General features: G+C 32.8%; 5 protein-coding genes across 17 annotated transcripts; 3 read left to right on the top strand and 2 right to left on the bottom strand.

Moving 5' to 3' along the window:
* Window positions 1–3,001: 3,001 nt before the first annotated feature.
* LOC114730441 (uncharacterized) lies at window positions 3,002–4,796 on the bottom strand. The gene is made up of 4 exons (XM_028917524.1): window positions 4,698–4,796; window positions 4,065–4,381; window positions 3,360–3,917; window positions 3,002–3,245 (listed from the first exon to the last, which is right to left on the bottom strand). Exons 1-4 carry the CDS (start codon window positions 4,794–4,796, stop codon window positions 3,002–3,004), a joined length of 1,218 nt encoding a protein of 405 aa, XP_028773357.1.
* A 14,136-nt stretch (window positions 4,797–18,932) lies between these two features.
* On the top strand, window positions 18,933–32,097 carry LOC114730440 (nuclear-pore anchor-like). Its single transcript, XM_028917523.1, has 11 exons — window positions 18,933–18,967; window positions 19,298–19,385; window positions 19,696–19,875; window positions 26,437–26,598; window positions 28,240–28,419; window positions 28,984–29,142; window positions 29,870–30,028; window positions 30,385–30,564; window positions 30,951–31,130; window positions 31,872–31,928; window positions 32,011–32,097. The coding sequence occupies exons 2-11, from the start codon at window positions 19,320–19,322 to the stop codon at window positions 32,095–32,097; spliced, it is 1,410 nt and encodes a 469-aa protein (XP_028773356.1). The 5' UTR covers window positions 18,933–18,967; window positions 19,298–19,319.
* Window positions 32,098–42,022: 9,925 nt separating this feature from the next.
* Window positions 42,023–56,500, top strand: LOC114730430 (myosin-11-like). 11 transcript variants are annotated; one of them, XM_028917503.1, is made up of 17 exons: window positions 42,023–42,144; window positions 42,480–42,567; window positions 42,845–43,048; window positions 43,432–43,590; window positions 45,141–45,320; window positions 48,134–48,313; window positions 48,581–48,739; window positions 49,391–49,570; window positions 49,926–50,072; window positions 50,424–50,570; window positions 50,923–51,069; window positions 51,424–51,570; window positions 54,422–54,568; window positions 54,904–55,083; window positions 55,903–55,959; window positions 56,042–56,133; window positions 56,225–56,500. In XM_028917503.1, the coding sequence occupies exons 2-16, from the start codon at window positions 42,502–42,504 to the stop codon at window positions 56,126–56,128; spliced, it is 2,187 nt and encodes a 728-aa protein (XP_028773336.1). In that variant the 5' UTR covers window positions 42,023–42,144; window positions 42,480–42,501; the 3' UTR covers window positions 56,129–56,133; window positions 56,225–56,500. The 11 variants fall into 11 exon arrangements, with proteins under 11 accessions (XP_028773336.1, XP_028773337.1, XP_028773339.1 ...); XM_028917504.1 differs by having other exon boundaries at window positions 42,468–42,567; XM_028917506.1 differs by having other exon boundaries at window positions 42,327–42,567; window positions 42,869–43,048.
* LOC114730433 (uncharacterized) lies at window positions 56,435–59,408 on the bottom strand. 3 transcript variants are annotated; one of them, XM_028917517.1, is made up of 3 exons: window positions 59,168–59,408; window positions 57,438–57,657; window positions 56,435–56,966 (listed from the first exon to the last, which is right to left on the bottom strand). In XM_028917517.1, exons 1-2 carry the CDS (start codon window positions 59,366–59,368, stop codon window positions 57,472–57,474), a joined length of 387 nt encoding a protein of 128 aa, XP_028773350.1. In that variant the 5' UTR covers window positions 59,369–59,408; the 3' UTR covers window positions 56,435–56,966; window positions 57,438–57,471. The 3 variants fall into 3 exon arrangements, with proteins under 3 accessions (XP_028773350.1, XP_028773349.1, XP_028773347.1); XM_028917516.1 differs by lacking the exon at window positions 56,435–56,966 and adding an exon at window positions 57,139–57,336; XM_028917514.1 differs by lacking the exon at window positions 56,435–56,966 and having other exon boundaries at window positions 57,139–57,657.
* A 6,621-nt stretch (window positions 59,409–66,029) lies between these two features.
* On the top strand, window positions 66,030–67,643 carry LOC114730432 (NAC domain-containing protein 86). The gene is made up of 3 exons (XM_028917513.1): window positions 66,030–66,189; window positions 66,318–66,598; window positions 67,254–67,643. Exons 1-3 carry the CDS (start codon window positions 66,030–66,032, stop codon window positions 67,596–67,598), a joined length of 786 nt encoding a protein of 261 aa, XP_028773346.1. The 3' UTR covers window positions 67,599–67,643.
* The last annotated feature ends 4,025 nt before the right edge of the window (window positions 67,644–71,668 follow it).

Genomic DNA, 71,668 nt, shown 5'->3' with positions numbered 1-71,668 from the left:
CAAAACAACCCTTAAACATAACCAAAATCAAGCTTGAACATACATTAATGAATCTTTGATTGAAACTTGGTGATTTTCCCTTACATGGTTTTAGGTCTTGTTTTGCTTGACTTTTTGGTGTAGCAAAGTTTCCCCTTGGTTGAAATTGAGCTCTTGTGAGGGGGTATTTATAGAGCTCTTATGCTGGCCAAATTCTATTCTTTATGGCCTAAAAATATGCCACCTCAAGGGCTATGTGTCCCTTCTCATAGCCTTCCATCTTTAGGTCATGCCAAATGTCCCTTTACTTATGATTTTTCTTGGTTTTCTTGAGCTTGTTTTGAGCTTGAACTCTTCTTACATGAGGAACCATGGGCTACACGAAATTACTATGTTTCCTTGGCCCAAAATCAGCCCAAAACTAGTTGGAAAGGAAGGAAAAATATGGCCCAATCATAAATTATTAATTCAAGTCAAAAAATCACTATATTGGGTATTATTTCCAATAATAGTTCTGGGCCTCCAAAAATTCTCTTTTAAAGGTCTCATGAATTTTTAGAATTTATTTCCACCTTTAACTTCCTGTATTGCATTTTTTCTGAAATCGGGTTTTAATGATAAAGTTTTATCACTAATTATCCAAAAATAATTTCCTTCACATTCTAAGACCAAAAATAATTTTAAATCCATAATAATATGCTAAATAATTTTTTTATTTTTTCTAAAATTATTGAGGCCTCGAGTAGCTCAAATAATTAATTATGGTAAAAAAATCCCTGTCCAGTCATAAAATACTGATAAATCTTAGAAATTCTGTAATAAATTATTTTTACCCTTATTCACCTTTGGGACCACATATACTATTTTAAATCCTCAATTCTCTATTTCTCCTATTTTTGACGAATTTTTCAATATTTTTAACCCCCTATAGTCTGTCCTACTGATACCATATATTATGAAAATATCAGTCCGAACCCTGTCTAGATTTTATGTCATGATTAGCTTCGTCTATAGTCTACTTTACCTATTGGCCCTTGACTTAATTTTTCACTCCCATTGTCAGGGTTAAAATTTATAAGATGTGATAATTTTCTATTATTTTTTGAAGAAAAGATAGGGCCAGGATTTGTCCACATACCCTTTGTAATTTTGTTGAAATTTAAGGGCCAAAAGTTAATCAAATTGCTATAAATGCCCCCTCCCACACTCATATTTTTTTGGCTAAAAGAGGGACCTTAGGGAGACCTTTTTGTTCTTAAAATTTAAGAGTGAGAAAGTCTACACAAGCTCAAGTAATCATCAAGGTAAAATTCTATGCCTTTTTTGATGTTATATGGGACTATTTTTATGATGAATTGATGTTGATTTGGCGGCCATTTCCTTAAGAGGAAATGCTGCCAAATTTTCAAAAAAATAGAGGAAAAATAATCAAGAGATTGAAACATGGATTAAACACTTAAAAGGATAGGAATTGATTGGTTATGCTTGAGTTTTGGAAAGAAAATCCAACCCCTAAAATTATGTATTGTTTAGGTCAAGAAGAGAAGTAGGGGTTAGAGTTGGATTTAATTCAATTTGATACTTCTAATGTGTTTAAATGATGAGATGGTATAGGGAAACACTAAGAAAGAAAGCTTGGAAGCATTAAAATTGAAAGTGGAAATTTTGAAACCATTTTCCCCATGTTTCAACCAAGCTTGTTTCAATAGTGAGGAATTGGATTTTTATAAATTTAAGCTGATTTTTGAATTCTCCATAGAAAATTATGTAGGATGGCCCAAGGGAATTAAGGGATCAAAGCTAGAAATAATAACCCAAAAATCAAGTAAAAGGAGTTAAGGGTTATTATGATGAATGAAATAATAATTTGTGATGCCCTATTGTTTTACCAATAGGTTTTGCATCAAAAGAGAAGGAGATTTGTTAAGGAGAAGAGCTTGAAGACAAAGGATAAGCTTACAAGAGGTAGCTAGCAATTACCATTTTAATGTTACCTTGCATTGTATTTATTGCTATGTGCTATGCCATGATGTTGATGAGATTATGATGTCATCAGATGTATAATTCCATGCATGTAATGCCTTGGCTTATGCAATGTTGAGTACTATGAATGATAAGCATGTTATTTTCTTTCCATGGCATGTGAATGAAGTTTAAAGCATGTAGTAGCTAATTCATGTGGCATGTAATACCTTGCTTATGGCAACATTGTAAACTGCAAGCATAAATCTTTTCTTATGATGACTTTTTATAGCAATTATCAACATAATCATAAACATTGCTGTGCACAATCTTGATGGCAACAAAATCATGGGAACAAGGGATCCCCGTCATTTGCCAAGATCTGCAACTGCATTGGTGTAGTTCAAGATCAACCCGATGGTCTCCATGTGATGTTGTCACCTTTACTCTTCCCCCATCATAATTTTCAGCATACATATGGTCAAACCCAGTCACCATATCCAGCACCTTACTCTCTATATTTAGACCAATGCAATTCTTCCATTTGGTCATAGCCACATAGGAGGCATGCAGCTTTTTTTGCAACTTTCTCTCAGTGCTCATAGATCAATTGGAGTACCGTATGCTTTCTCTCATTGACCATCCATGCATTGAATGATTCTGCTATATTACTTGTAATATTGTCCCGTCTTTTATATGGAAACCTGCTTTTAGCCCACCTATCTATATCCCCATGATGAATAAGCCAATCAAATAGCTTTGGAGAAAAAGCTCTCATGTCATCCATTGCTGCCTCAAATTTCTCATTCGTCCTTGCATATGCAATTTTATCTAATAAATGTAGTGTATCCTCCTTTGATCGGCCATTTGTCCTTGTTTGCCCCTTATTCATTTTCATAACTTCTAAACTAAAATTCTCCTTGATGTGTCCATAACAAAAGGCATGCTTTTGACCACCAAAGATTGATGCCACTCCTCCAATGATAGCATTGTGTCGATTTGATACTTCCACAGAACCCAGGATCTTTTTTTATCATATAGAAAAACCACGTCCAGTCATCTAGTGTTTCTTCTTGACAATTGTAATTGCAAACGACAGCAACTCGTTATCTACATCATAAGCTGAAACTGACAACATTGTCTCCTTGTATGGTCTGTTTAAGTGAGTTCCATCAACATACATAATATGCCTTGTGCCACCCAAGAAACCCTCAATGCATGACCCGTAGGCAATGAAAATACACTCAAACCGATTCCCAATAGTAGTCCATTCAGCCACGATTTTTTCATCTGTTTCCTTTAGCCTTTCGCATACCCATGATATGAGCATGTATGATTGTTCAGGCCTGCCATATATGTCTTCCAATGACTTCTCTTTTGATCCATAAGCCTATTTATATGTTAGATTAATCTCATACTCTCGTTTCAACTTCTTCCTTATCTGAGAAGTGCACTTGTCTGCATGATCCCTCATCTCATCAATCATTATTGATGAGTTCAAACTAGCTCTTCCACTATGCATCACGTCCAAGCTATCTTGGGCAAAATGAACATGCCAGTTTATAAATGTCGTCACTCGTAGCACATTACAACTCTTCCCCACATGATTTGCACATAGCTTCCATGGACAACCCTCAACTTTACACCTCACCGACATGAATTTCTTGCTATTCCTCACATACTTGGGCACAAACTTGTTTGCAAGTGCAAACTTGTATGTAGACACCCAAAATACATCTACACTAGAAAAACATTGGCCTACTCCTGTAAAAAGTCCCCTCCATTCCACATGAACCATCTCACTACCATCCGTATCTTCAACTCTGATGGATGTATCCACATTAGGGGGCCCACTTCTTTCATCATTGTCACATTCACGAGCATTTTCTTCATTAAACCAGCCATAATCACAACACAAACTAATAGAAGATGCATCCAGTTCTGTTTGCTGTGACATGCCCATGAACCTCTCTATTCTGCATTCAGAATGACAAGACTCGTTAACACAAATGACAAGATGAAATTCATAAATGACAACAAATAGTTAGGACAAACTTCCACTTACATTTCTACATTATCCCTTGGTTGGAGACCCCCCTGCCCTTTTTCGGCCACATATATACACATGACCGTTGTTCCCATTGTATTGAAAGAGGTTATATATTTCAGCACTTTCATGAAGGTCAATCAGTGTCTTCTCGTCAAAGGCCACTGTATACTTAATGTCATAATTTCTTCGATCACCACCAATCCACTCACATATCATTAGCCTCAATTCTTTAAGTGTCAGCCCATCCTTAATGCTTCTTAACCTTACACCACCTCCATTATATCTCACTTCACCTTCACATTTGTCACAAATTTCCCTCCCATATGAAAATAACAGAATAGCTCCTTCCCACAAGATGACCCAACTTCGAAATTCATTTTCCTTTATTACCTGCACTGATAACAGAAGTCGAATGATTATATGACTTAATACCATCATCATCAACTTACACGACCAGCTTAGGGTTTGACACATTCATGCTTATAATTTGCAACAAAACACTCATTTCTTTCCTATCCACACTAATGCTTCATTTTCTTAGAATCAATCCACTCCATTATTCGAATCCCCCTTCAACATTGTGCCTTTATCTAACACTAATCACTCTGACCCATTTGTGACACCATCAAACCTCTCTCCCTCGGTGTTTTTCCTTCCCCATGCATTCACCCTCTAATCACCGTCCTTCCCCACAGTTTCTATATACCCACACCATCTCCCTGCTTCGCAATCCTCTCCACCTCAAAACCATCCCCACATCGACGACATTGCCACCCAACAGGAAGAGGAAAATCAACCAGCGCATAAAGGAGACAGACAAAAGAGAGAGAAGAACAATATAGTTATTGAATACTAACCTCACTTGCTTAATTTGTTTAGCTCTTGCTTCACACGTTCATGATCCCACGTTCATGGTCTCTTCAAAGTTTTTCCTCCAGCTCCCGCCACAACTTGCACACTTCCACCAGTCATTTTCTCTGTTTGGATCATAAGGGGCTGTCATGAGGGACTATTTGGTAATTGCCCAATATTTGCATAATCCCAAATCAAGCAACACTTCCCTATCTAGTAATACATTTGCTTAGCTTCCCATTTTGGCATTTCATAATTTCAGGTTTCTTTATGTGTCATTTTCCCTAAAAATAACCATCAAGGAAGCTATCCTAACTTAGCCCTGGTAATGCTTAAATCCAGTCTAGTAGTCTGATATTAGAAAATTAAATTAAAAAATATGTAAAAAAAAGAAAAAAAATTTCCATCTAAGTTGAAAGTTGATAAAAGATTGTATCATTTTATTACTGTTATGTTGAAGCTACAGCTAATATTATAGAGTAAATGTGATAAACTAAGGGCAATACTGGAAGAGAGCGAAAACTTGTTCAAAGGCTTAAACTTGAGAAGGATGATGAGGTACAACTGCATAAGAGACAAATTGAAGAGGTAAGTCAAAAATTAGACGATGCTAAAGAAAATGCTGAGCATGCTACAACTAGAGTTGATCTTGCTGAGGTACTAGCTGTGTTAGTGTTTTTTTTTTCCATTTTTTATAGCATTTATCTATCATTTTCAGACAATGAAACGAGATGAACTAATTTGCAAGGAACTATGATCAATGTGAAAAACAAAATACAGGATTTTTTTTTCCCAAACGATGACAATGTTCTAAAACAAGGCTGAATGATGAAGAATTTTTATTGTGCGGATAGGGTTGTGGCAAGAAGTTGGAATGATGATCTGATTTGATGGAAAGGAGATTGCGCTTGGTGCCTCCTATAGAAAGGTGTCTGAATCTTCTGTGGAAGCTTGTGTTTGGTTTTGCAGTGATAGAGAGATACCTTCTACAGCCAACTTGTCCAAGCTCAAATCTCAATGATACAGAATAAATGTTGGGATTTTTTTTTTGGGGGGGGGGGGGAGATCAGAGAAGGAAAGATAGAATAGAGAGACACAGAGAGGGAGATGAGAGAGATAGACGGAAAATTCTATTCCATTCACTCATTATTATTCTCATGGAATAAAAGGGAGATGGTTCTAACCAGAAAAACTTGGGAACCACGTGTTCGAAGATATTTCTTTTCTTTCCAGTGTGGCAAATAATACGTCTTCCACCTTACCAGATTAATCTTTAATTCTTAATATGGCAAGATGATGCTGAGTAACTTGATTTTTGCTTCTTTTTCCTCCAATGTGAACGAATTTGTAGTGCCTCTTGGTTCTCTATTTATGTAATTTTTTTAGGGATGCTACACAAGGTTGTGCCGTGTGTTTCTCTTAATTTTGAGTATCTGGCTCAACCTTGAGGACTTGTTTTCATGGTGAATGGATGAGTCTGATTTCTATGCGGGAAGTAATTATAGGACTATGGCAGGAACGGTGATCAGCTTACTTGGGAAGAAAGGGACTATGTGTCAGGGCTAGGTCTAGGGATGAGCTGGCAAGAGGTTGTAATCAAGCGTTCTTTCTGTTCCTTTGTTGATTGTCTTAAAAAAGGGGCCTTCAGACATCAAGGAGAGATGGGGAAGCATATTCTTGGTAATTTAGGTATAAAAACTAGTGGAGTTCCTTCCAGTCTCAATGAGGATTAAGCTTTCTGTTTCAGCATAATTCTTCTCTTCCTGTTATCTCTATATAGAAATATAGAAGTTGGTTTTTTTCCCCTCTTCTCAAGTTTTCCCCCTTCTTTGCATTTGGTTGGTGCTTCTTTCGTAGACTAGATCCTGTCAGTGTTTTTAATTCCTGTGATTGGGATTCTAACGCCAAGTTTCCTCTCCGAATGATTCTGTGTAGTGATCAGGAGCAATTATAATAGAATATTATGTGTACTTAAAGAACTGTTTAGGATGTACTGAAGAGCTTGAGGGGCTAATTATGGGTAACTTTCATGTTTAGAATGAATGGATGAAAACAAAGAGAGAGTTGCAAACAGAAAGAGAGCTTCTGCAATTGCTGGAGCCGAAAGGTGATCAGATAAGAGAAAGTGCTATGAGAAAAGTTGAAGAGAAGGAATTGGAGTTAGCCAAAGCGCTTGATGCTCCTGAAATTGCTGAGGTAATTGTTGGAGTTGCCGTTATTTTATTTTTATCATCTCTTTAGTTCGTCTCCCTCATTTAACAACGCATGTTATCATATTCTACGTAAACTTTTAAAATGAAACTTGTATTACTATTATTTTCAAAATCTCTTAACAAATAAGGATTGGGACAAATTATTTATAAAAGTTTTCATCAATGATCAAGTCTTTGAAGCTCATTAGAAAAGAAGGGATAATATATGAGATACAACTGAAGCAGATGTAATTCTAGGTATGGTTGGATTGTTTCTGTACCTTTGTTATGTTCCCCCCTTCTGCTTTCTATACTTTTTTATCTGCTCTTATATTTAAGATAGTCAATATTTATTAATGTTTGTAAATATTTGTCTTTGAGATGCACCCAAACTATGTTACCTCACCTACTGATTTTTGTTGTTGACACTGAAATTATAATAATGTATTATGTGTACTAAAGGAATATTTTAGGATGGGCTGAGGCATCTAAGTGACCATTAATTTGTAACTTATTATGTTCAGAATGAATGGATTGAAGTAAAGAAACAGTTGCAAGAAAAGCTTGAGCATGTGCAGTTGCAAAAGCAGGAATGTCAGGAGACAAGACAAAGTGCCATGAGACAAGTAGAAGGAAAAGAACTAGAGTTTGCTGATGCCCTTAATGCCCTTAATGCCGCCGCAACCGCAGCATCAAGTTCTGCTGCCGCTGAGGTATTTAAAAGAAAGAAAGAAAATCCTACAGATATTTACCAAAACAGACTACACTGATCAGAAGTTAGTCAGAATTTTCAGTCTTGCTTGCATATTTACCCATCATTAACTTACTATACATATATTTTATATAATGAAACTACCTAAAAATTTCACCCATTATCCTGATTTATAACCTCTGATCTTGAGAAGGAAATCAAATCTTTAGACGATTAGAAATATTTTGCTTTATATTAGTACTATTTCTTCCCCACATTGTGTGTGACTGGCTTCTATTCGAAGTTTGATGTTTATTATTTAAAAGTCAACGGAGGCATCTTTCTGACTGGCTTGAGGTGAAATGATTAGTCAGCTTTTGAGCGAAATATCACACTACCTCCGATCTAAATGACTGATTTGCATATCCTAAGAAAATTAGTTAAGTTAATTATTTGTAATAAACAGATGTTGTCTTCCGTAAAATATCCCCATCAATCATATGTATCGAACACCTTAACATGTGCAATCATTATAGGGATTACTTAGGGACAAAATAGATAAATAATAGAAACAAAGTAAATTGAGATATTATATTTAGGATCCAATTGAATCTCCAACTAGCTCTTATATTAAGGACTAGAGATAGCATCATATTAGTGTTTATAACACTAATTAATACTTGGTTACTTGTTTTAGAAGGTACTTTTTGATTTTAAATTGCATAAAAAGACAATTAAAACTAAAAGGAGTATATGATGGATCATACTTGTCTTTTTAACTTTGATTTTATTCTAGAGACTTTTTTCCCCCTTGATATTGTCATGTTAGAAGATAAAAAACTTTATGCTTCGCTGGCGCAGGGGTAAATTTGATCTCTCTATAATTTAAAAGTTTACATATGCCATGACTAAGCATTCCGAAATTAAAAGGAAAATATATTCCCCCCTTGTTTTTAGTAGGTAGGAAAAACATGCTAATTATGTGACTAGTGATTTATTAAGAAATAGACTGTGGCCCATATTTTGTACGGATTTGAGGCGAGCAGCACTGTTCATAACTTATAAATAACACGGATTCCGATAGATGTTATACTGCGTATTGATAAGGCTACATTTGAAAATAATGTGATATGTGTTCTTAAAAACTACAAGGTTAAAACTGATGTGAAGATAAAAGTAAAACCCAACCCCCCCCCCAAATAGTTCCTTCCACGTCTGCAATTTGTGAAGAAATGTGGACAATCTGCAATCTGTGTTCTTTTGTTTTCCCATTAGTCGAATATGACACTTCAACCTCATCACTCCATTACTGTTATGTTGAATCTTCAGCTAATTCTACGGGGTGGATGTGCTAAACTGAAAAGAATGCTGATAGAAGAAGGGAAAACTGTCCAAAGGCTTATACTTGAGAAAGACCTTGTGACAGAAGTGGCCAAGAGACGAATTGAAGAGACATCTCGAGAATTAGCTAATGTCCTTGATGCCTCTGCAACTGCAAAATCAAGCTCTACTGCCGAGGTATTTGTTAAATAATTGAACTGAAAATGCAAAAAGAAATGTTTTATTTGGCTCAAGCACATCCCTGTCTGGTGTCCAGGGATCTGCTCCTACGAATGCGTTTGCAACTTTTACTCACAGCCAGCCAACTCCATTTGGATCATCTGCATCATCTCCTTTATTTGGGTCAAGCGGGAGCACAGCTTTTTCTTCAGGGTTTTCAGTGTTACTATGTAGTTCAGCGGGAAATGGTTTCAATTCAGGCACCTCCATTGGGCTCGGCACCTTTACTTCCCCTTCAGCATCCAACACTTGGAGTCCATTTGGGTTTTCCGGCCCATCTCTATTTCAGGCGTTTGGCACTGACAGTCCCAATGCTGGAGATCGAAGATTTGTTAAGAGTTCGTTTACGCAAGAGGTAAGACTTGGTGTCTTGGTCTATGAAAACGATTATATACTTCCGCTGCTTTGACTTGTCCCATCTTTCGTTTGACCATTGAAACAGCTTTAATTGTGGGTTGTTATTGACGCCGGTTCTGTTGGAAATCTGGAATCATTTGGTGCTCTTCAAGCCTCCTTTTGTTTGTTCCAAAAAAAAAAAGAAAGGAAGCCTTTGTTTGAGAATAGTCAAATTAGTCAAAAATAAATATATTTTTATTTTTTAAATATAGATAATTTTGTAGTGGAAAATACACAAAAAAGGAGGTTTAAACTAATTAGCTTCTATATCTAATAAAATTTTTATTGTAATTAATAATAAAACAATATTATTGAAATTTATTTAATAATTGGGCATGTGGACCAACTTGGCCCAATTAGGATGGTTCTTGGGGGGTTGGCCCACTAAATTTAATCTATTTTCTGAACAAGAAATTAATAAAAGTTAGGAGAATTGCAATTAGGTCTCACCCAAGGAAATTAAATACAAAAAAGTCCCTTGAAATCATGAAATTATTCTAAAGTCCCAAAAGACCTTTATGTAATAAATTTTATTTGTTTAATTACTAAATTACCCTTCTTCTTTTTTTTAAATTTGCATTGACAATTGAAAAAGCAATAGTTACTTATGGTGCAAGGATTAACAACTATCGAGACTGGTTTGACAACATATTTTCTCAGCATATCACAAAATGTAATGCATAAGTTGTCAAACCAGCCGCCATAGTTGTCAATCCTTACACCCTAAGTTGTCAACCACTGCTCTTTTAGTTGTTAATACAAACTTAAAAAAAAAAAAAAAGAATAATAATTTGGTAATTAAACAAATAAAATTTATCACAAAAGGGTCTCTTGGGATTTCAAAATAATTTTATGATTTCAAGAGACTTTTTTGTATTTAATTCCCTTTAATGAGACCTAATTGCAATTTTCCCATAAAATTTTATTGAAATTAGTTCCTATATCGAATCTGAATTTTTTAAAAAAAGAAACATGTTTCAAAAAATAAATTCACAATCGTCAACTCAAGTAAATTATTTAATTAATACAACAATCCATGTTCTTAATATTGCAATGTTTTATTTATATTTAGGGGTTTGCATAAGGTCCGCATGTCCAAGATGCTTGCCCGAACCCACAAAAAAAAAAAAAAAACCCAACTCGGTTTAAGAAAAAGCTGGCCAAATAAAAATGGGTATTTTTCAATTGAAAAAAAAAATGGGTATTTTCAGGCAGGGCCGTGCCACGAGCAGGGCATGCTGCCCTGCCCATTTAGCCTTGCCCGAAAAAATATATAATTATATATATTATAATATATAATATTATATTATTTTCAGTAATTATCTCCTTTTATTTGAGTTAAAAAATTAGGTAAAATTAGAAAAAATGAAAGGAACATAAAAATTATAATTATATAAAAGAACCAAATATCAAAATATAAAATTAAATATGTTAGATTGCTCCTAGTCAAATTTCCTTCTTTTCCTCTTACCTTCAATTTTTTAAAACAAAAAAAAAACTAAAATCACCTTTCAGATCTTGTGCTTTCACATGATTATAAGAATCCTCTAACTATATGAATGAACTAAAGAATTGAACTATTGAATTAGCTCAATTATTAAATATTTTAATTATTAAATGATTTTTTTACCTCCTATGAGAAATCAAAGGTTGAAGAAAAAGACTACATAAACCTTACATATATAAGTGATTGAGTCATTCATGATAAATTCTTTTCCTCTCACCTTGTCTCGAAGCATGATAATGAAGTCACATGGTTGAAATTGATGATGATTACTCATGTGTCAAATTTATGCATTTATCTTTTTGTGTTATCCCCCAACAATATTAACGTTTACTTCCGACCCCTTTAACATATATTTGATGTTTATGGTTACATAGAAGTAAAGAAAAGAACGTTATAGTTTTATTTTTTTTAAAAAAATGAAGTTAGGGGAAATAAAAAAAGATTAATTAGGGACAACTTAGTATTTTTATATTTGATCGTTCAAAATAGTTATAATTTTTATGAGTTTATCAATTATGATTGAATTTTTTCCACATATGAGCCAGGTGTCACTAAATTGGGGATGAAAGTCCTCCCTATTCAGCCCGCTCTTAACCAGCCCAAAATAGTTAATTCTTTTACTGGCCAGGACTGGACAGCAGGTTGCAAAACGTAGCCTGTTCATCTTTCAGGCTGGACATCAGGCATGGGGCTTACCCTGCCTAGCTCTGCCCATATGTAGCCCTATTCATATTAATCATGAATGAAAATATTTCAATTTTTTTTATTTAATAGATCATCCTCTTTTGACAATAATTCCTTATCATCCTCGCAATTATATGTAACTAATAAGTACCTATTTGAATATAGTTTTTCATATCTTATTTGAGAATTTTATCATATTTATTAAGTTTAATTACATTTATTATGATTTATTTGAATTAAAAATGATATGATTTATTTGAGTTAAAAATCATTGTATGAAATCAGAGTTAAAAAAGTGTAACACTTGCCCAGTTAATCCATGTACTTAATACAAATACTTTATAAATAGCTCATAAGTATTTATAGTATTCAAATTGTCAAAAGAGAGTGTGGGCATTTAGAAACAAATCATAGTTTCAAAATAAATCCTTAAAGTAACTTAACAAATAAAACATTGAAATATTATAGTTGTAGCCAACAAAATATAACATAACATGCATGAGGAGTACAAAAAAGCCTTTATGGTTTACCTCATCGGTACCTTCATTTTATTCCTTCTAGATCATTCACCTAAAAATGTTAATATAAAGTATGAGATCTAACATCTTAGTAACTACTAAAATTCCTGACATATATAAGCAAATCATATGATTAACAAAGATTTGATTATATATGTATATGTGAGTGTAAGTGGATATTACGGATTTATATTTTCAAATTGATTTCATTCTCAATTCAGTAACATATAAATCTCAATTTTCATCGTATCCAAAAAAAAAAAAAGTAATATGCAGCCTCTCTTATATCACTATCCATTTTTATTTTGTTAATTGGAGTTATAGGTTAACACATAATCCAACAGCAACTAATCCATATTAATGGATTATCCCAAGTTGAGATATACTTGGTCAAAGATATAGAATTCAAGTTTGGAGCATGGCTCACCTCTTTAAAGAATAAAACTAAGGAGATGTTACATATCCTATAGCTCTAAAACATTCTCGGCTAAAGAAAAACATGGAAAAAAAGCCCTAATAAGTGCCATGTACTATGCATCAAGTAATGATATACCACTTGATGATTAAACAACATACATATCTCTTTCAATCCTTACCCAACAATACATATGGCATATAACAGATAATAATATATCAAAATGCATCCACGAATACGCTATTATTCTAAATAAAAAAACTATAAAATTCCAATACAGATTAACAGTACGATTCATTATATTATATTTCAATTATTATCACTTATCAAGATATCTAAATATTAACCATAATTAATAGAATAAATCTTAAATGAAATAAAAATAAATTCATTAAAGCTCCTTTTATCTGAAAAATTATAATATATACATATATTTCTTTGACATAGTTAAATCAAAGAGACTCTAATCATTTACAATAAAATCCCACATCATTAAAATGTACATGAAAAAATTCAAAATTACCTGCATTACCTCAAAATTCTCCATGAGTCTAAAAAAATTACACATAAATATTTATTAATTGTGTGTAAATATATAACTCAAAACTATTTATTCACATAAATATATAACTAAAAAATATTACAGAACTACTTTAAAATTCTAAGACTACTCTCTAAACTAAAATTATATAAACATATATTAATTCTCACATTAAAATCTCAATTATTTATTCTAACCTCATTTAAAATTTTTTCTCAATCCAAACAACTCCTTTGAATCATAAATAACTTTAATTTTATTTAATTGTATGAAATTCTCAATTTTACAATTTAAGTTTCAAGCTTAAAAAAATTTTAATAATATATCTTTAACCTATTCAATATTCAAATAGATTAAAACCTCAATAATATATCAAATAATTCAAATAAATTATTCAACTTAATCAATATAAACATTTTAGGTAAGTCTTAAATAATAAATTTTTCAATTAAAATCTTAACTTAAAATTTTCAAAACAATCAATGAACAGATAAAAAGTGATTAAAATTCATTAATAATTTATTTTTAAATTTTTATAGTCATATTTACCAAAACTTTCCACTTATTCCTTATCCAAATAGCAAACTTTTTTCTAATTAGTATGATAATATTTTCAGTATAAAACTCTAAGTGTATTAAAAAAATTCATAAAAAAAATTTGATTAGGAGAAATATTTTCATGTATTTAGATTATCTCTCAAAACTTAGCATGCACTTTGAAATTCAACCTCTGGCTCTCTCTTTTTTGTTTCCTCTCAGCCTCTCACTCTCTCTCTCCCTCTTCGTCTCTACCTCTTGCAAGTTGAAGGAAAATAATGGGTTAGAATATTCAACACCTCCACATTTAATTCTCCCCTTTTTGTTTTCAATCTATGCCCCTTCTTCCACTCCCCCCCCCCCCCCATCTTACCATTCTCTTTCCTTCACCTTTTTCTTCTTTCTAATTACCCCTCCCATTGGGCGAAAAAGCGGGTTTTTTTCTTTTTACTTTATTATTATTATTATTTGTTGCTTAAATGCTAAAAATAAAAATGTTATATTATTACGATTTGTTTTAATTTAAAGAATCGCAAAAAAGGAGCAGCAGAAATTCTCAAAACCACAAAGAAGGCCAAATGAAACTCGCCGTTTTGTAAAGCCTATGAGTTAAAAGTCTCCTGCGGCTCGAAGGAAAGGAGGAGGCGATTTCCAAGTCCAAGGATCGTCGTCTCAGCTTGAATTCTCTCGGCTTCAACCCCACCAGCTCCATATCCTCCGTAATCGACGACCTCCACCCTTCACCACCGTCTTCATCGCATCATCTCCTCCTCTTCACCGGGTCCGACTCCATCCGTTGCCAGAAAAGAGCGCGACCTTCATAGCCCCAGAATCTTGCGACTTCACCTCACCCATCTCTCACCATCTTCAACCCGCGACCTCCTCTGTTCACCTCCGTGCCACTTTCAGCCTCCTCTGTCTTGATAATCATCATCACCGACAGCCAAAGACAACCAGAATCCATTCGACCAGAACAGGGGAGATCGTTGCGAGTCCGCACCTTCTTCAACCTCTGATGATCTTCTCCGTTGCTGTTGTGGTGATGATTGAAGTATTAGAGGAGCTCGGTAGCGCAGTCCATTAAACCATGAGTAGCTAAATTTGATTTTTCCCCAAGACCAGAAAGCTACGCCAGAGAGTTTTGTACATTTTTATCTCCAATTTCAGTTTTATATTTTGATTTATCTGAGTTGGATAATTGAATTGCAATGCTGGAATGGGTACATTATAGTTGTAGTGTATTTTGGGATATGAATGTTGAGATTTGATAATCATGCACTTCACTTTGTTGTTTGATGCTATATTGAGTTAATATAATGTTATTCTCTGTTAAGTTTTTGGTCCATTTCATGGTTCATAAGATTGGTGAATTTGATTGTGCATAGTTATTTAATTTCTACCAATGGTGCTTAATGAGAATTATTAATATTGTTGTGACTCTTTTAGTTAAAGGAATAATTAACAAGTTAATGTCTTAATGAATCTATGCTTGATTAGACGAGTAGCTACTTAAGTTAATTGATTGGATTGGTAATTAAAACTCTATTAATCTTTTGAAGTTAGGAAGGCATAGGTCGAAGCTGTAAAGTGGAATTCATATAATTTGTTATCTTTTAATCAAGTTCCTTGCATTCTCATTCTAATTTACCCATTCACTTATTTAAAAAAAAAGAAAAAAAAGATAATAAAATATCCTCCAAAATACTAACAGACAAATTAGGGTCGGTGAATATCAAAATTTTAGATCAAACCTCTTATAATATTTTGTAATTTTAAAATGGTGTGAAATGATAGCATTGTCCTTATACTTTCAATAACTACTTTTATATAGCTATTGGTTACTTTTGTATAACTATTGGCTATTTTAATTTCACTATTGACTATTTTTATTTTTGAAGTTTTGAAAACTACTTTTGTATAGCTATTAACTATACAAGAGTGGTAAATAACTAAATAAAAGTAGTCATTAGATTTTCAATAATACTAAATGTACTTTTTGAATTTTTAAAATAAAAGTAGTCAATAATCAAACTGAACTGATTAATAACTAAACAAGATTTTCAAAAATAGAAGTAGTCAAGTGCAATATTAGAGTAGTCAACAGCCAAACAAGAGTTGGTTATTGGAGTTTTAGAAACAAATATAGTTAATAGCTAAAAAAAGTAATCAATATATAAGAAAGAATAGTCACTGAAGTTTCAGCAATATGCTACTAAAGCTCTAGAGGCTGGCCACTAGAAGGGTTGCCAACATCGGAGCCGGAGCTCTAGCGGAAGAAAACTGGCCAAGGGTGTTGTCGATTTAAGATTTGTCATTTAACAATTTTCAAGATATTTTATTGTCTTTTTCTCAAAAAAGAAAATACTAAAAAAGTAATTAGGACTATTTTCAATTAAAAATTAAATAAAATATAATAGAGAAGCTTGAATAAGGAATAAAAATAAATTCACAAGGAAAAAAAAAAGAAGTATGATCAAGCAATTCATAAATCTCAATAGACATAATAAAATCAATTAAAATGAGAATTTTTAGAGGATATGGATTTGTTAATTTAAATTTAAATGGGTCAAATGATTTATCATTGAAAAATTCTATTTAAGTGTAATTTCTAATACGTGCAACAAGACTCATTTAAAAATTCGTTGTATTTTAAAATTTATTTTCAAGATTGTGAGTAAAGGCCACACACATTTTCACTTTAAAAAGATTATTGAGTCTATATTTATATCAAACAAGTTTCACATTAAAAGTGTTTATAGTGCATGAGATATTATAACAACATTATTGAAAGGTCAAAGTTAAAGCATGTATGACCTTCATTCACAATTTTAATCATAGCCTTATAAATATATAAAAAAAATTAATGGGCTTTAGTCTATTAGAAACTAAATTTAAATAGCTGTTTAATGATAAGTCATTGTCCAATTTAGAATCATATTGATGAAATTTAAGACTAGTTTGGTTCAACTACCAAATCCTTAGAAATGGTAATTCAATGCAATAACATATAATGCAATATTTATTATCATCCATATGTTTGGTATGTTTGGCATGCTATCAAGAATATTTAGCAAAAAGTTTGTTTTTAATATTTAATCAAATAAAAATAAGAATGAAAAGTTTATAATATCCTTCAATTATTAAAAAAAAAAAGAAAAACCTCTCCCTATGTTCATCTGACCTCTAGACACAATTTTTTTCCTCACAACAATGAGAAGCACAAGCATAAGCATAGATTAACAATCTTCTCATTAAACAACTAAAAATTCATTTAGAAAAATCTAGTTGATTCAACAAGAACTAAATCAAATGAGCTTTTAAGCTTTAATACAACAAGAAAAGAAGCATGCAAATTTGAATTTGATATAAGAAATTTTAATTTTCTTGGATTAAATTTGAATCTATTTAAGAAAATTTGAAAATGCTAATCAAATTTGAAAATGTTCATTTCCTTCTCACGGATAAAATTTTAACCATGGGTTTATTAATGTAAATTAGAATTTGTATCAATAAATTCTAATTTATGCGTGATACATTCTAATAAACAGGGTAACTTTTGATTAGATAAAATTTTCTCAGTTTAAATTCAAATCAGGGAAATGACCCATTATTGAAAAACTCTCTGAATTTAGTTTTTAATAAAATAAGATCCATTAAAAAATATTATGTAATTTTAAAGTAATGATCAAGACAGTGAACAAGGGTAAGAAATATTTTTCTCACTAGATTTTGAGCCAGATTTGAAGAACCAAACTCAAATCGAAGCATTTCCCAACGCCTGGCAGAGTTGCGTTTGTTGCTGTAAGGAGACAACGATAAGGTCAAGCTCATTGGCGGAGGGAGAAGAACATAGAGTCGCGTTCGTTACCGGAGGTCGGAGTTGCGTTCGTTGGGAAAGACATGCCAACATCGACCATGTCGCCGTCGTTGTAGAGATCCATCACCGGTAGAGGACCAGAAAAGGTTGGGATGGGAGAGATAGAGGAAGAAGATGGGACGGGGGAAGGGCAAAACGATCTGAGTTCTAATTTCATGGAACTGGAACTCAGTTCTCATGGAGGGTTAAAGAAGCGGAAGTTTCCAAATTTGATGGAACTGAGACGGGAGTGCTTCAACTAAATGGGTGTTTGGATAAAAACTAAACCATGGTTTTAGAAGTGATTTTACGGTCTATAAATATATGGAGGAGGAGGAGTTTATCTCGATTTACAGAAAACTGCTTCTGAGAAGCACTTTTCAAACTATCCAAACACCTCCTAAATGGCCAAATTTTGGTTCTACTTCTAATTTTGCTTCCCGTCTCCCTATTTTTATGCTACTAAGCAAGGCATACGTTTTTGTCACAAGTTCTTTTTTTTTTTTTCATCCTTAAAAAATTGCTCGTAAACATGTGATATACCATCTAAAATTAATTTGATTGTTAGTTAACTAAGCAACTTAACAGTTAAACTGGGATGAGATTATATCAATTTAATTAACAATTTTAAACGCAAAATTATACCATACTACTTATGTTTATAAAAGTGATTTCTAAAAACACTTTTTTTGCTGATTAAGACAAATTTTTCAACATATTTATGTTATTTATTATAAAATTATTTTTAAAATTATGGTTTAGTTTTTATCTAAATATTTTAGAAAAAAACTCTCCATCTTAAGACCAAAAAAAAAATTCTGATTAAAGATGAGGCGCAATCATAAGCAGCTGTGCTTGTTTGACCAAAACAATCACAAGCATCTGAACTTTCTCTTTCCTCCTTGATATTATTAGGGAATCTTTTTCACAATATGAAATGGCCAGACTTTCCTTCCTCGAAACGTCAACACCAAGTCGTCGTCTTCTTTTCTCCACTACTTGCCTTTCCCTTTCTTCTTGTATGCTTTACTTACAGTTGCTAGTTCTGATTCTCCACTTTGTTCTAGCTTCAGTCGCCACTGAGGAAGCTTCATCAGTTTATTGACCAGAAAAACAGGAAGCTTCACCAGCTTTAAGCTTTCCACTGACATAATAGTTAAAAGCTTTTTCGCAGGCAAGACGCAAGAGTGGCAGAAACCGCAAAACTGCAATTAAAGAGTTGCAGTCGTGAGTATTTTCTTATGTAGATTCAATATTTTATAATATTTCAGCTGCATTACTTGCTTGATGCGCTCTGCAATCGAAACCTGTAACGATCGTTGAGACTGATCAACACAAGCTTTTGCCCCCCCCCCCTTTGTGCAATTAATTTTATTGTCACTCTTGTTACGTGTCTTTATCTAGATACGCACATCGAGTTCTATGGGCCCTGGCCCTCATTTCACAACAATGTCCTTGGCTTTTACCTTTATATCATTTTCGGATGAGTAGATTAAGGCAAAGAGGAAGTTGCAAGAAGGGGAAGAGCTAATCGAATCGCCAAAGCTGGAACTTCAGGAGACAAGACAAGTTCCATGAGATGAGACAAGTTCAAGAGATGGCTGTAGAATTCGTCAATGCCCTTAATGCAGCTGCAGCTGCTGAGGTATGATTTGTTGGTGTTTCTTTTATTTTATGAATATGCTTCTTTTGGATTATGTCAGTACTTTTTATCTTGATTTTGTTCCAAAGATTTTTTTCCCCTCCCTTCTGGGCGGGGATCTTATATTGGTCTGCGAAGAAACTCTAATCTTATGCTTCTTTCACGGTGGAATTTTTTCCTTCCTTGCTTGTAATTCGTGAAGAAATATAGATGATTATGCATTGATAATTGTGTCTTGCTTTTCCATGTGAACTGATTGTGATAATTCAACTTCATCACTCCCTTATGGTTGGAGCTGTTTTTAAATTTACAGAGTGAATGTGCTAAACTGAGGAGGCTGCTGGAAGAAGAGAGAAAGCTTGTGCAAAGGCTTAAACAAGAAAAAGAAAATGAAGCACAAATGGCCAAGAGAAAAATTGAAAGAATGAGCCAACGACTAGCCGAGGCTCAAAAAGATGTAGAGTACGCTACAACTAGAGCTGATGTTGCTGAGGTTCTGGCTTGACTTGATCCCTCCCCGCCCCAATTTTATTATCCTTTTTTTCAACAAATTTACGAGGAATCGTAAGGCAGGATTCCTTCATTTCTGATTTTAAAATTTTTACGATATTTAGACAAACGAGGCTGCATGATAACTTTATTTGTGCGCCACTCTTGAATTTGACAAAGGTTTTTATGTGTCATCATTCAAATAATCTCTTCTCCAAATGATTCTATGTATTTATGTGATCAGTTATAATAAAATATTACAAGCCCTTCGAAAACTATTTAGGATAGATTAAAGTACCTAAGTGGCTGTTGATTGGTATCTTTTTATATTTATAAGGATGAATGGGTTAAGTTGAAGCGAGAATTGCAAGAAGCTCTAGAGCTTGTGCAATTGCAAGAGCCCGGAAGCGTGGAGACAAGACAAATTGTACTGAGACAGGCTGACCACAAAGAACTAGAGTTAGCTAATGCCGTTAATGCTGCGTCAATTGCTGAGGTATTTGTTGTTGCTAATTTTATGATATTAAAATATTTATTTTAGTTTTTCCTCCATAGTAGATGCATTTTAATCCAGATAAACTTTGCAAAGTTTTTTTTTTTTTTCCTTTTGAATATTAGCATTTGCTAATAGTCTGCGATGAAGATGCAGCAAGGTTTACACCAAATTATCTTGCAGGTGCCTTTATCAAAGATTAACATTTGGTCAGTTATTTTGAGTAGCACTTTTTTCTGTTAAATCACTAAAAGGTACATACTTGAAATAAAGTATATGGTTCGCTTTTATATGTATTTCATGTGTTTATGTTGTTGATTTTTTTTGGGCTCTGTCTATAATATTGCTCTATAACTAAACACTAATTTTATGCTTCTCTCTCAGAGTGGAAAAATTTAATCCGTCTGTGAACCAAAAGCAAATGTCTGCATTTAGTAAACACAAACAGAAAAAAATAAATAAGTGAAGACATATATTTATTTTTGCACTCATAGTTGGGCTAACCATGAGATAATCATGTTGCTTGGGATTTTATAGAGGGTGATGCTGCATTTGAAAATAAGTTGATTTTTAAGCTGGCTTTTGTCATATTGAGAGGGACAAATTTTGATTTGACAAAGTTTATGGAAAGATGAAAGTGATGTTACTCTGATATTAGTTCGTTTGATGTTTGTAAGTTGTGAATGTGTATACAGATGGTTATTTGTTGATGATTGAAAACTTTTTTCCCCATTTGATTTGAATATGATACACTTTTGCCTCACTCCATTTTTGGTATGTTGAACTCATAGCTAATTTTACAGAGCGAATGTGATAAACTGAGGACATTGCTGGAAGAACAGCGAAAACTTGTCCAAAGGCTTATACTTGAAAAAGATGACGAGGCTCAAGTGGCCAAGAGACAAATTGAAGAGATAGGTCAAGAATTAGCTTATGCTCGAAAAAATGCCGAGTGTACGGCTACTAGAGCTGATGTTGCTGAGGTTTGAATCCTGTTGATATCTTTTTTCATTTATATCAAAATATTAAGAAAGTGGCCCAGTTTATTTGCAAGCAGTTGTGATCATTTTGAAAAGCAAAATACAGGATTCTTGTGCTTTAAAAATATGAAAACATTTATACAATCAATTTGAGTGACGAAGAATTTCTATTGATGCATAATAGCGCGATATGATATGAAGTAGGAATTATGATTTGATTCTATGGACAGGAACTTCCTCGAATGGAGACCCAGGAATGTGTGATTTTGTTTGGTTAGGTTGAGATTTAAGGTTGCGAAAGTTTGTCATGGAAGTCAGCTTTCTCTCAGTGTGCCATTTTCCTTTGAGAAATGGCCTGTAGCTCTTAAGGAGGGATATGAATGTTATTGTTTTAATGATTTGGTTGTAAAAACCAGTGAAGTTCTGTCTGGATTTACCGGAAGAATTAGTATTCACTTCTCATCAATTGTTTGGGCAAAAGCAACGAAGATTTGGTGTCCTTCGAATGTAAGATCACTCAAATGAGGATCTGTATGAATCAGACTGAGTCAAACATGTAGAGCATTAAGGCAATGTTTCTACAATTATACTATCATTCTGCTACAAGGATTAGCCAACAATTAACTAAGGCACAGAAGATGTTGAATATGCTACAACTAGAGCTGATGTTGCTGAGGCTCAAATTTATATAATATTGATATATATATATTTTTGGGGATAAATTTACAAGTAATTGTGATGCAGGATTCTTTCATCTTCGATTTTAAATTTTCGCTATATTTAGACTAACAAGGTTGTATGACAAATTTATTTGTGTGCCACTCTTAAATTTGAGACTTCCAAGGTTTTTATATGCCATTCAACTAATCACCTCTGCAAATGATTCTGTGCATTTATGCGACCAGTTACAAGATACTACAAGCCCATTGAGAATTATTGAGGATATATTAAAGTACTTAAGTGGCTATTGATTGGTATCTTTTTATGTTTTTAAGAATGAATGGGATAAGTTGAAGAGAGAGTTGCAAGAAGCTCTAGAGCTTGTGCAAATGCTAAAGCCAGAAAGCGAGGAGGCAAGACAAAGTTTACTGAGACAGGTTGATGATAAAGAACTAGAGTTGGCCAATGCCGTTAACGCTGCTTCAATTGCTGAGGTATTTGTTGTTGCTAATTTTATTATATCAAAGTATTTATTTTTTTTTTTTTGGTAATATATTTATTTTAGTTTTTCCTCTTGAAAGATGTATTTTAATCCAGATAAACTTTGCAAAGTTTTTTTTTCTCAGTAAAATACTTTAACCTCCCTTATATTTTCCTTTAATTACACAAACTTCACCTTTATTTTAAAAACATATACTTAAGTCCAAATGTAATTACTTTAAGAATATTCTAAAAAGATTTTTTTATTTAAAAATTATATCAAAAATATTTTTTATTTACTAATTTTCCTTCATAATACTAAATCTCTAATTTTCACTAGAACTGTTTTTGAAGAATTTGATTTTTTATTTTTGTAAATAATTATTTGTTTAATATTTTTATGATATGGGGCCACAATAAGTAATTTAAGTAATATAGGCATAAAAACTTAATTGAAAATTTGATTAGTGGATTAAGGTTTATCCAGCACTTTGAATTCTTTAAATAAGTCTCCCTAAATCTGATGAAAAATTAAAATTATGAAATTTCATAACATAATCAAAATTAATAAATTGTATATTGTATTACAAAGTTTGAAAATATATGTATTATAAAGATTTAAGTTAAGAAAGGGTATTTTGGTCCAAAAAAATTTAAGAGTTAAACTTGACGGTTAATTAAAGATTGGATGGATGAAAATGAAATCGTAAATATATAAAAGAAGTTTGTGTAACATATATTTTAATTTTAAGAGAAGTTTATATGCGTTTTCAAAATAGAGGGGAGGTTTTTGCAATTTAGGCAAGATAGAGGGATAGTCAATATTCATTTGTTTCTTTTTTAAAAAAGAAAATATTAGCATTTTCTAACGTGTTACGCCATCAAAGATTAACATTTGGTCAATTATTTTGAGAAGCACTTTTTTTCTGTTAAGTCACTAAAAAGTGCATACTTGAAATTAGTATATGGTTGGCTTTTATTTGTGTTTCATGTGTTTATGTTGTTGATTGTGTTTTTTTTTTTTTTTTGGTGTTTTCTGTCTGTAATCCATCTGTGAATCAAAAGCAAATGTCTGCATTTAGTAAAGACAAATAGAAAAAATAAATAAATGAACGCATGCTTATTTATTTTTTCACTCATAGTTAGACTAACTATGATGTAATTATGTTGCATGGGATTTTATAAAGGGTGATGCTGCATTTGTAAATAAGTTGATTTTTAAGCTGGCTTTAGTCATATTGAGAGGGATAAATTTTGCTTTGCCAAAGTTCATGGAAAGATGAAGGTGATGTTACTCTAATATTGGTTCGTTCTATGTTTGTAAGCTGTGAATGTATATACAGATTGTTATTTGTTGATGATTGAAATGTTTTCCCCATTCGATTTGAATGTGATACCTTTTTCACCACTCCATTTTTGGTATGTTGAACTCATAGCTAATTTTACAGAGCGAATGTGATAAACTGAGGACATTGCTGGAAGAAGAGCGAAAACTTGTCCAAAGGCTTACCCTTGAAAAAGATGACGAGGCTCAAGCGGCCAAGAGACAAATAGAAGAGATAGGTCTAGAATTAGATGATGCTCGAAAAAATGCTGAATGTGCTGCTACTAGAGCCGATCTTGCTGAGGTTTGACTCGTTTTGATATCTTTTTTCATTTATATTAAAATATTTGCCTGTCGTTTTTCAGACAAATAAACAAAGTGTCACAGTTTATTTACAAGGAGTTGTGATCATTTTGAAAGGCAAAATACAGGATTCTTTTGCTTTAGAAATATGAAACCATTTATACTACCGATTTGAATGACGAAAAATTTCTATTTGTGCACAATAGCTATACGATAGGAAGTAGGAATTATGATTTGATTCTACGGATAGGAACTTCGTCGAATAGAGACCCTGGACAGTGCGATTTTGTTTGGTTAGGATGAGGTTTAAGGTTCCAAAAGTTTGTCGTGAAAGTCACCTTTCTCTCGGTGTGCCATTTTCCCATGAGAAAGGACCTGTAGCTCTTAAGGGGGGATATGGTGTCGTGCATTGTAGTATGTGTAGGCGTGACAAACAAAGTCCCCCGCTGGTTTGTAGAGAGGAGAACCAAGTATATATACGAAACCAAGTAACCATGGGAAAGTAAATGGGCCAAAAGGAAGGTGTGCCTCGCACTCAACAACGGGCTGCCGGGAGGGAAAACCAGTTGAAAACTAGTGATCTCCCCTCTGTGTGAGAGTTAGATTCAGATTGGGCATCATTTACTAGATTATTTTTGTCCTCTTTGGCATTACAACTGGTCGCCTTTTTCAGCGTGCCTCTTGGCCATCCAAAATCTGTGTTTGTTCAGTGTGTCCTTTCGGTGCCTATGCAAAGGGTGCTTGCGGAAGTGTCAACCACATAAGTGATTGCCATCCTTCTCCCTCCTCTGAAAATGTTTTCCTACGTTCTTCCAACTTTTGCTGTTCTATCACCTTGCTCTTTTGCAAGAAGGTTTGCTTAATCTGGAGAGTGCTGCTTCTTGAATTACGGAGGGGTTGTGGAATATCTCTTAAGGACATTGTCCTTGCAATGCGACTCAAAACCATTAAATTTCCAGTGTTGCTGCCAACATATGAACATTATTGTTTTACCGTTTTTGGTGTAAGATGAATAGCATCACTCTCTTCTCATCAATTGTCTGGACAAAAGCAACAAAGATTGGGGGTCCATCAACAGTAGGATCAGTCAAATGAGTGTCTGCATGAATCAGACTGAGTCAGAGTTGTAGAACATTAAGGCAATTTTTCTGCAATTATAATAATTATGCCGCTACAAGATGTTTCAATTGTCAATTCACATGGGTCTGAAATTTCGAGGGGATGTTTATTTTTACTCCGGATCGTGGATGAATTGACTGGTCTGTAATAAGGTGTCTGCCATTCCCCTCCCCCCCCCCCCCGGGGGGGGGGGGCTTTTTTGCAAAACATCCAATGCTTTTAGCTTGAAATCCAAGAGCTAATAGAAGAAGAAATTATAAAGCAAAAGAGAATAGAGAGAGAGGGATGCAGAGAAGAGATTAAAGGGGAAAATATATGAAGCCCAGGCTTCCCCTGAAGATTGTGGAAAATATAGAAGAAGAAATATAAGAAAAGAGAGAAGAAGCCTAATATTAGACAGAAAAAATACCGAACAGAAAAACAAAGGATGACCTTTCGCGCATAGCAGCTATTTGTTGGAAGACATTTCTGTTCTCTACTGTGTGCTTTCCTCCTTATCAGATTGGTATTTAATTCATTAATTGCTAATATGGCAAGTTGAAGTTAAGTGACTTGGTTTTTCCTCGTTGAAGGTCTTCACTTGTTTCTTTATGCCCCAGTTGGAAGGAACTTTGTCCGGGGGGAAGATTGGGTTATGCATGTGTTTCTTGTAATTTTGTTGAGTATCTAGCCCAACATTGATGACAAGGTTCATTTTCATTTCTCAGCCAATAGACAAGGTCGATTTACATGGGGAAATAGTGATAGGAATATGATGGGAAAAGTGTCAGCTCTCATGGCAAGAAAATATGAAGAATGTAATTGGGACTATCTGCTGGTTAGGTCAAGGTGTGTCCTAGAATGAGGTTATTATTAAAATTACCTTTCTGTCATTGTGCTGGTTAGGTCATGGTAATTAGCTTTCTGCTTTATTTTCACTTTTCTCTCTATCACCAGCTTTCGTTATGTATGCTATATGAAAGTTCTTTTATACCTCTTTCCCTGTTTTTCCTTCTTTGCATTTGGTTTGTGCTCCTTTCATAGACTAGATCCTAGCACTATTGTGACGCCTGTCACTTGAATTCTGCTAATAACTGACTCTCCTTTCTAAATGGTTCGACATATTAACGAGGAGCAATTACAATAATGTATTTTTTGCGTTTAAAGAATTGTTTAGGATGTATTGAAGCTCTTTAAATGGTTATTAATAAATAATTTTATGTTTAGAGTGAATGGATTAAGGCAAAGAAAGAGTTGCAGGAGGAGAAAGAGCTTTGTCAATCGCTAAAGCTGGAATGTGATGAGATAAGACGAAATGCCATGAGGCAAGTTGAAGAGAAGGAACGAGAGCTAGCCAATGCCCTTCATGCTTCTACTGAAATTGCTGGGGTATTTCTTGTTTCTGTTGTTCATTTACATACGTCTGAGTTTGTCTACACCTTTTAATATTTCATGTCATCTTAATCCGCAGAAACTTCAAATGATTTTGTTGCTAATATTTCCAAAAGTTTCAACAAATAAGGAACTGGATTTTTCATCAAATATCAACATTTGGTCAATTTTTTAATTGGACGTATTCAGCTTTGATTATGAATTGAAATTGAATTTGCCTTTCCTCTTGAATTTTTGTACTCTGTTTCTTCTCCTTGAGTCCCTCTCTTTCTCTCTCTTCCTTTCTTTCCTGTTTCTCATCAATCAGTATCAGTATCAGTTTCCAGTAGTGTTCCCACTTCCTTCTGTGAGCTTGAGCTTTTCAAAATAGCCAATCATCCCTAAACTCAAAAGGCTCCACAGCAAGCATCACTGCCAGAGCCTGTTCATCCATTGTCCCAACATTAGATAGTCGCACCGCCGCCCCCATGTCCCCATTGGCAAGAACGCGGCCAGCTCCCAAAGTTTCATGGCCAACGACCACCACACGGCCTCACATGCAGACAACCCATTTGCGTTTTCCAGCTATTTTTCAACGCTTTAAGCTGTTTCTTCCGCCACAAGCATTCTGGGGCTGAGGATCATATAGGCGGTACAGCCAACTCGCTGCAAGTTGGGCCTTGTCTCTAGCCCGCCTCAAGGCAGGTCGGCATTTTGCAAACTAGTGTCCGGCCGCCGACCCATCTTATCAATATTTATTTTAGAAATATTTTGAAATTAACTTTAACATTTTCATTTCTTTAATTTTTCAAATTAAATTACAAATTTTTATATACTAAATTCAAATGTTTTTTATATTTTCACAAAGTTGTGTAATTAAACTAATCCAAAAAATTGTAGATATAAATATATAATATATTTTACATGATTATTCAGTATAAAAATAATAAATTAATAAATAAAGTGAGAAATCAAATATGCGTCACTTGACAAGTTCTTCGGGTAGGGAGAAATGATGAAATATGGGATGATGGTTAATTAAGGCTTATTTAAGATACTGAGATTTATCTTATTAGGTATTTGAATATTAGGATTATTATTAATTTATTATTCCTAGATATAAAAAACCCTAGGGTTCCCCACTTATATTTAGCTTTGATTATTAAATTGAAATTGAATATGCCGTTGCTCTTGAATTTTACTCTCATCCTTGAGTCTCTCTCTTGCCCTTGTCCCTTCCCATTTCACGTGACTTACTTATGCTTCCCTCGTTCAGTGGGAAATTACATCCTTCCATCATTTTAAAGCAAATATATGTAATTATGAAATATACAGAAAAATTTAGAAAAACGAATTATCGGTCCTTATTCTTATCTTTCTTTCTTAAGTGAAACATGGTATAATTATGCGGCTAGTGACTTTACAGATTGAGGCAACATTTGAAAATATGATTTTTATGTTTGTTTTGTTTTTTTAAAAATACAGTAAAATTTGTAAACATATGGAAGTGATGTTACTCATGTCAGTTGCCGCATGTTTGTAGCTGGTGAAGAAATTTGTATAATTATTTATCTAATTTTGTTTTTCCCATTTGGGTTTGGTATGACAGTTTAACTGGATCACTTCCATGCTGTTATTAATTCATATCTCATCTTACAGCGTGAATGTGCTAAACTGAAGAGAATGCTGGAAGTAGAGCAAAAACTTGTACAAAGGCTTAGACTCGAGAAAGATGATGAGGCGCAGCTAGCCAAGAGGCAAATTGAAGAGATTGATCAAGAATTAGCCCAAACTCGAAAAGATGCCGAGTTAGCTCGGAAAGATGCTGATGCCGCTGAGGTACTGACTATGTTCGTATTTTCTCGCTTAATTCTCTAATACTATATCCGGTCCTAATTATAAAAGCTAGTTGACTAATTTGAGGAGATTAAGGAAAGAAGTTAAGTTAATTATTTATAATAAATAGGTGGTATCTTTCCTAAAATATCCTTATTAATCAAGTGTATTGGCTAGATTACTATTGTTGGAAGGACTACTTTGGAAAAAAAATGCATAAATATGAGAGACAAAGTAGATTGGGGTCTTATATTTAGAACCAAAATAAAAGTCAAACAAGGTCTTATATTAAGAATTAGAGGTAGTATTTATCTACCATATCTTGGATTAATTTACAATATGAACAAACTTTCATGCAATTGTAATCAATTTGATAGCAAAATAGAAGAGTCTGAATGATGGAAATTCAGTTTGTGCACAGCTTCTTAATCTAACTTTTATCTGTCATTTGAATTTTCAAATGATTATACATTTTGATGTGAGCAATTTTAAAATATTATCTGTAACAACAGTTTAGGGTTGATTGAAGCACTTTAATGGCTATTAATTGGATGTTTTTGTATTCAGAATGAATGGACTAAGGTGAAGAGAGATTTGAACAATATGGAAGAGCATGTCAAACGGCTGGAGTTGCAATGTCAAGAGATGGCAGAAAGGGCCAGTAGGCAAGATGGAGACAAGGCGCTGGAGTTAGCCAATGCCGTTAATGCTACTGCGATCGCCGAGGTCGGTTTTAGTTACGTCTATCGTATTCTAGATAAATGTTCTAGAGAACATTCTTTCAGTGTGTATTTACAAAACTGAATCATAAAAAAGCTGATAATGTTTGATTGATACTTATTTGTTTCAAAAAGTACTTTTTTTTAAAAACAAAAAAAATCACAATAGAAGACATACTTAAAAACTAGAAGAAGTATATTTGTACTTCTTTTATTCTGCAGATGAATTTCTTCTCCATTTCTGATACTGATTTATCAGCAAATAAAAACGTTATCACCTGCAGTGGTAACTTTGATCCTTCTACAATTTAAAAGCATACCTTTGCCCCTGTCAAATGTCGATAGTTAATTAAAAAGAAGAAGTATTTTGCAAATGTATTTAATGCCCCAAAGTATTTTTAAGTATAATTTTACATTTAGCAATTTAGGATGCTGATGCATTGAAAAACAATTTGAGGTGTTCAATGCCCTGAGAAAATACTTTAGGGTGTTGGATGTACCAAAATATAATTTAGATTGGTGAACACACCTGAAAAAATACTTTATGATGTTAGATGTACCACAAATATTTTAGGGGTATTGGATGTATCTGGAAAAATATGTTAGGGTGCTAGATATGCCTAACCCTTATTTATTTGTAACTTGTGTTTCCGATTTGTCCGTTGAAGTTGAATTTGACACTTCAAAGGTATCACTCCATTTCAGTTCTGTTAAAGGTTTAGTTTATTTTACAGGGTGAATGTGCTAAACTTAAAAGAATGCTGACGGAAGAACGAAAAACTGTCCAAAGGCTTATACGTGAGAAAGATGATGAGGCAGAACTGGCCAATAGACAATTTGAAAGGATGGGTCAAGAATTAACCGATGCTCGAAATGATGCCGACATTGCAGGGGTACTAATTCTGTTGGTTTCCCCGCCTCATATTCTAGACCAATTAACTATGTGAACGGACTTATATGGAGCTTTATCAATGGGATAACAAAAGATATGATTCATTCTTGTAATTCTAAGATGGTGAAAATATTATTAGTTATAGGGATGAATGATAAGAAATTGTTAGTTTTTGTACAGTTCCTTATTCTAGGATTTCCAAGAGTAACGTTACATGTTACCTAGTATTTTAATGCTACTTGTAACGGAATTATGTCTTCAAATGACTATATATTGACATCGTTCAATTGCACAAAAAGTTGTGTATACTTAATGTATTGTTGAGGATGGGTATTAATTGGTTACTTCTATATTTAGAATGAATGGGCCAAGGTGAAGAGAGAGTTGAGGGAAAAGGACGAAATTATCAAACTGCTGAAGTTGGATATCCAGGAGACAAGACAAATTGCCATGAGACAAGTTGAAGAGACAACTGAAGAATTCGAGGATGCTCGAAAAGAAGCTGAGCATGCTCGAAATGATGCTGACATTGCTCAGGTACTGACTCTCCCCACAACCCCTCCTTCCCCCCCCCCCCCCCAAAACCAAAAAAAAAATTATTATATATATGTGTGTGTGTTGATAATATTTTAGACAAATTGACATTACGAACTCATTTACATTGAATTTTAAACTCTGAAATTGTGAAAATCTTATCACTAACCGGGCTGGATGATAATAGATTGCTTTTGTATCTGTGCTGCTCTTAAACCTAAGTCAAAATTAATGTTTCTGCATATTTGGCTTTAAGATTTGCCTCCTCACCTAATGATTTTTATTATTGATGGAGCAGTTATAATAATATATTAAGTGCTCATAAAGGAATATTTTAGGATGGACTAAAGTATCCAAGTGACCATTAATTTGTAACATTTTATGTTTAGGACGAATGGATGAAGGCGAAGAAAGATTTGCAAGAAAAGCTTGACCTGGTGCAGTTGCTAAAGCTGCAATGTCAGGAGATAAGAGAAAGTGCCAAGAGACAGGTTGAAGAAAAAGAACTACAGTTAGCTGATGCCCTTAATGCTGCCACAGCTGCATCATCGAGTTCTGCCGCTGCCCAGGTAGTTAAATTTTTTTTTTTAAAAAAAAAATCAAGATTCTTTTTGCAAAAACAAACTGATCATAAATTATCATCGTAAGTTTGCTAGTCAATTTTTTCAATGAAATTTACATGTGTCATGCTTAGATTTTTATCCGTGATTAGGCTAATAGACATATGTTTTAAATAGTGGATCTACCTAATAACTTCACTTCTTATCCCAATCTACTCCTCTGGCAAGACACTTCTTGAGAAGGAAATCAAATCTTCAGATGATTGTCAATATTTTGCTTCTTACGACTACTGTTTCTTCCTCACTATGTGTGGGCCTAGCTTATTTATAAGTTTCTTGTTTCACAATTGAAAGTCAAAAGAAGCATCTTTCTGATTGGTTTGAGGTTAAGTCATAAACTTCTATCTATAACATTGACAAATTTTACAACTCAAACATCATAAGATTGTTATCTAGCAAAATGGTTATGTACATGCTATATTTTATGGAAAAACATTGATACCAAACATTTAAAGCACTTCATCTGATGAAATAGCTACGAATGATTTGCATTGAGCTTTCTGTTTGATACCTATTATAGTAGTTATTTTGGTAAGATGGATTTCTTTGTTCTTTTCCCAAGGACATTATTATATAATGTTAGAGTTTCTCCAAAGATTAATCAAAAGGCAAACTGCGTGGTAGTATTTATGGTATGCGTAACAATCCTAAACCTGGAATAAGAAAAACTGCATTTGCAATGATGTGCAGGATTGTGTAATTTGTCTGACCAATGTAAAGGACATGGCCTTTGGATGTGGACACATGGTAAATAATTCTACCAGAATGGTTTCTTTGCCTTTTCCCTTTGCGTAGTGAGAATGATGGGTTATATGTGATTCTAATGCAGACCTGTGAAGAATGTGGGGTGGAGCTTTCCACATGTCCTATATGTCGGGAGGACATAACCCACCGCATCAAACTGTTTCCTGGATGACTAAGGACATGTCTAGGTTCAAATCCAACCCATCTGTTTCATTCATTCTCTTACTTTGTTATCAACTGTGTGTGTATATCACTAATGTATCAGTAGTTTTCGTTCCATCGTGCTTTGAAGATGATGCAATGTGGATGGATTTTTTTTTCTTTGTTAAACTAGCGTGTGCTACTCCTGTGCGTTGCACGGAAAGCTTGGAAACCAAGAGTTTTTTCTTTCCCCCCATTTATTTAAGTTAAGGCTTTTTTTTTAATATTGTGTAAACCTTAAGTTTATTATGTAGTAGTATTAGCCAATAATTATCATATTGTGTTAATCTAGAGTTCCCAGGCATTGGATGCAAAATGTTGATACACATTTTTCAGCCATGTCATGGTTGATCGTGGATTATCCTGTGCGTCGCACTGGAAGAAGCAAAAAAAAAAAAGAAAAACATATTCTCTACTGTAATAAATAACTTCCATTTTATACATTTCTTAATCATCTAGAAACTTTTCCCCATGCCATGCATGGGTTGGTTGATGCAGCTATATGTCATATTCCAATGATATCAATTCTAATTGTTTTCTTTTCTTTTTAAGAATCATGTTAATGAGGACCAAATATCATGCACAAATTAAAAATATATATTAATTCGGCATGAGCATAAATGCATGTTAAGGTAAATGATTTATAATTCGATGTATATGAAAAAATTGCTGGCAAATCATTAATCTTCCTCTAGTAATAACAATATTGAAACGCAATCAATACATAATATTATAATGTGTAAATCAATATTGTATTAATAAAGGTTCTATAAGGAAAAAATATTATGACATGAAAAACATTTGTTAGTATGATTGAATTAATGATTAAATAGGTAGTTGGACGGAATAATAACATCTGTTAATGTGTGTGTAACTTAGCCATGATTGTTTCTTTGCGTTACGGTATAATTGATAACGTTATATTTAATTGAAAGGTAAAAACACCTCACTTTTATTAATTTTTGAAAATATTACACACACAAAGTCATCAAAAGGTAAAACAAATAAAGGTCATATACTATATATCTATAAATATAGAGTTTGCACATCGCAACTCCCCCGTCTGTACTTATCATCTTCGATCATCATATTAAAAAGAAACCTAATACTTGCACTACCTTTGAGTTCAGTGAATGATTTGGATCGATTTTAACATATACTTGAGGAGATCTCTACCATAAAAGCATCTCTATATAGAGAAAAACAACTTGTACTACTCCGGTCCTAAATATAAAACTCTTTTTATAGTATAAATTACACTACAAAAAGGATCTTATATTTAGAACCGGAGAAGTAGTTTGTAATCCAGCCTTGCCTGTTCACCAACAAAAATAGGAGAAGAACTTGAAACACCACAAGATAAATAGAGATTGGATTAGATTTGCAAACATAATTAGGAATGTTGAGCTACAAGGGGTTTATTTTATATTTATATTTAAAAAAGATTAACATCCAAAAATTAGCAATCATTCTAGATTTAATGCAAAGAAAGGAACGATAGAATGATGAAAGCGAAATGAAGTTAAAAAAAATGATTCTTTTTCCAGAAAAGAAAACGATTCAACAAATCAACCACTATTTGAAACTCCAAGACACAGCTACTATTCACAAGTGATTAGAAGGGACCTCAGAAAAATACAAGAGATGACCATGTTTTCTCACCATGGAGTAAAGTTGCTTCACGTCACCATGGGGATGGCTTGAATTGAGTGACAAAGCAAATGAAGAACGTCTGGATATTGGAGGGGCTCCATGATTATTCTAAGGTGGCCGTTTAATCATATTTATTTGGAAACATAATTGTATTGAAAAGTAAAAGACGCTGTAATCAATGCAGAAGGGGATTCATTTTGAACGGATATATTGAAGACTTGGTTAACGGAACATGATAAGTAGCGAATTTATTGAGAGTTGAAGGCGAACCAATCCATTTTAACTCAAACGGGTATTACAAAAACCGATCCATTTTAACTCAAACAGGTATTACAAGATTTTATATAGAAAGTAGATAGATTTGCCAAGTTTGATCAATGATACGAACTAATTTTTTTTTTTTTTAACATATACTTTTCATGAAATAAGAGTTACAAAGTACTCCTCCAGTCCTTAATATAGGATTCAATTCTTGAGTCGATTTTGGTCCTAAATATAAGACATATTTCTTATATTTATTAATTTTCTCTAAATTATTCATGTGGATACTGTCTCAACCATAATCAAGTAGAAGAGGAAAAGGAGGTATTAAGAAAGATGATTATGGTGTTTTGGGAAAATATGTCACTTTTCTTATAATTAACTAACTTACTTAACTCTCTTAATCTAATCAAATTAGTTAAATGGATTTTATATTAAGGACCGGAGGAGTACATAATAAGAACATATCACTAATGCCTCATATGTACATAACTATAATTTCATAGCATCGGACTTTGTGACTTGAGTCATTTTTATGATTTGCTCAAGATGGAGATATTAGGCTCCCCTTTGTGGCTCTTGTGGGTTTTAACTTGAATGTGGTCTCAACTCTCAATTATATTGATGCTTAAAAACCAATGAAGTAAAGCAACATGCACATACTACAATAATATAATCTCCAAATTTTACAAATAAAGCTTCTATAATTCTCAAATGAATCGAGTCATTGTTATAATGGAATAAAAGGGCATAGCTATGAAAGAATAGAAAAAGAAATTCATTAATGCAAATTGTTAAGAGTAACCATGATGATAAGTAGCTATTTCGGATCAGAAGGATAAAAGCCAACAGATGATGAGTGCAAATAATGGAATTAAAACTTATTTTTTTGGTTGTGAACAAACATGCCCTCAAATTGAATCACCCCATGCGACTTTATTTCTTTTGCTTCTTGTATGTCTGCAACCATTAGCTGCTTGAAGACTTTGGATGATCCCAAAGGAACATGTATATGTATTAATGTAATGGAATGGATAGGGCTTGTTTGTTTTTGTCTTTTTTCCCCCTCAGAAAAATTTTGTAAAATTGTTTTTTAAAAGATGTTTTGAGAAAACAAATAAAAAAAATCCATTTGGATCATTATTTTAAAAAATCATGTTTGAAAAGAAAACATAAAACTTGTTATCCACATCGAGGAGAATAATATTATAAAATATTGTAATTAAGCAAATAATTAATTGTTTAAATAAAATATATTATAAATAAAACTCATTGTTCCATTATCACCGTAGACATGATAGGGATGATCATTTTACACTGCATGATTATGAAAGTAAAATATGCGTTAAATCTTATCCTCAGTAATTAAATTGGATCATACAGAGTACTTTGAATTTCCCACCACTTATTGTAACTGCAATGGCCGTTCAGTGATTTCTAATGACTCAACGCTTTGGTTGGTGAGCTTTTTAAAATTAATTAGATAATTAAACCATTGGGGTCAATAAAGCATAAATATAATTTATCAGAGAAATTTGAAAACCCTAAATTAATTTTAATAAATTATTAAATGTCAGGATAAAGCATAAATGGCCATTCTGTTATGTTTATCTTTTTGCTTTTACTAGTTTACTAGCCTGGAAACCGAGCTAGCTACACCTTGCATGTTTCGTTGGTCGGTCTCTCTTTCATGCAGACTTGCATGCATCCTTATCCTCTGATCTTTTCGGCGAGAGGTCCTTTTCAGTGCTGCTATTGGTATATATTTGCCTTGCGAGCTTCGCTCCATAGTGGCGTAATCTGGCGACCTTCACTCTTCACTGGTCATTGTGCATGGGAGGCTTGTGGTCGCTCCTTTTTTCCAACGTGCTCTTGTGGCTTTGGGCCAAGTTTCCTCAAGACGAAGCTGGAAGATTGGCATGGTCTTTTTCTACAGGGTTTGGTCGTATGCATCTCTTTCAAAATTAAAGACAATCCTATTTGGTATACGGAGCATTTTTTAAGTAAATATTCAAATTTTGGTTCGTAATATTACGAGGGATTAGGGATTAGCTCCTTTTTACGAAACCCTTGGGTTATAAATATTTGGTTATATATAACTCTTTTTCAATAAATGGTCATTTTATCCAAAAAAAAAATATATATATATATAATATATATATGAAGACGATACACTAAATGCTCGAACAACAATAACATGGACTGAATTAATTAATAATTAGCCTACGTAATTAACAATTATTGCCGTGGTTATTGATGATATGAGCGTTTGAAATGGACCAATAAAACTGTTGCTACAGACACAAGAATACGAAAAGATAGAAAGATATATGTTTTATTAGAGCTTTTTCCCTTTAACATATATGGAATGAGTTTGGGTGCTTACCAAGACTGATGAGCACCAAACACTCATCAGATTTGGAGATTTAATTTTAATTTTAATTTTTTAAAATAATTATTTTAATAAGTATAAAATTAAAAAATAAAGATAATCTCTTAATTATTATTCTTTAAAAAAATAATTTTTTATTTTAAAATAATAATTTAAAAATATTAAATCCGTCCAGAGATTAATCATCAAGTGCTCAGCGCTCATCACTTGATGACCAAAACTGGATCCAACATTATATACTCTTCCAGTTCTTAATATAATATCTATTTAACTAATTTGATTAGATTAAGAAAGTTAGGTAACTTAATTAATTATAAAAAATATAACATATTTTTTCTAAAATATCATAATCATCTTTCTTAATATCCTCCTTCCCTCACTTACTTGATTATGATTGAAAGAATATTTATAGAGGTAATTTAGAAAAAATTGATAAATATAAAAAATATATCTTATATTACCTTCAATCCTTAATATAAGACCTTATCTGACTTTTATTTTGATCCTAAATATAAAACTTCAATCCACTTTATCTCTCATATTTATACATTTTTTTCTAAGATAATCATCTTAATAATAGTAGTTCTAGGAAACACACTTGATTAATAAGGATATTTTAGGAAATATAACACCTATATATAACAAATAACTAACTTAACTTATTTTCTTAATCTCCTCAAATTAGTCAACTAGTTTTTATATTTAGGATTGGAAATAGTATTTAGGATCAAAATTAATTTAATAATTAGGTTTTTATATTAAGGACGAGGAGCAGTTCAGAATTGAAACACGATGAGCTTGAAGGCACTCCCTCTATGGAATTCCTAGAGCTAGGAGGAACGGATGCAGCTGATCTGTCTAACCTTCTGCAGAGAACAAAGCAGAAAATGCAAAGCTCGTTATTAGGACCTGGTGAGGAAGGATTGGGATCAGGACAAGCTGGTTCTTATGTGAATCGAGTGAAGGGCATTTCAGAAGAGGAAGAAATGGAGGGAATTGAGGAGGAGAAAGGGTTGGGAATCACAATCAACCATCATGAGAAAGGAAATCCATTGATCCCAGAGCTGATCATCTCTGAATGGGGGAAAAGGAAGATGAGAAAGGTGTCCAAGAAAAGCTTGATTATGAAATTGCTTGGATGGTCGATGAGTTTGAGAAATCTAGAGCTGAAATTGTAGACGCTATGGGGGGAGAATGGATCCATCTCGGTAATTGACCTTCGCAATGAATTTTTGGTAATAAGTTTTCAAGCTAAGAGGATTATAATAGGGCAATCTGTAATGGCCTTGGTTAATTGCTAATTACTATCTTGTTATAAGAGAGTGGAGAGCTAACTTCAATCTAATGACTGAAGAGTTGATAGAAGTGGTGGTTTGGGTAAGATTTTCCGATTTGCCTTTGGAATGTTACGAGGATGAAATACCACAGGTGATTAGTGATCAGATCCGGGAGATGGTTTAGAAAGAAGAGTCCTCTCGGAGGCTCACCCAAGAGTGGCTGATATTTTTAAGGCGGAGAAAGACACTTACAGGTAGAAGGGTAAGTTTTTTTTTTTTTTTTTTGGCTACAAAGAAAATTCAAGTGAATTAGGTCCCGGGAGCTCACCAAGGTCAAAGCATATCTCCAAGCTCAGAAAACGCTCACAGAGGTACTTACAGATCGCCCACCAATAAGGTTTTTACATTGGTAGCAGAATTCCAACTCGCTATCTTGTGGGTTATGAGCTAACTCCTTACCAACTAGACCAACTCTTATTGGTGGTAGAAGGTTAAGGTTGAAGCTGCCAAACTATTTCTAGTTTCGTTCTGCTTTTGCTTTTTTTTTTTTTTTTAGTTTCTTTTATTGCTTTGAGTTTTCACTGTTGGGGTTTGGTTTGGCCCCCTCTTTTACCTTAAAAAACCAAAAAAAAAAAAAAAAAGATAGAAAGATGGTTAGACGCGTAAAGCTCATCAATATACGATTTGTTTTTGACAAAAAGAAAAAAGAAAAATCAATGTACTCCAAAATTTTAATTACTTTATCACCTAGTTATGTTACTTTTTTTATAAGATATTTTATAATAACTTCATTTTTTTTTTATCAAGAAATCTGAGGAAAACTAGATGGGGATCCAATTAATCTTGAAAAATAATAATAATATGATCACCATTTTTTAAAAGATATCCCCTCTTATCTATGATGTAAGAAGTTAATTAGCTTTTCTCACATACCAATAAATAGAAGTTTAGTCATTAAATGTGTGTTAAGATGACAAAATTTTTCTATTTTATTCCTAAAACAAATGATAAAATTGTCTTTAATGTAACACTTTATTTTCTCTCATTTTTTTCTTCTCTCTCCTATATTTAATAGGAAAAAAAAACTTCACATTAATTATCCTAACAAATAAGAGATTTATTTACAAATAAGTTCTTTAAATTCGTCAAAATACTTTCAGCTCTTTGAGATTTCGGTTGTAATGTAATAACTTCAATTTGTAAGAAGTCTCATGTGACCTTTGCCTTTGACCGATGTTGACAGGTGCCAGTCAGTCAAAAAATGAACTGTTTTTTAAAAATAATTTTTATTAAAATATTAACACTTTAATATTTACAATTCAAAGTTGCAAATTTACTTGTAAACAATTTCTTATCTTTACAAATAAACATTTTGAAATAGGATAAAATTTAAGTCAAGTTGTTTATATTTACTAGGTCAATTTCATAGGTGAATTTATAAATATGTATACGCATTTTAGCAACTAGCAATAACAAAAAACAAATAGTGTTCATATCAAAATTTACAAATCCTAATTTATATAGGGTTAACATACAATTTTAATAAAAAAGTTTATCTTAAGGAGCATTGGGTATTATAAAACTTATTTGGATGCAAAAATATACATGAAATAGTCAAAAGGAGACATTTGATCTCACGCCATTAACGTCTATTAGTTTACTGTTAATGGGGCCTATTAAGTTAGTTTTAAGATGTATTTTTAACAACAAAATTTACATCAAAGGATACTAGGCATCATAAAATTTATTTAGATGTAAAAATATACATAAACTTTCTAACATGAAAAAAATAGCAAAATTTATCAACTCCCATAAATATCAGTTAACTTTATTTTTTTAGCTCCTATCAAACGCCATATTTTCTCTTCATCTATTTTTATTTTCAAGTCCATCCATCTTCATTTCATCATAATCCATGCATACTCTCTCCGTCTCATGTCGTTTTTTTAGCCTCCAAACTTTTTATATATATTTACCCAAGACAACGTCTTTCTCTTTTAGGACAAGAGGTTTGTTGCCAGCACTTAAGTACTACCTCTCGTTCTTAGTATAGAACGCAATTAACTAATTTAAAAAGATTAAATAAATTATTTTAAAATATTATATTTATCACTTTTCTTTTAATTAATTTGCTTAGCTTATAACTAATATATAATCTAGTAATGCATATAAATATTTTAGAGAGATCATACAATATATTTTATAATTAAGTAATTGTTTCACTTCTTTAATTTTTTTAAATTAGTCCATTATACTAAGGAGGAGAGGAAATGAGGATGAGTGGAAAGAAAACGAAATATTTGATAGGACATAAAAGAATGAAGTTAACTGACATTAATTAAAGTTGATGAATTTTGTTATCTTCCCTTTATAAAGTTCATGTATATTTTTATATCTAAATAAATTTTGTGGTGCCCAATGCCATTTGATAAAAAAAATTTGTTGTTAAAAATGCACCATAAATATGATTTCGTGGGCCCCACTGACAAAACTAATGAATGTTGACGGTATAGTGCTAGATGCCCCTTTTAACAACTTCATGTATATTTTTGAATCCAAATAAACTTTATAGTGCCCAATGCATATTAGGATTAATTTTATTGTTAAAATTACACTTTAACTCTATATTATAATAACTAATTCAAAAGTTTACAAGTGTTCATAGGTAAATTTATAAGTGCACGTATATATTGTGACAACTAGTACTTGCTAAATAGTAAATAACAAGTATAATGGAAGAACTAAGCAATTAAATTTAAGTTTTGTCTGTGACAATATTAATACTTTAATATTTATAAGTCAATATTTTAGATTAACGAGTCAACCCTCTAAATTTACAAGTAAATTTACCTAATTTTTTGATTTCAAATTTTACAAATTGAATCAATTTAAATTTATGAACCAAACTTCAAATTTTATAACTTAGTCAGGTAAGGAATCTTAGGTTCACTTGTGAATTTAGAAGGATGATTTGTAAAATTAAGAAATTAACCTGTAAATGAATTCATAAAATTTGAGGAGCCAACACAAAATTTATGCAAATTAACTTGTAAATCGATGAGGTTGACTTGTTAATCTATGAAGTTGACCTCTAAATATTAATTTTAGAGATTTAACTGTGAATTTAAGAAATTTGACTTGTAAATTTATAATACTGGACTTGTAAATGTTAAAAATTTAGTTATAAACCTGTGATGTCTGATTTATAAATATTAAAATATTAATATTTAGTTTTTTAAAATTTTTATTTGTATTGGTAAAAAAATAGCCGATAACTGGTCAATGGGTGCCGGTAGTCAATTAATGTCAATCAAGTGGAGTCTGAGGGTATTTGTATTACTCCGGCCGGTTCAAAATATAAAATACATTATATTTTAATTTTGTCTAATTATTTAATAATTTTTTAATTTTATCCTCAACATATGCTTTTTTTTCTCTATTGATTGTATATACTCCTCCAGTTCTTAATATAAGATCCAATTCTTGAGTTGGTTTTGATCCTAAATATAAGACTCATTTATCATATTTATCAATTTTCTCTAAATTACCCCTATAGATACTCTTTCACTCATAATCAAGTAGAGGAGGGAGATGAAATATTAAAAAAGATGATTATGGTATTTTGAAAAAAATGTGTCACTTTTTTTATAATTAACTAACTTACCTAATTTCCTTAATCTAATCAAATTAGTTAAATGAGTCTTATATTAAAGACCGGAGGAATATTATATTAATTACAAAAGGCGGTTGAGAATTACATTTAGGAGACATGCACACATACTCTCTCTCTCTCATCACTTTTGCACTCCATATATAATCTATTTTATTTTCTTCTCTGTTTTTTTTTTTCATTTATTACTTCTTTCTCTCTTTATTAATTGTTTTTGGCTAATTTTTTAATAAACATATTTTCTTAGAGAAATTAATTACAATCGTTGGAAAAAAATAATTACAATCAAATCCCAAATATTTTACAAATTTATAAGATTTATTTAAAAATAAATTCTTGAAGGACTCATTCGTAATTTTCGTTACAACATAATCAAGATTAAGGAATCTTCCGTACCAAATGATTTCACTTAATTCTTTTTTTTATTAAAGAGCAAATGACGAGGGGTTCCTTACTCAGAACGTTAACACCAAGGCGTCGACTTCTTTTCTCCCCTTCCTTATGTTCTTTATTCGCCTTTTTTCTTTCTTGGCTTTTTACTGCCAGATTCCCCTTTCTTTTTATAAGTTACTGATGGTTGCTATTTCTAATTTTTCACTTTCTTCTGTCTCTATTGCTACTGATGATGCTTCATCGATTTCTGGACCAGAAAAAATAGAAGGCCTCACCCACTCTAAACTTTCCACTGACTGAAGAGTTAAAAGCTTTTAAGCAGGCAAGACGAAAGAGTGGTAGAAACGGCAAAACTGCAGTTAAAGAGTTGTCGTGAGTATTTTCTCATGTATATTCAATAGTTTATAATATTTCTGCTGCATTACTTGCTTGATGCGCTCTGAAATTGAAACATGTGAGGATTGATGAGACTGATCAACACAAGCTGTTTTCACCCCTTGTGGTGTTTGTGCAATTGATTCTCTTGTCACTATTGTTACGTGATCTTTATGTAGATACCCAAATCGAGTTCTATGGAGTCTTTGCCCTCATTTCACACAAGCACGTTGGCTTTTACCTTTGCATCATTTTCGGATGAGTAGATTAAGTCAAGGAGGAAGTTGCAAGAAGTGAAAAAGCTAATCGAATTACCAAAGCTGGAATTTCAGGAGACAAGATAAGTTCCATTGGATGAGACAAGTTAAAGAGATGGCTGTAGAATTCGTCAATGCCCTTAATGCTGCTGCAGCTGCTGAGGTATTTCTTGGTGCTCCTTTTATTTTATGAATATGTTCTTGGTGCTGTAGTCGTCAGTAACTTTTTAATTTGATTTTGTTATGAAGATTTTCCCCACTTTTGGGCGGGGGTTCTTATATTGTTCTGTGAAGAAACTCTAATTTTATGCTTCTTTCACGGTGGAATTAGTTCCTCCCTTGCTTGTAATTTGTGAAGAAACATAGATAATTATGAAAGTTGTATCTTGCTTTTCCATCTGAACTGAATGTGATACTTGAACTCTATCACTTCCTTATAGTTGGTGCTGTTGATAACTTTACAGAGTGAATGTGCTAAACTGAGGAGGCTGCTGGAGGAACAGAGAAAGCTTATGCAAAGGCTTAAAGAAGAAAAAGAAGAAGAAGCACAAATGGCCAGGAGAAAAATTGAAAGGATGAGTCAACGATTAGCCGAGGCTCAAAAAGATGTTGAGTACGCTTCGGCTAGAGCTGATGTTGCTGAGGTTTTGGCTTGTCTTGATCCCTCAGCTCAATATTATATTATACTATATTATGGGTGTCTGTGTGTCTCTGAGTGTGCGCGAGCATATCTTTTTTTTTTTGGGATAAATTTATAAGGAATCGTATTGCAGGATTCTTTCATTTCTGATTTTAAAATTTCACAATATTAAGATTAACAAGGCGGTATGCTGAATTTATTTGTGCACTACTCTTAAATTTGAGGATTCCAGCGGTACTATCTGTCATTCTACTAATCTCCTCTCCAAATGATTTAAAGTATTTATGTGGTCAGTTTTAATAAGATATTACAAGCCCTTTGAAAATTATTTAGGATAGATTAAAGTACTTAAGTGGCTACTGATTGGTATCTTTTTATGTTTGTAAGAATGAATGGGTTAAGTTGAAGAGAGAATTGCAAGAAGCTCTACAGTTTGTGGAATTGCTAAAGCCAGAAAGTAAGGAGATGACACAAAGTGTACTGAGACAGGTTGATGACAAAGAACTAGAGTTAGCGAATGCCATTAATGCTGCTTCAATTGCGGAGGTACTTGTTGTAGCTAATGTTATTTCCTTAAAATATTTATTTCAGTTTTTTGCTCCTTGAAAGATGTATTCTAATCCAGATGAACTTTGCAAAGATTTTTTTTTTTTTTTTTTAAAAAAAAGCATTTGCTCATACTCTAATTTTAGAAGCAGCAAGTGTTACGCCAAATTATCTTGCAAGTCAATGTTTAACATTTGGTCAATAATCTTGAGAAGCACTTTTCTCCGTTAAATCACTAAAAAATACCTACTCGAAATAAATATATGGTTGGTTTTTTTTTTCCTGGGTAAAATTTAAAATAACCCCCCACTGTAGCAAATTTATTTCCAATAGTCCCCATAGAAATATGAAATTTCACTGTATCCTTTTGAGGGTAAAATGAAAGGAATTTGTGAAGCAAAAAGACCTAAATAGCCCTGCTTTCACAAGAAACACTAATGAGTTTACAATAGAAGGAAGGAGATTCACAAGACATGTAAGGCATTTTACAATGCAAATAAGGTGATTCACAAGAAACATAAATTATACCCAACTAAGCTTAGGAATTAACAAGTGAACCAAGCACATCCATAGGTGGAATAAGGGATTTTACAATGCAAATAAAGTGATTCAGAAGAAAACTAAGGGTATTTACAACTGAAGTAAGGCATTTATAAGTAAAGTAAGCATTCACAAGAAATTAGGGAGTTCACAGCAGAAATAAGGCAGTTCGCAGGACACATTTGAGCTTTTACAGCACAAATAAGGTCATTCACAAGAAATATAAATTATACCCAATTAAACTTGGGCATGGACAAGTAAAATAAGAACATACACGACTGGAATAAAGGATTTTACAGTGAAAATAAGGTGTTTCACCCTCAAAAGGGTTATTTAGGTCTTTTTGCCCCAGAAATTAATTTCATTATACCGTCAAAAAGGTGCAGTGAAATTTCATATTTCTATGGGGGCTATTCGAAACAAATTTGCCACAGTGAGGGTTATTTGAATTTTCCCTATTTTCTATGTTTATGTTGTCGATTTTTTTTTTTTTTTTGGTTTTTTGGCCCTGTCTCTAATATTGCTCTATAAGCAAATACTAATTTTATGCTTCTATCAGGGTGGAAAATTTAATCCATTTGTAAATCAAAAGCAAATGCCTGTGTCTACGAAACACAAATAGTAAAAAAATAAATGAATGAATGCATTATTCTTTACTCATAGTTAGGTTTCTCCCCCAAAAATAACTTCTCCGGTCGGGGAACGGTAACCATGATATAATTATGTTGCTTGAGATTTTATAAAGGGTGATGCTGCATTTGAAAATAATTTCAATTTTAAGTTGGCTTTTGTCATATTGAGAGCTTCGAATTTTGGTTTTGACAAGATATATGAAAAGATGAAAGTGATGTTACTCTAATATTAGTTCCTTTGATGCTTGTAAGTTGTCAATGTATATACGGCTGCTTATTTGTTGATGATTAAATTTTTTTCCCTCCATTTGAGTTGGCTGTGATGCTTTTCTGTATCACATCATTATTGTTATTTTGAACCCATTGTTAACTTTACAGAGTGAATGTGATAAACTGAGGAGAATGCTGGAAGAAGGGCGAAAACTTGTCCAAGGGCTTAAACTTGAGAAAGATGATGAGGCTCAACTGGCCAAGAGACAAATTGAAGAGCTAGGTCAAGAATTAGGTGATGCTCGAAAATACGCTGAGTACATGACTCCTAGGGCTGATGTTGCTGAGGTTTGAGTCTTGTTGATATCTTTTCTCATTTGTATTAAAATATTTATGTATCATTTTTCAGGCAAATGAGCAAAGTGACCCAATTTACAAGGAATTGTGATCATTTTGCAAAGCAAAAAAATAGGATTCTTGTGCTTTAAAATTTATGAAAACATTTATACAAACCAATTTAAATGATGAAGAATTTCAATTTGTGCATAATAGGGATATGGTAGCAAGTAGGAATTATGATTTGATTCTATGGATAGGAATTTTGTCAAATGGAGAGCTAGGACAGTGTGATTGCGTTTGGTTAGGTTGAGGTTTGAGCTTGCACAAATTTGTCGTGGAAGTCACCTCTCACTGTGCTATTTTCCCATGAGAAAGGATTGGGAGTCCATCAACAGCAAGATCATTCAGATGAGGTTCTGTATGAATCAGACTGAGTCAAAGATGTAGAACATTAAGGAAATGTTACTACGATTGTAATATTATTCTGCTACAAGGTGTTTAGGTTGTCGGTTCTCATGGGTCATAACTTCGGGGAGGATGTTTATTTTTGCTTTTGATCCTTGATGAATTGATTGCTCTAATAATAAGGTGCTTGCCATTCCAAGGAGGGGCCATTTTTGTTGCAACACATCGAATCTTTAGCTTGAAATCCAAGGGCTAATAGAAGAAATTACAAATCAAAAGAAAAAAACAAAGACAAATTTGAGAAAAGGTGAGAAGAGACTCAGGCATAAGAGAATATATATATATATATATAGAGAGAGAGAGAGAGAGAGAGAGAAGCTGGAATAGAGAGCAGAGAGGGATGACAAAGAAGAGATTAAAGGAGAAAAAAATAAAGGGGATGCGCAGGCTTCCCCTGAAGATTGTGGCAGAAGAAACTGAGTATAAGACAGAAGCTGTACTGAATAGAAAAACAAGGGATGCTCGTTCACACATAGCAGCTATGCGTTGGAAGACATTTCTATTCTCTCGTGTCTTCCTCCTTACCAGTTCAGTATTTAATTCATTAGTTTTTAATATGGCAAGTTGAAGCTAAGTAATATAGCTTTTACTTGTTAAAGTTCTTTACTGGTTTCTTTATGCTTCAGTTGGAAGGAACTTTTTCAGGGGCCAAGACAACGTTATGCATGTGTTTCTTTTAATTTTGTTGAGTATCTAGCTCAACCTTGAGAGGATAAGGTTAATTTTTCATTTGTCAGCCAATGGACAATGTTGATTTGGGTGGGGGAATAATGATAGGAATATAATGGAAATGGTGATCAGCTCTCGTGGCAAGAAAATATAATGTAATTGGTGCCATTTTCTGGTTAAGTCAAGGTTTGACCTGGAATGAGGTTATTATCAAGGTTACCTCTCTGTCATTGTGCTGGTTACATCATAGTAATTAGCTTTCTGCTTTGGTTTCACTTTTCTCTCTATCACTTGCTTTCATTATATTTACTGTATGAAAGCTGTTTTGTACCTCTTTTTTTTTCTTTCTGTGTAATTGGTTTATGCCTGTCATTCGAATTCTACTAATGGCTGACTCTGTTCTCTAAATGGTTCTATATATTGATTAGGAGCAATCATGATGATATATTTTCTGTACTTAAAGAATTGTTTAGAATGTATCGAAGCTCTTAAATAGCTATTAATAAGTAATTTTACATTTAGACTGAATGGATTAGGGCAAAGAAAGAGTTACAAAAGGAGAAAGAGCTTCTTCAGTTGCTAAAGTCAGAATGTGATGAGATAAGACAAACTGCCATGAGGCAAGTTGAAGAGGAGCTAGTTGAGGCCCTTCGTGTTTCTGAAATTGCTTAGGCATTTCTTTTTTCTATTGTGATCAAAGGAAAGTTTTATTGCACTGCTATGAGACCAGCAATGCTATATGGTAGTGAGTGTTGGGCTTTAAAGAGACAACATAAACATAAAGTGGCGGTAGCGGAGATGAGAATGCTGAGATGGATGTGTGATCATATAAGAAAAGATAGGATTCGTAATGAACATATACACAGAAAAGTTGGAGTGGCTACTATTGATGAGAAAATGATAGAAAACTGTTTGGGATTATTTGGTCACATGCAAAGAAGGCGTTTGGATGTATCGGTAAGAAGAGTTGATCAAACAGTATAATGTCTTCTAAAAAGGAGTAGAGGAAGCCCAAAGAAAACACTTGATAAAGTTATTGAGCGAGATCTTTCAATTAACAGTATATCTAAAAATTTGGTTTTGGATAGAGCTCAATGGCATCGTGCGATCCATATAGCCGACCTCACCTAATGGGATAAGGCTTTATTGTTACATTTCTTGTTGCTGTTGTCTATTTTTATTTGCCTTTGAGTTTGTCTGCCTCTTTTAATAGTGAATGTCATCTTGTTATGCATAACTTTTGAATGATTTTATTGTTAATATTTCCAAAAGTTGTAACAAATAAGGACTTGAGTTTTTCATCAAAGATCAACGTTTGTGCAATTTTTTTTTAATTTTTTCAAACTTTTCCAACTCTCTGAGGCTCATTAGAAAGGGGCAGTAATCAGTATTTATTCTTAGCTTTGTTTCTTAGGTGAAACCTGCTATAGTTATGTGGCTACTGACTTTATGGATTGAGGCAACGTTTGAAAATGTGATTTTTATGCTGGTGTTATTTTTTTTCTTCCAAAAAACAAAAAGCCAGTAAAATTCATAATGATATTATTCATGTCAGTTGCTTCAAGTTTGTAACTGGTGAAGAACTTTGTATAATTGTTTATTTAATTTTGTTTTTCCCATTTCGGTTTGGTGTGACAGTTTGACTGTATCACTTCCTTACCATTATTAATTCATATCAAATCTTACAGCATGAATGTGCTAAGCTGAAGAGAATGCTGGAAGAAGAGCAAAAATTTGTACAAAGGCTTAGAATTGAGAAAGATGATGAGGCGCAGCTAGCCAAGAGGCAAATTGAAGAGATTGATAAAAAATTAGCCCTTGCTCAAAAAGATGCTGAGCTAGCTCGAAAAGATGCTGATGCTGCTGAGGTACTGATTATGTTCGTATTTTCACCCTTAATTTATAATATTTATCTATTAGATTAATTTACAATATGAACCAACTTACATGAAATTGTAAGAGTCTGAGTGATAGAAATTCAATTTATGCACAGCTTCTTAATGATTTTATCTGTCATTTGACTCTTCAAAGTATTATACATTTTGATGTGAGAAATTGTTGAAAATTTTGTGTAAGAATTGTTTAGGATGATTGAAGCACTCAAATGGCTATTAATTGGAAGTTTTTGTATTCAGAACGAATGGACTAAGGTGAAGAGAGATTTGAAGAACATGGAAGAGCATGTCAAATTGATGGAGTTGCAATGTCAAGAGACAAGAGAAAGGGCTAGCAGGCCAGATGAAGAGAAGGCGCTGGAGTTAGCCAATGCCCTTAATGCTTCTGTGATAGCTGAGGTGAATTTTAGATAAATGTTCTAGAGAACGTTTTTCTAAAAAAGTATATACAAAACTGAATCATAAAGAAGCAGTTAATGTTTGATTGATACTTATTTAATTGTTTTAAAAAGTACTTTTCAATTTTTAAATCACTATAAAAGACATGCTTAAAAACCAAAAGAAGCGTACTCGTACTTCTTTTATTCTGGTTTATTCAGATGAATTTCTTCTCCTTTCTTGTTACTGGTTTATCAGAAAGTAAAAAAGTTATGATTCACTTGCAGTGGTAAATTTGATCCTTCTACAATTTAAAAGCAAGTAATTGTCTTCATAAAACATGGATAATTAAAATAAAAATAAACATGTTTTCATCTTTAGTGCTAATGGGAAACATAACCATGTGGCTGGAGATTTTAGAGTGAGACTACGTTTGAAAATAATGTGATGTTATGTTTTTTTTAATTTAAAATTTACAGATTTAGGTTTAACAAAATGTATTAGAAGATGAAATTAATAACTTCTTCACTGTATTTAATCTGTGAAGAAATGTGCATAATTATTCATCCATAAATATACTTTTTTTTCTTTTTTTTCCTATTGAAGTTGAATTTGACACTTAAAGCTTATCGCTCCATTACCTTTCTGTTAAAGCTTTAGCTAATTTTACAGAGTGAATGTGCTAAACTTAAAAGAATGCTGATAGAGGAAGGAAAAACTGTCCAAAGGCTTAGAATTGAGAAAGATGATGAGGTAGAACTAGCCAAGAGACAAATTGAAAAGATGGGTCAAGAACTAGCCTATGCTCGAAAAGAAGCTCAATATGCTCGAAATGATGCTGACATTGCCGAGGTAATAATTCTGCTTCTTCTTCCCCTATCATATTCCAGACCAAATTAACATATGAACTGACTTACATGGAGTAGTATCAGGCAATAACAAAATATAGGATTCATTTTTGTAATTTTAAAATCGTGAAAATATTCTTAGTAACAGGGACAAATGATAAGAAATTGGTAGCTCTTGCACAGTTCTTTATTTCAGATTTCCAAGATTATTGTTACATGTTACCTAGCATTTGAATGTCACTTGTAACTGAATTCTCTTATCAAATGATTGTATATTGACATGGTGCAATTGCATAAACAGTTGTGTGCGTTCAAAGAATTGTTTAGGATGGGTATTAATTGGTTACTTCAATGCTTAGAATGAATGGGGCAAGGTGAAGAGAGAGTTGAAGGAAAAGAAAGAGCTTGTTGAACTGCTAACGTTGGAAATTCAGGAGACAAGACAAATATTAGAGGATGCTCGAAAAGAAGCTGAATATGCTCGAAATGATGCTGACATTGCTGAGGTGGTAATTCTGTTTATTTTTCCCCTCTCTAGACCAAATTAACATATGAACTGACTTACATGGAGTAGTATCAAGCGATAACAAAATATAGGATTCGTTTTTGTAATTTTAAAATCATGAAAATATTATTAGTAGCAGGGATGCATGATAAGAAATTGGTGGCTTTTGCACAGTTCCTTGCTCTCAGATTTCCAAGATTATTTTTACATGTTATCTAGTATTTGAATGCCACTTGTAACTGAATTCTCTCATCAAATGATTGTATGTATTGACATGTTGCAATTGCATAAACAGTCGTGTGTGCTGGAAGAATTGTTTAGGATGGTATTAATTGGTTATTTTGATGTTTAGAATGAATGGGGCAAGATGAAGAGAGAGTTGAAGGAAAAGGAGGAACTTGTCGAACTGCAAGAGTTGGAAATTCAGGAGATAAGACAATTATTAAAGGATGCTCGAAAAGAAGCTGAATATGCTCGAAATGATGCTGACATTTCTGAGGTACTAATTCTGTTTTTTCCCGCTATCGTATCCTAGACCAAATTAACACATGAACAGACTTACATGGGGTGGTATCACGTGATAACAAAATATAGGATTCATTTTTGTAATTTTAAAATCGTGATAATATTATTAGTAACAGAGGAATGATAAGAAATTGGTAGCTATTTTACAGTCCTTATTCTCAGATTTAGAAGATTATTGTTAATGTTAACTGGCATTTGAATGCCACCTGTAACTGAATTCTTTCTTCAAATGATTGTATGTATTGACATGGTGCAATTGCATAAAACAGTTGTGTATATTCAAAGAATCGTTTAGGATGGGTATTAATTGGTATGTCGATGTTTAGAATGAATGGGGCAAGGTGAAGAGAGAGTTGAAGGAAAAGGAGGAACTTGTCGAACTGCAAGCGTTGGAAATTCAGGAGACAAGAGAATTATTAAAGGATGCTCGAAAAGAAGCTGAATATGCTCGAAATGATGCTGACATTTCTGAGGTACTAATTCTGTTTTTTCCCGCTATCGTATCCTAGACCAAATTAACATATGAACAGACTTACATGGGGTGGTATCACGTGATAACAAAATATAGGATTCATTTTTGTAATTTTAAAATCGTGATAATATTATTAGTAACAGAGGAATGATAAGAAATTGGTAGCTATTTTACAGTCCCTTATTCTCAGATTTAGAAGATTATTGTTAATGTTACCTGGCATTTGAATGCCACCTGTAACTGAATTCTTTCTTCAAATGATTGTATGTGTTGTCATGGTGCAATTGCATAAAACAGTTGTGTATATTCAAAGAATCGTTTAGGATGGGTATTAATTGGTTATGTCGATGTTTAGAATGAATGGGGCAAGGTGAAGAGAGAGTTGAAGGAAAAGGAGGAACTTGTCGAACTGCAAGCGTTGGAAATTCAGGAGACAAGAGAATTATTAAAGGATGCTCGAAAAGAAGCTGAATATGCTCGAAATGATGCTGACATTTCTGAGGTACTAATTCTGTTTTTTCCCGCTATCGTATCCTAGACCAAATTAACACATGAACAGACTTACATGGGGTGGTATCACGTGATAACAAAATATAGGATTCATTTTTGTAATTTTAAAATCGTGATAATATTATTAGTAACAGAGGAATGATAAGAAATTGGTAGCTTTTTACAGTCCCTTATTCTCAGATTTAGAAGATTATTGTTAATGTTAACCTGGCATTTGATGCCACCTGTAACTGAATTCTTTCTTCAAATGATTGTATGTATTGTCATGGTGCAATTGCATAAAACAGTTGTGTATATTCAAAGAATCGTTTAGGATGGGTATTAATTGGTTATGTCGATGTTTAGAATGAATGGGGCAAGGTGAAGAGAGAGTTGAAGGAAAAGGAAGAACTTGTCGAACTGCAAGCGTTGGAAATTCAGGAGACAAGAGAATTATTAAAGGATGCTCGAAAAGAAGCTGAATATGCGAAATGATGCTGACATTTCTGAGGTACTAATTCTGTTTTCCCTATCATATCCTAGACCAAATTAACATATGAACAGACTTACATGGGGTGGTATCATGCGATAACAAAATATAGGATTCATTTTTGTAATTTTAAAATCGTGATAATATTATTAGTAAGAGGGACGAATGATAAGAAATTGGTAGCTTTTGTACCGGTTCCTTATTCTCAGATTTCCAAGATTATTGTTTCATGTTACCTAGTATTTGAATCACCTTAACTGAATTCTCTCTTCAAATGACTGCATGTATTGACATGGTGCAATTGCATAAAACAGTTGTGTATATTCAAAGAATCGTTTAGGATGGGTATTAATTGGTTACGTTGATGTTTAGAATGAATGGGGCAAGGTGAAGAGAGAGTTGAAGGAAAAGGAAGGAACTTGTCGAACTGCAAGAGTTGGAAATTCAGGAGATAAGACAATTATTAAAGGATGCTCGAAAAGAAGCTGAATATGCGCAAAATGACGCTGACGTTGCTGAGGTACTAATTCTGTTTTTCCCCTATCGTATTCTAGACCAAATTAAGATATGAACAGACTTACATGGAGTGGTATCATGTGATAACAAAATATAGGATTCATTTTTGTAATTTTAAAATCATGATAGTATTATTAGTAACAGGGAGGAATGATAAGAAATTGGTAGCTACTTTACAGTTCCTTATTCTCAGATTTAGAAGATTATTGTTACATGTTACCTAGCATTTGAATGCCACCTGTAACTGAATTCTTTCTTCAAATGATTGTATGTATTGACATGTTGCAATTGCATAAAAAGTTGTGTATATTCAAAGAATCGTTTAGGATGGGTAATAATTGGTTATTTTGATGTTTAGAATGAATGGGGCAAGGTGAAGAGAGAGTTGAAGGAAAAGGAGAGCTTGTCGAGCTGCAAGTTGGAAATTCAGGAGATAAGAGAATGTTAGAGGATGCTCGAAAAGAAGCTGAATATTCTCGTAATGATGCTGACATTCTGAGGTAGTAATTCTGTTTACTTTTCCCCTATCGTATTCCAGACCAAATTAACATATGAAATGACTTACATGGAGTAGTATCATCCGTTAAGAAAATGTAGGATTCATTTTTGTAATTTTAAAATCGTGAAAATATTGTTAGTAACAGGGATGAATGATAAGAAATTGGTAGCTTTTTATAGTTCCTTATTCTCAGATTTAGAAGATTATTGTTACATGTTACCTAGTATTTGAAAACATTGTAACTGAATTCTCTCGTTAAATGATTGCATGTATTGTTGTGGTGCAATTGCATAAACAGCTGTGTGCCCTCAAAGAATGTTAGGATGGGTAATAATTGGTTACTTCGATGTTTAGAATGAATGGGGCAAGGTGAAGAGAGAGTTGAGGTAAAGGAAGATCTTGTTGAGCTGCTAAAGTTGGAAATTCAGGAGATAAGACAAATGTTAGAGGATGCTCGAAAAGAAGCTGAATATGCCCGAAATGATGCTGACATGCTGAGGTACTAATTCTGTTTATTTTTCCCCATCATATTCTAGACCAAATTAACATATGAACTGACTTACTTGAGAGTATCATCATGCGTTAAGAAAAGTAGGATTCATTTTGTAATTTTTAAAATCGTGCAAGTATTGTTCGTAACAGGGATGAATGATAAGAAATTGGTAGCTTTTGCAGAGTTCCTTATCCTCAGATTTCTAAGATTATTGTTACATGTTACCTAGCATTTGAAAACGAATGGTAACTGAATTCTCTCGTTAAATGATTGCATGTATTGTCGTGGTGCAATTGCTTAAACAGCTGTGTGCCCTCAAAGAATTGTGTAGGATGGGTATTAATTAGTTACTTCGATGTTTAGAATGAATGGGGCAAGGTGAAGAGAGAGTTGGAGGAAAAGGAAGATCTTGTTGAGCTGCTAAAGTTTGAAATTCGGGAGATAAGACAAATATTAGAGGATGCTCGAAAAGAAGCTGAATATGCCCGAAATGATGCTGACAATGCTGAGGTACTAATTCTGTTTATTTTTCCCCATCATATTCTAGACCAAATTAACATATGAACTGACTTACTTGGAGTATTATCATGCGATGACAAACAAGGATTCATTTTTGTAATTTTTAAAATCGTGCAAGTATTACTCGTAGCAGGGACGAATGATAAGAAATTGGTAGCTTTTGCAGAGTTCCTTATTCTCAGATTTCCAAGATTATTGTTACATGTTACCTAGTATTTGAATGCCACTGGTAACTGAATTCTCTCTTCAAATGATTGTATGTATTGACATGATGCAATTGCATAAACGGTCGTGTGCGCTCAAAGAACTGTTTACGATGGGTATTAATTGGTTTCTTCGATGTGTAGAATGAATGGGGCAAGGTGAAGAGAGAGTTGAAGGAAAAGGAAGAACTTATCGAACTGCTAAAGTTGGAAATTCAGGAGGCAAGACAAATATTAGAGAATGCTCTAAGAGAAGCCGAGCATGCTCAAAACGATGCTGACCTTGCTAAGGTGACGACAACTTTGGTTCCTCAAACACCCCCCCCCAAAAAAAATAAATAAATAAAACACAGGCACACACAACTCATTAATTTTGAATTTATAACTCTAAATGGTGAAAATATTATCACTGACCTGGCTGGATGATAATAGATTTTTGTTTTTGTGCTGTCCTTGAAAGTCAAGATTAAGGTTTCCTCATATTTGGCTTCCAGACTTGCCGCCTCACCTGATGATTTTTAGTATTGATAAAGCAGTTATAATAATATATTATGTGCACATAAAGAATATTTTAGGATGGATTGAAGGATCTCAGTGACCATTGATTTGTAACATTTTATGTTTAGAACGAATGGATTAAAGCCAAGAAAGATTTGCAAGAAAAGCTTGAGCTGATACAGTTGCTAAAGCTGGAGTGTCAGGAGACTAGAGAAAGTGCGAAGAGACAGGTTGAAGAAAAAGAACTAGAGTTAGCTGATGCCCTTAATGCTGCCACTGCTGCACCATCGAGTTCTGCTGCTGCCCAGGTATTTAAATTTTTTTTAAAAAAAAAAATTGTTAAACAGATCCTTTTTACAAAGACTAAACTGATCATCCATCATCATATAAGTATGCCAGTTAAGTCAATGAAATCCACGTGTCATGCTTACGTGTTTATTCATGATCAGGTTAATATGCATAAATTTTAGATAGTGAATCTCCCTAATAACTTCACTTCTTATCCTAATCTACTCGTCAGGCGAGACACTTCTTGAGAAGGAAATCAAATCTTCAGATGATTATGAATATTTTGCTTCTAATGTGTATTATTTCTTTCCCCTCTATGTGCGGGCATTGCTTATTTATAAGTTTCTTGCTTCTTAATTGAAAGTTGAGAGAAGCGTCTTTCTGATTGGTTTGAGGCAACTCATGCAACTTGTGTTTAACATTTACAACTTTTGAACAAGGATGAAATGATGAAATTCAACGTGCCAGTGAACAGAATTTAGATGTAATTTTGAAGCTTTTTTGAAGTTTCTACCTTAAGGTTCTTGTACATGCTATATTTGTATTGAAAAACTTGATAGCAAACATTTAAAGAACTTTGCTTAAGTTATGTTTGATGCAATATGCAACTGTTGATTAAAATGGTTGCTAGGAATGATTTGCATGGATCTTTATGTTCATAAATATTGTAGTAGTTATTTTGGCGGGGCAGATTTCTTTATTCTTTTTCTGAGGGCATTATCATGTAATGTGAGTGAGTTTCTTCAAAGATTAATCAAATGATAAACTGCATGGCAGTATTTCTTGTATGTGTAACAATGCTAAACTTGAAGAAAAACTGCATTTGCAATGATGTGCAGGAGTGTGTAATTTGTCTGACCAATGAAAAGGACATGGCCTTTGGATGTGGACACATGGTAAATAATTCTACCGGAATGGTTTCATTGCTTTTTCTCTCTGCGTAATGAGAATGATGAGTTATATATAATTCTGATGCAGACTTGTGAAGAATGTGGGACAATGCTGGACACGTGTCCTATATGTCGGGTGGAGATAACCTGTCGCATCAAACTGTATCCTGGATGACAGGGGTATGTTTATGTTCAAACCAAACCTATTTTTCTCATTCACTCTACTTATTTTGCTATTCATTCTCCTTATATATCACTATTGTATCAGCAGTTTTCTTCCGAGTGTGCTTTGAAGATGACGCAATGTGGATGGACTGTGTTTTTAGTTCGGATCAGAAGGATACAAGCCAAGAGATGATAATTGTAAATAATGGAATCAGAAAGAATGAAACCTAGTAAGACTTATTTTAGCTGTGAAAAACCATCCCTAATGTAATAGCCCCATGCGACTTTATTTCTTCTCCTCATATGTCTACAACCAATAGCGTCTTGAAGACTTTGGATGATCCCAAAGGAAAATGTATGTATTGTAATGGATGTTGTGAGTGTTCATACATGTCAAACCGGGGACGGGTAGGGTAACAAGTCTGGTTATGATGGTTGCTTTGATCGTTTCATTTGAGTGTCTCACAACATTGTACTAGCATCTCAACTGCAAAAATCAGTTAATTTGGATACCTCAGACTATTACAAGGATAAAAAGAGTTTGGGAAATTATTAGTATTTGCATCTCTAACACAAACGACCTTATTTCAGGTCAAAAGAGGGGGGGGGGCACAAACAGCCGTATGGTCTTTTCATTATATCTTTTTTACCGTGAAAATAAATACCAGAAACACGTCTCCCTGATGCGTGGATTTTACTGACAAATTAACATTTTAAGGGTATAGAATTTGGGAAGCACGGAAATGAACTGCCGCATTGCTCCTTTAGCTCTTCTGCTCCATTTGACAATCCCATGGTCTCATCCCACACCTCTTTTTCAGAACACGGAGACCATGTATGTTAATAAGCTGAGTCAATGAAGGAAATAGTTTCAGAAAGGTACGGTTAAGAGGATTGTTTCAGATATGGAAATGTTAGTGCAACCATGTCTTTGTAGGAAGGGAAAAGATAATAGAGTTAATTTTGACAACTCGAGTCAAGTGTGAATTTCCAAAACAATAAAGTGGGCGAATTGTTTCATGAAGATGATAAAACCTGGAGGAATTGTGCTTTATTCCAACTCACTGCAAAAGGAAACAACCTGTGTTGAGATTGATTAAACCTCAAAATATCCCATAGCCGAGGAGAACTTTAAATTCCACGGAAGAACGCGCACGAAATCTAGACAAGGAAAAGTCCTGTCTGCATATAATCATGCAAACTCACAAAGATCCCCTTCTGTATGGAATAAAACCACATCAAAATCAAAATGCAAAGACTAATAGCATCAATTTCATACCGAGCTCCTAAACACTAGTGAGATCTTGACATACAGATACCTCATACGTATTCACACCAAATGACTATCAGACTTTATTTCTTCTGCTCCTTGTCAACGCCACTGTCATTTTGCTTAGGAATAGGTTGAATTCTCTGATACGGGTTTCTGGTTAAAGTCTCACCTTTCAGAGCAGCAACATACCGGTCATTTGTATCCTCCTTCCGCTGTAGCTCTCCAAGGAATTCAGCCAGCCTTTCTTTATTTACTTGTCCCATCATCTAATTAATGAAAAGCAACCATATCGTCAAGATTTGATTTTTCAGCAGAGGAAAGAATTCATTTCGACCAAAAAAAAAAGTCCCAGAACATACGTTAGCAACTACTCAGCTCATTAAGTTAACATCCCTTCAAACAGACAAAAAGCTATTTAATCTCTAGATAGATTTATCTTCTAAGACAATCCAAATCCTATATGATGGGCTATCAATGTAGTTATACAATATCCAGAGATCTACAGAGGAAAAAGAAGTATTTCAGAACAAGGACACGAAATGGTCATCAGATTCGTAGTGATAGCAATGTGATATTATGGGGAACCTTTGATCAACTGGAGAAATTCCGATATGTTGAAAGATTGGGAGATTTGTCATGTAAAAGTCAAAAATTACACCAAGCAGACCTTTGATCAATCCCCACCTTCTTGTGGAAGGTGACGGATGTAGAAAGGTTGCCATAGGATGCTATTGGTTTCTCCTTGTACTCGTGATTGATTATTGATTCAGCCTCCATTCATGAGGGGAATTACAGAAGTTGAGGTACATGATTACTTTATCCTAAAGATTGCAGTTGAAAATATCCAGTGTTTTATCCGGACAATCTGAATAAAAGAAGATAAATCAATCACAAAAGTTGATTTTGCCTTACTCTGCTCTGTTTAAGAAAAATGAATTTGAGGCCTAATTTGGTGTATTTAAAGTCGAACGCAATATCATAAGCTAATACTATCTATTAAATGGGATTTGGGGCAGACAAAGGACTGTAGAAGCTTATTATAGTCAGGTATTCTTATACTAATATCACCTAAGCCCGTGCAACCATATCAAATCAAACACCCCAAAATACCAAGATAAGCAACAAGTTTCATACCAAGATCGAATCCTAAGCACCAGCACTTCGTGAGGCCCATACTGCTAGAGACTAAGCCAGTTGATGTTTGAGGTTATAACTTATATCAGGGTACCGTTCATTGATGGTGGAGTTATAACTTATATCAGACCGTTCCCGAAGACAACTTACATTTCGCAGAGTACTCACATGGGCAAGTTTCTTACGGTCTTATTTTCAAAGAGAACCTAAGGTATGACATGATTGATACATCTGCCAATTCTAAAATAGAACATTCGTATGGTTAGAGTTCAAGAAGCTCATTTTTCCCCGATAAAGCAAGCTTCCCACTGTGTATTTCAGTCTCCTTCAGGTAACCGCACAAGATTTCTGATAGAAAGCTAATACATCAAAGCACCCCTAAGCTCCAGCCGCAGCAGAATTAACTAACCTCTACAAAAACTAACTATGGAACCTAAACAGAGCTAAATAATGGAAAAGATGAATTATATCCAAATTCGTAACACTAAAGTGCCCACAAGTTCAGCACATCTTTCCCATAAAAAATCTCACCCATCGGATCATCAAATTACAGAATCACAAATCACAAATTAAGGATAACAACCCACAGATTAACCATGATTTCTCGGGAAACAATAATAAGGAAAAAGGGTGAAGAGGTACCGTGGTTTCGGGGCGAGCATTTTTGCGAAGATGGGCCTCAAGCTGTTCGTTGCGGGTGTTGGTGAGCTGCATGACGCCATAGCCAATGACTCCCGGAACGACGCCGCATACGGTGGCGAAAGCAAGGAAGAAGGGCTTGGAATCTCTGGTCCTCCGCACAAGCCATCTCCAACTCGCGCTCTTCTCCCACAGGATCGACATCTCTCACTCAACCTCTTCACCTCCTCCCACCGCCTCCTTTTCTCCAAGTCGCTTTTTGGCCGAAAAACAAAAAAGGTTTAAAATTTTTATAATGATTTTGGTCGGGATGCCAAAAAAAATTAACTATTGGGGGCAAAGTTTTAGTACAAGTTCAGATATTTAAATAAATATATTCATTAATATTTATGAATTGTACATAACAATGAAATTAATTATAATTAAATATTAAATAAATTATATATAATAATATAATTATAACAATAACATAAAAAATGGTTTATGAGAAAAAAAAACAAGGAAAACTTGGGATAAATCCCTCATTGAAAATTTATTTGATAAATGGCACCTAGTGGTTTTGTGCAATTAAACTTTTTCAATGTGTAATTTAACTTCATTCATGTGCAATTTATGCATCTTCCCTTGTGTGCAATTATATTTTCTTGTCATCACATCTTCCCTCTATGCAATTGGATATTCCTTGTGAGCAATTTATTTTTCTTTTTGTGCAAGTTATTATCTTTATACGCAAATTAGCCTCTTGTATTTGAATAATATTTTGTGCAAACCATCTTTCCTATGTGCAACTCAACTTCATTTATATGCAATTTATCTTTCTCTGTGCAACCCATCATCCTATGGATTAGTTGCCAATTAATTTTCTAATAAGGGATTTATCCCCAACCAAAAAACAACATAAAAACCAAAAATCATTTTTAGAAAATTGACAATGAAGATGTTATCTTTATTTTAATTATATACAATATTAAAATAATTTTAAAAAAAATAAAATTTGAACTGTTTAAATTAAATCACATTAATGAGCCTTAACTCAAATAGTATCACCGCGCCTCCTCTCTTGTTGACGAGGTTGGAGGATCTAATCCCTATTAATTAATGACAAGTATGAGTACATTGGATCACATCTCCAAGTGCTCATGGGAGTTTTTGAGAGTGATGAGGAAGCCCCCATACTTATTCTCATTTTGTAGCGTTTGGTACGATGCATTGAAAATAAGGGATAGGGATTAGAATTGAGATTGAGAAAATAATATTGAGCATAAAAGATTGCTTATTACATGAGATTAGATAAACCTATATATATATATATATATATATGGCATTGGGAAATATCATGGGAGGATGTGGCATTCCCTAATTCCACTTTTATGGGTTTGTCTAATCCTATATAATAAGTAATTACTCATATTAAAGACTTTTTTTATTATTTTTTTAATTGCAATCCTAGTCTTTATCTCTCATTTTCAGTGCTTCGTACCTAACGGGACCTATGTGTGCCTCTGGTTCTTTAACTTGTTCCTCCCAAGTTTTCAACTTCACTTTAACGTGAGTATGCACATCATCTAAAGCTTAAACTATTGATTTAGTTAGCACAATATCAACTGAGCATGCATTCATTAGTTATAAGCAGGAGTATATTATATTCTTGATGTTATTGGAGTGGATCGTCCACTTCAAAAAGGATGGAATTCTAGAAAACAGAGAAGCATTATGCTATGCATATGGTAGAGAGGAAGGCAAATGAGGAGGCAGGTGCACATGAAGCCACACGAATAATCACTTATGGAATGAAGAAATTAAACAAGAATAATGTGGGATCAGTTTGTCTTTTGTTGATAGGAAAACAAAGTGGCAGGTAAGACAATTTTGGGGAATCTCATCCTCTTGGTCTCCTTTACCTCAGTTCAATTATACTACCTCACCTATGTTCCTTTATATAAGAGATAAATAAATAATTTGCAAATATTAAGAAAATTAATTAATTTAATTATTTGTAATAGATATATGTTATCTTTTCTAAAATAGTCTATGTGCATTTAAATTACCCCTGGATAGTAACTCTAACATTTGCAATTACCATAAAGATTACTTAAGGACAAAATTAATAAATATTTGAGACAAATTGAATTGGAATCTTATATCTAGGATTAAATTGAATTTCTAATTAACTCTTATATTAAGAACAGGAGATAGTATTTATATATATTATTTTCAATTCTTAATATAAGAGCTAGTTGAGAGTTGGGTTTAATTATAAATATAAAATCTCAATCAACTCTGTCTCCCAAATCTATAATATTTTATCTAAAAAAGTTATAATGTAGATAATTAAATAGGATAGATTCAGAAAATCAACACATTTTGTTACAACTAACAATTTAATTGATTTTTTTTTAATATCTCTTATGTATGGGAACTAAATATGTACAAAGGGATGTCATATTGGCGTTCGGTTATTCAAAACAATCCAACAAAGAGTCAACTTGAAGGAATGATTATTCATATATGTATACTTCGAAAATAGAAGTAATATTTGTGTAATTTTAACAAAACTTATGTCAGAGGTTTTGTATTTTTGCTAAAAATAAAGGATATCAAAATCTATTTTTGTCTCTTGACTAAATGAGTTACTCGCTCATATGTGACAAATATGTTACTCTTCCGATCCTTAATATAAGACTTATTTAACTAGTTTGATTAGATTAAGAAAGTTAGGTAAGTTAGTTAATTATAAGAAATATGACACATTTTTCCTAAAATACCATAATCATCTTTCTTAATACCCCCTCTCTCTTCTACTTTATTATGGTTGAGGGAGTATCTATAGGGGCAATTTAGATAAAATTGATAAATATGAGAAATTGGTCTTATATTTAGGACCAAAACCAACTCAACAATTGAGTCATATATTAAGGACCAGAGGAGTATATTATTTAATTAAAAGACTATAACTTGTGTTTAGAGACTTGTGCATATTATAAATAAGCTTACAATATCTATAAGCTAAGTAATTAGTTGTTTACTTTGTTCATTAAGTAATTAAAAGTAAATCTACCTCATGTGAGTGATAAAGCTAGAATATATAATATTGAAATTATGAAGAGATTCATGCTAATAACTGGTTCTGAATGATTACATAGTGTGCATTTTGCACTATTTCATTGTTCAAATGGATCAGTCTTGGAATCTCTTTTCCAAAATCATCAAAAGCTGTTCCTCTCCATAATTTCTCAAAGGTAATGTTAGGGAATTATATTGTTTCAAAATAAAGATACGTAATTAAAGAAAAATCTTTTGGCAAAAGACTTCCACAAAACAAAACCCTTTTCTCCATTTTGTCTATGAAAAACAGCCACAGATTCAAAGAAATCTATTTAGATACTAGGCAGTAACTCAGAGAGGGTTTGGAGAATATTATCTTATTAATTAAACCTCCTTTTCGTCTTAAAAAAATAGTTTTTAACATAAAAGATTAGTTAAATTAATTATTTGTAATATTAGATATATTTGAAAATAGTTGTAAATTTAAGAAATGAAGCGAATTAAAATCTTATATTTAGAATTAAAATAAACCTTATGTGATATAACTCTTATAGTTAACACCGATAGATTAAAAGGTTATAAACCATGTTACTCAAAGTATTATCGATTTAGATTTATCAATCCCAAAACAAATTATTCCTAGCTATCCCACCAGGTAACTTAATCCTTTCTAATTAACAGATTACATGTGTCTTGAAGGGGATAATCTTTTTCTAAAGATAGTTAAACAGCTCATTATTAGTGTTTTACAACCACATTTGTTTTATAAAATTCTCAAACTCTGAGAGAAACACTAACAGATTAGTCAGTTATTTATTTGTCAGTACAACAGTATTAAATTAAAGATCATATAACAGTCAAAGATTTTGTGTTGTAATTATTAAAGTAGAGAGAGTATCTTTAGCCAAATGAAAAATGATATTTTAAGGAAAGGGGCACTAAATAAGGGGAACAAAGGAAAACAGTAAAGAAAAAGTGAGTTTGGATGGCAAAGGAAAAAAAAAAAAGGAATTAAAGGAGCAACAAAGAAAATAGAAAAAGAAGACAGATCGAGACTGTGTGTGTGGCAGGTAGATTAAATTTTTCAGATCAATGCTTGACGATGAATCATATGGTAAAAGGGTTCTTTTAAATTAGCTATATGTTTACTCTCTTTATAATTTATCACTTTAGGTCATGTTTTAACTTTGAGGTTAGTGAGCTAGCTAGAGTCTCATCATTTCATATCTTGATTAAGTTTTATGTACTAATACCTCCAATTCTAAATATAAAAGCTAATTGACTAATTTGAGTAGATTAAGAAAATAAGTTAAGTTAGTTATTTGTAATAAGTAAGTATTGTCTTTACTAAAATATCTTTGCTAATTAAATTTATTAGTTAGAACTACGATTATTAGAAGGAATATCTTTGGAAAAAATAAATAAATACGAAAGATAAAATGGATTGGAGTCTTATATTTAAGACCAAAATAAAAGTCAAACAAGATCTTATATCAAGGATTGGAGGTAGTATTACAAAATAATTACTAATAATTAGTGTATAATTGGTTAAATATCTGTATTGGATCATAAAGCTATATGGCAGAAGAAGGCGCAAATCTATCTTGTACAAAATCTTAGAATTAAATAATAATGTTAATGATCGATACGCTGCTTGGCAGAAAAGCAAAGCCAACAAAACTTAGTGTGTATGCTCTAATATGGACCAAAAGAAAAAAATATCCAGCTTTGGATATAATTTATTAGCAATGCAACGGCTTTGCAACGTGCTTAAACACTTTATTGTGCTGCTTTATTATTTTTTCTGTTCATAGGAATATTAATTAATACATCGACTCTCTTATACACATGGTTTAAAAACAATTTATATATTTCATTATTCTACTTAATTAATTGTATGTTCCCTATTCATCTAGCACGCCTTCCACTTCTAACTCATTCATGCTCTCTCTCTCTCTCTCTCACAAAATATATATATAGCAGACATGAAGCCAGAAAAAAAAAATAGCAAAGCAAACAAGATATATCATAATTTTATGAAAAAGTGTCATAATTGAGTAATATATTACTGACTAAAAAGCCTTGCAATATTCACTAGCTTGGTCCATTAAAAAAACTACACTCCTTCTAGTGAATGCTCTGTTTACTTTGTCTCGTATATTTGTTATTTTAATTTTTTAAACTACCTCTATTAATTACCCACATCAATTTATGCAATTAATAGAGGTTATATTTAATTTTTACAAATAATCAATTTAATTAATTTTCTTAATCTATATCATCAATTGTGTTTGGGGACGATAAGCTTGGCTTTAATATATATGTTAGGAATAATAGTTCATATATCTCAACAGATGTTTGATCGCAGTTCCAAGTAATTTTGTTTAAAGTAAATGTCACATTACAATATATAATTAATTAGTTGAAGTTTCAATCTCCATTGGGATAAATTAAATATCAAATTCAAGAGCTCCTATAATTTTCTTGATCCTAAAAATTGACAAGCTACAATTATTTCACTTGGATAGTACAGATGACGTATATTCCTTGCTTGCACTTGATGTTATACTATACGTATGAGATTCCATACCTTGTTCTCCTTCGTAAGTATTGTGTTAATAATATAAACTAAGCATGGTATCCTGAAACACCGAGATATCATCCCAAAAAAAAACACGTTTATTTGTGTTCTTAGACACAATATTATTTTAGGATTCACAATATTATATACTACTCTTCCTGTTCAAAATATAAGATAAACTTTATTTATCTATGTTCACTAAGAAATTAGTTAAAATCAATTTAAAACAATAAATATGTAAGGTGTATATATATATATATATATATATTGCCAAATATGACTTTATTAACGAAGAAAATAAATAAAAGATGTAATAAATAAATCAAAGAGGAAAGAAACTACATGAGGATAAAATTAAAAAAAAAACTTATTAAATGCTTACACAAAAGTGAATGTTATCTTATAAAAAAACCAAGCCCCTCTAACAAAGTTTAACTTATATTTTGAACCGAAAGGGGTATATCATAAATGCTTACCCAATGAGTAAATAAATGAGTCACTCAGTTTGGACAATGAAAAATATATTACTTCTGGTGTTTAATATAAAACCTAGTTAACTAATTTAGAAATACTAAAAATATTAACTAGGTTAGTTAATTGTAATAAATAGGTATTATTTTTCCTAAAATACCTTTGCTAATAATGTGTATTAGCTACCATTTAATAGAACATTTAACATGCGCAACTACTTCAAGGACTATTTTAAAAAATATATATAAATATGAAAGACAAAATATATTAGAATCTTATATTAATAGTCAAATGTTTAAATTCAATATTCTATACAAATATATATATCTCCTTCAAAAATTTAGTTAGGAACCGTCGATCTATAAACATTCTTCCTTGATGGAAACAAATCTTCCTTTCTCGCCAAAAGTTTGATTTGCTAGAGTGATCAGACGAGAAAGAAATGGCAAACTGCGTGTCTAGATAAAAACCAGTTTCACATGCATTGGAATCCCGCCAAAAGCCAAAAAGAATATCCCTTTTTTAAATAGCCCCTCAATGCTCCTTTTAATTACAGAACAAACCACATCGATCTCTATCCGCTTTATTTATAGTGCATCAACATAATGTAATTTCAAGGGAAAATCCCAACATTTTGATTTCAAGCGGGGCCTATACATAGTTCGCTGTCGTACAAGCCAGTTTGGTTCACAATATAGACTTCACATATATAAATATCTCCCTGATCTCTCTCTCTCTCTCTCTCGTCTCTTCTCTAGGACTGCAATAATGGCTCCAGTGAGTACTCTCCCCCCTGGATTTCGGTTCCATCCAACAGATGAAGAACTTGTTTCTTACTACCTAGAAAGAAAAATAACAGGTCGCTCAATAGAGCTCCATATAATCCCTGAAGTTGATCTCTACAAGCATGAACCTTGGGATTTGCCAGGTACATATATGTATATGAATTCTTTCTAGCAACTTCTTTTTCGTTGTTCTTTTAAATTGTTAATTAGTTATATTTATATAAACCATCCTATGGTGTATCTATCTGAGACGATCAGAAATAACCTGCAGACAAGTCATTCTTGCCAAGTAAAGATATGGAGTGGTACTTCTACAGTCCAAGGGATAGAAAGTACCCAAATGGTTCAAGAACTAACAGGGCCACAAGATCTGGTTATTGGAAAGCCACAGGGAAAGATAGGCCAGTGAGCTCTCAAAATCGATCTGTTGGGGTGAAGAAGACGTTGGTGTATTATAGAGGTAGAGCTCCTCATGGCATAAGAACCAATTGGGTCATGCACGAGTATCGCCTCATTGATTCAGAACCAGCAAGTGTTTTCTCATCTTTGAAGGTATGTTTAAACCTGCAGTACTGAAGAAGAAGAAGAAGAAAAAAGAGAGGAATGGATATATAGCGTATATATATGTGTGTGTGTGTGTGTATTAGGGTTTTTGGATTGAAGGAGTAATTAATAAGAAGTTAACAAAACTGTACTTGGTTGTCATGCTAGGGGAGTCTTCTGTTTTCTGCTTCAGAAGTACAGTTGATAATGATTGAGAGAAGAAACCTAAAAAGGCACCAAATTAAAGTTTCCTCATAATCCTCACTAAGTGTACTACTTTGCTTTACAGTCTCATTTTTCATCTTTTAACAGCAATAATTTTGCGTAGTCTTGGGTAAAAAAAAGTTAAAGATGGTATCATAAGTCAAGTCCACATCTGTTTAGCTTGAATATAGAGTATAAAGAGTATGTTTTGAACTGTGTTGCATAAGGATCGATGCACATGGCTTTCTCTTTATGATTTAGAACTTTACGTTGCTATGAATTACGATCATAACGATGGAAGAATTCATCAGATCCATGCACTGGAGTGATATTCTCGACAGCCCTTTATACTTTTCGTATTCACTCTTTCTAAAACCTCTTTAATTTTCTGATTCTATGCTATTATATACTTTTCTTGCTTCCGTATGTTTAATCATAAACAAACTTATAATGATCACAGGATTCATACTCATTGTGTCGCATCTTCAAGAAGACGATCCAAACCTCGGAATCACCTAAAGAAAAAGACAAAGCTAAGGAAGCAAAGAAGGAATCTGTAGGATCAGCAGAAGAGGAAGATGATACAGTTGCAAATTATCATCATGATCATGCTAATAATAAATTTCCTAATTGTGATGCTTCTTGTTCGGATCTCACTCAAGGAACACATACTGAAACTGGTATGGTAGATGATTTTCAAGCACAATTCACTTGTGATGAAGCAAACAGCGCAGCTAAGATCACGTATTCTCAGCTGGGCATAATGGAGGACCCATCAAATCTGTTTCAGGTGGGCTTCCTTTGATTTAAATTTCACTTTATGTCTTAGCTAATTAATCTCCATGGTTTATCATCAGCTTAGCTTACATATGACTTAACTGCCAAACCTTCGTTTTAAACCATTGAAGTATAAACTCTCAAAGTACAGACTTTGCATCTTTATGATGTGTCAATGAAATTTTACTACAGATTTATGTGCCGTAATTGCAAGTAAGTGGTCCACATAAATTTTGAGTTTTAGTTGGTTCTTTGATCTTAAAGTTACGGAAGTGGAAGTATGTGATGAAGCTCATATCTTTTCGCAAAGCTCTTCCTCTGAAAAATCACTTGGACCATGCTTATAGCTTTTCTTCACCATCCCCAATAACTACTTTTTGACTAGCTCACCAAAACGTTTCCAAAGTAAACATGTGTTTCCTCCCCATTTGATTTCCTCGTATAAAGCACGTACATTTCAAAATTGAGCACATATAACTTCTTCTTTTTTTTTTTTGCTCAGGATATGTTTTTGTTTATTACTACCTCCGGTCCTAATTATAAGACCCAGTTGACTTATTTGAGGAGATTAAAGAAGTAAGTTAAGTTAGTTATTTGTAATAAATAAGTGTTGTCATTCCTAAAATATCCTTGCTAATTAAGTGTATTGGTTAGAACTATCATTATTAGAAGGACTATTTTGGAAAAAATGTATAAATATGAGAAACAAAATGGATTGGGGTCTTATAATTAGGACCAAACAAAAAGTCAAACGGAGTCTTATATTAAGGACCGGAGGTAGTATTAGACTCCGACACTTAGCTTGTATCATAACGGTATATTGCAATATATATCTAACTACTTTTCCCCCATAAAACAACCAATTACCCAAGAGTATCTTGTGTATAAGCATTGGCAATAATAGTTAATATAGTGTGAGTAAATGTGTGCAGGATATGGAGGTACCTACTTATGGAAGCATGCATGATGAAGTTGCAGCATACACAGTACCGTTGGAGCATTTGGAGATGGAAGATTTGCCTCAAATAAAATTGCCAGAGACAAAACCATCATTAATGAAGCCTGAAATAATTAGTGGCCAATGCGTTTTATATGATAAATACAAGGACTGTACCTATGGAACCCTAGACGAGATAATCTCTTTGTGTTCCTCGACATATACACAATTTTAATTAGTCCCCCTTTTTCACTTCTACAATATTATATTTTCATTAAACTAACCACAAAAATTTTATGTGTGTGTGTGTGTGTAAAACAGCGCACATGGGAAATTGTTTTCTTCAAATGGTAAAATATCTTGAGCCAATGAAGCAAAGTAGAATCCCATTGGCTTGGGATTTGTTTCATTATATTATATCATCATTTTTTTAAGTATAGGCTTACAGCATATTTGTGTTCAAAAATTCTTGGTGCATATTTTTGGAATCAGAGAGAGGAGCCAAACTAATGTTTTATACATATATCTCTGCAATTCCATGATTCATTCGATGCTTTATTTCATATATATTGCCTAGGAGTTTTCTGTTTTGAGCAGCAGTTCACGTCATATTTTTTTTATATGTTTCAGATTCATACAGTGTGTAATAATATTGGGACTGTAATCAAAAAGATTAAATAGTATGTTTGGTATAACAATCGAAAAATGTTACAGATATTTTTGGCCAGAAAATAGAAGTTACAACATTCGACATCAAGTGATGCTCCTCCGGTCCTATGTTTCGATCTTAGCTATTTATCTGCTGTACTTTAAAAGGCCTTAGTCATACAAGTTTAATTTATATATAATTTTCCTATCCTAGATATAACACTCATTTTGTAATATAATTTACATTATAAAATAGATTTTATATTTACAACCTTAGAAATGACTATGTATTAGTAGTTAGTATTAACAACGAACCTCATCAATTTGATAACAAGCAACAACCTCGTATAATCACCATAAGAATTACTTTGAGACAAAAAAGATAAATATTGGAGGCAAAATTAATTAAAATTTTACATTTAAAACTAAACTAAAACTTCAACAAGCTCTTATATTGAACAGCAAAATTACTTTTTTTTTTTTTTTTAATTTATGGGTGTATCAAATGACAAATAACTACCATTCCTATTTCATAATGTCAAAACCTTAACCTGGCAATTAGAGCAAACAGCGGCGCATATGGGTTGTTATGGCTTCTAAAGCCAGAATACTTATTTTTAGAAGAAATTTAATTTCTTATTATCATAATACGTATATAAATTCCAAAAGAATAAATTAAAATCCAAAATGAATAATACAAGTACCAGTCTTGAGAGAGACAACATATAAATTACCAAAAGTCCAAATTTAAAATACAAGTTCGATATTTTTTTTAGTTCTTTTCTTCATCATCGGAAAATAAAATATATTTTTGTTACAAAAAAGTATAATATTTGATCCAAGTAGACTGCTTAAAAATTTGAAGAAAAGAAATAAATCAAGTTTAAACAGGTAGCCAAAGCTCGAGCCAGTTTTTACAGGGCTTCTAAGGATTGAGCCCAAAAGCCCTTTTACACAAAAAAGATAAATGAGTGGCCCAACTGGCCTGGATCCATATTCTTCCCTCTACATTTTACCCACAATTTGAAAAGAAGATTAAATAATTTGTATTATAGCAAGATATAATTATAATTAATTAAAATATTTTTGTCTTCATTTACAATTACCTTTTTAGGGTTTTCTCAATTTTATATATCGAAAAAACAATAACCTCTTGGTTTTAGCATCTATTAAAATTTCTCTTTTATACCCTTGTTAAAAAAAAGAGAATGTCTATCATAATTAATCATAAACAAGGTTCGTCAGAATAATTTTTATTATTTAAATTTGTGTGTAAAATAAGTATGCTCTGGAACGAGTAAATTATATTAGAAAATAAATCTTATATTTAAGACCGTCCAAGATTGATATTTAAAGGATCAATACCGAGTGAAGCTTTTACATCAAAAGGGCATGTAATGCGTGAAACACACGAGTACTTTATCGTGCGATTCAATGTTTGGTTTTTCTTTCTTTTGAGGGGAAAAAATCAGCATCTGCAAAATCAGAAGGAAGCACGTACTCAAATTTATTCTGGTTAAAGTCATCTTTGAAAAATTTAAAAAAAAAAAAAGTCTCTGAATCAAAAAATAAACAAAGGGAAAGAAGACAGTCACAAAGCTAATAGTGTTTTTGGAAATACAAAAAGGTATTAAAGGGTAAATTATATACAAGGCAGAAACAGGAATTTATTTTTCAAACTTTAATAACTCCTTGCCAACTTTTAGACACTTGTTATCACTTCAGTAGATCATGTACTGTTTATTTTCTTTCTTGTTCTTTTTTTTTTTTGAAAAAAAAAATCACAAGATACGGGGAACTATCTGACTGACTTTGATCTTAATTGAAGGACTTTGACTACTTAAGCATAAAATTTTAATTTTCATTTAGCTACGTTTTATGTCTAATTAGATCTACAGTGACTCAGACACTAACGGCTTGAGGGTTTCTGTGTGTGTGTAGTTTAAAGCAACATTAAAAGGGGGAAAAAAGTTGAACTTAAACTAAAACTAAGCGAGCAACTAAACAGTATATGGGGGATAAAATCTTATCAAAAGTGACAAAATCAATTTAAGAAATAAAAAATTATATCTTTGCCAAAAACAATAAATTATTGATTTTTTATATACTTATATTGTATCTATATATAACTACGAGATCCGTTGAATATTTTTCAACCCATATTAAAGTTAACTCTCAAAATATGACAAAAAAATAGTGACAAATTAAAACTATCATAGAGTTATATTACATAAGTTTGAAAGTTTACATCTTGATTAAGGCCAAAAAAAAAGTTTATATGTTTATTTATTATCAAGTTTTCAAGAGTTATGAAGATTATATTCACACAAATCAAAGTTTAAATATGTGCTCTACTGATCCTATTTATAAGATAGAGAGATAAATAATTTTTTGGTCCTATTTATAAAGTAGAAAGAGAACAATTTTATAAGAATGTACAATTTTACCCTTTATTTAATATTATGCTGACTTTGTTCTAATAAGATATAATGTATATTACATAAAGATAAAAT

Source organism: Neltuma alba, unplaced genomic scaffold (assembly GCF_004799145.2).
Source record: "Neltuma alba isolate B1F8T4 unplaced genomic scaffold, ASM479914v2 tig00012732_pilon, whole genome shotgun sequence".
Lineage (NCBI taxonomy): Eukaryota > Viridiplantae > Streptophyta > Magnoliopsida > Fabales > Fabaceae > Neltuma > Neltuma alba.
This window is presented reverse-complemented; position numbering and strand designations above follow the sequence as displayed.

Excerpts from the sequence above, each read along its gene's own strand:
- LOC114730441 (XM_028917524.1), bottom strand. The coding sequence starts at position 4,796 with ATGCGCTGGTTGATTTTCCTCTTCCTGTTGGGTGGCAATGTCGTCGAT. Across the intron at positions 4,382-4,697 it reads GAAGCAGGGAGATGGTGTGG|GTAATAAAGGAAAATGAATT; the intron begins GTATATAGAAAC and ends TTATCAGTGCAG. Across the intron at positions 3,918-4,064 it reads AATGGGAACAACGGTCATGT|AATAGAGAGGTTCATGGGCA; the intron begins GTATATATGTGG and ends TTCTGAATGCAG.
- LOC114730432 (XM_028917513.1), top strand. The coding sequence starts at position 66,030 with ATGGCTCCAGTGAGTACTCTCCCCCCTGGATTTCGGTTCCATCCAACA. Across the intron at positions 66,190-66,317 it reads TGAACCTTGGGATTTGCCAG|ACAAGTCATTCTTGCCAAGT; the intron begins GTACATATATGT and ends AATAACCTGCAG. Across the intron at positions 66,599-67,253 it reads GTGTTTTCTCATCTTTGAAG|GATTCATACTCATTGTGTCG; the intron begins GTATGTTTAAAC and ends TAATGATCACAG.
- LOC114730440 (XM_028917523.1), top strand. The coding sequence starts at position 19,320 with ATGAGACAAGTTCAAGAGATGGCTGTAGAATTCGTCAATGCCCTTAAT. Across the intron at positions 19,876-26,436 it reads CTAGAGCTGATGTTGCTGAG|AGTGAATGGATTAAGGCAAA; the intron begins GTTCTGGCTTGA and ends TTTTATGTTTAG. Across the intron at positions 30,029-30,384 it reads ATGATGCCGACATTGCAGGG|AATGAATGGGCCAAGGTGAA; the intron begins GTACTAATTCTG and ends TTCTATATTTAG.
- LOC114730433 (XM_028917517.1), bottom strand. The coding sequence starts at position 59,368 with ATGTCGATCCTGTGGGAGAAGAGCGCGAGTTGGAGATGGCTTGTGCGG. Across the intron at positions 57,658-59,167 it reads ATGCTCGCCCCGAAACCACG|ATGATGGGACAAGTAAATAA; the intron begins GTACCTCTTCAC and ends TTCATTAATTAG.
- LOC114730430 (XM_028917503.1), top strand. The coding sequence starts at position 42,502 with ATGAGACAAGTTAAAGAGATGGCTGTAGAATTCGTCAATGCCCTTAAT. Across the intron at positions 43,591-45,140 it reads ATGCTGCTTCAATTGCGGAG|AGTGAATGTGATAAACTGAG; the intron begins GTACTTGTTGTA and ends TTAACTTTACAG. Across the intron at positions 50,571-50,922 it reads ATGATGCTGACATTTCTGAG|AATGAATGGGGCAAGGTGAA; the intron begins GTACTAATTCTG and ends GTCGATGTTTAG.